This window comes from Vicugna pacos, chromosome 28, assembly GCF_048564905.1.
Source record: "Vicugna pacos chromosome 28, VicPac4, whole genome shotgun sequence".
NCBI classification, from domain to species: Eukaryota; Metazoa; Chordata; class Mammalia; order Artiodactyla; family Camelidae; genus Vicugna; species Vicugna pacos.
In genome coordinates, this window is record NC_133014.1 from 17,779,672 (window position 1) to 17,851,760 (window position 72,089).

The following is a 72,089-nucleotide window of genomic DNA, read 5'->3' on the forward strand; positions in this document are numbered from 1 at the left end:
TATGTTCATAGAGGGGGGGAAACCTCTAATTAATGAATTTGCTAATATTATTTCTCCTGTGGCCATCATTTTTTAATTATGGAGAAAGTAAAAAAAAAAAAATCACGTGTTTAAGAATTCAAGGTTTCATGTTGAAATCTGATATTCCTGACCCCGTACAGAGGCACCTGGGCTGCTCTGTGAGGATGGAAACGAGAAATGTAGTTAGCGGGTCTGTGCTCTGACACGGCTGGACAGGAGATTCCTCAGTCACTCGCTCCCAGCAGCAAACGGAACCACAGGCTCAGGGAGAGTCTGGTGGGGCGACGCAGCTGACAGCAGGTGGCACCAGCCCACTGCACGCCAGCCCTGCGTCTGCTTCCTTGAGTTACTCATTTAACTCGTGAGGGTGCTTTCCTCACTCTTAAGTTAGCGCAGTAACATCTACAGTTTTTCTTTAGTGCCTAATAAGTGCTTTGAAAATCAATGATTGTCTTTTCTCAGGGGAAGCGGGCCCCTATTTCTGTTCGATACCCCAAAGGCTCTTTAACTGTTCTGCTTTAGAAACATAGTCATCACTCTTGACGTAGTTCATTTGACTCGGCTCAGTTACCTGGAGTCCCTTCCTTTTCCCTGGTCAGAGGTGGGAGAGTCTGACTCTCTTTTGATGTCTCAGTCTTCAGGATAAATTTTCACCTCCTCGACCTACTTCTCTATAATTACCTACCAAGAATCTCAAGCATCCTAAGTTATAACATACAAAGGCAAAGGAAGGCCACAGACCAGGAGTCTTTTCCTATCATGCGGGACCTACTGTCGTTTTCAGTAATCTGCCAAGTCAGACTTACTGCTCCCCTGTGTTTGGCCGTCTTTTGGGTTTGAACCAGTGGTTGACTGGACCGGCCAGATCAGTGACTCTCAAACTCTTTGGCTTGAAACATGAGCATTTAGTTGTGTGAGACGGTCCTGCATTAACACAAAACTGTAAAACAAAGTGGTGGTGAGTCATCATTGTGTTACTGCTTTTTCCTGGTGTCACATTCTTATATCTTATTTGCAGTAAATTACATTGTACATATATTTAGTAGAGTCATACATGACAAGTGTTTCAAATTAAACCATGATTCACTGGGAAATTTTGAGATCTTTCGATTTGATTGGGCTGTAAGTCTTATCTTATCATTCTTCTTTTTTGGGAAGACAAAAATTAATTATAACTGCCAAGGTTTCCCTTATGAGGTCCAGGGTTTTGAACTCTGTAAGGACACTCCACACCCAATCACTACATCTTAAATACCTGGCACATAATTGTTACTCCAAGTACTACTTATTGATTGAACCAATAAATGAATGAAATGTTGAGGGTCTGTGACATTCCTGTCTTAAGTTTGCATCAGATATAGGAAGACGATTCTAAAATTATTAGAATAATTATGGGAGAACAACCAGAGTTTGACCTAGTGCAGGCTACTTTTGCAAGCTGTTGATGAAAAAAAAAAAGTAGAGAAATTAGCTTCGAAGCTCTTTTTCAGACTTTGGAGAAGGAACCCTAGTGAGGGACGAGCCAGTCTGGAATTACCACTACAATTCTTCCATCAATTCACCACTCTAGCCCCAAAGGTCACCCAGAAAATGTTCTTACAGGGTGTTCCTAACTTTTCCTTTACTTTGTGTTTTTTAGGAAAACCAGAATGAATCACAAAGAAACAAACATCACACAATTAATCTTCATTTGCCTGCAAGTTTTATACCTTTCATTTCACCTAGACATTTTTCCTCAAGTTATTTTGCTCATTGAAGTTCATCCACATGTATCTTAAGGGTCACTCACATGTGACTAGCCTTTGGTTTAGGGACAGTGTTTTCTTCTTTTTTTAAAGAATGATAATAAACACATTTAAAAGCTACATTGAAGTAATTATTATAATAAGACCCCAGAGGCACCATAAAACAGATGAGAAGCAAACTAGAGTAATTTTTTGTTTGCTTTAGTTGAATAATAATCATTTCTGAAAAGTACTTTTATTCTGAGCTGAAGAACGCTTGCTTTTCTTGTTAGTTTGTTTAATATTTTATATAAATCAAATAAAATACAATGATTCTGTGATCTTTAATTTGAGAACTCTCTCATCTGAATCCACATTTATTAAGTTAGCCCTAAGCCAGCTTATCCCAGTTAAGACGGAAACAGAAGATGTCAGGTGACAGTGTCAATTTCAGTATCAGGAGCAGCGTTAGAACAGTGTTGTAAATGCACACACCGGGACAGCGCTGTTTTAAGGAAAAAACAGCGATGTATCACCCTCACTGAAGGATCTGTTGCTGCTCCTGTCCTGTACCTTGAGCTTTAATCACCTTTGAAGGCCAGAGTTTCTGCCCTTCAGATATTTGCAGTCAGTGAAGCTGCTGAATTAGCCTGTGGTCAGAACAGAAAGATGAAAGAATTACATTGCATTCTGAGCCATGGCACATTGTTGTTCTTTCCAACCTTAGTGTTACTGTGAACACACACTGGCTCATTTACAATTTAAAGAGAAATTTTTAAACAACTGCAGTTCACTGTGTTAGACATGTGACAGGTGCTGAAAAATCCTCATAAGCGCACGCACAGAACACATAGTGGCTGCATGTTCTCTCGTGTAGAAAACATTCCCTTTTCACTCATGGAAACTCTCAGGAGTATGGCAGAGTGTGAGCATGAAGGCACTGAAAGCTCAGCTCAGTGTCTTGTCGCTGGAAGCTCACTGCGGCGTCGGCCTTGACATGACCTATAGAATTTTACGTTGGCAGGAAACCAACTTTGAAATTTGTTCTGTAGCAAATCATTGTGGCAATATACTTCCAGGAATTAAATCCTTTACATCGCATGGCAGTGTTGCCAAAGAGCGTGTAGGGTCTCTTCTGATAGAAACCGCGAAGCAGGCTTTGGCCAGAAATTTAGAGCCATATGTTAGCCCTGTCAAAAATGATATGGATCTGCTTACAAAAACCTTGCTCAGTGGCTCTGCCAGGAACCCTGTGGCTGTGTCCTGCCGGAAAGCCATTGCGTGCGTTATCAATGCCAGAAACTGACGCTGCCCTGGGATAATCTAACAACACTAAAAACTCAACCTCTGGATTTCCACTGCCAGACCTTAACTATTAACAGAGTCTGTGAGTGTTTTACAGGGAAGTAAGGCCTGTCTGCCCTCTCCAGGGTGAAGGTGGGCAGTCCTGTTGGCTTCAGGTCCTCAGAGTTAATTAGCTCTTTGGAAAGGATTTCTGGCTCGGATTAGAGCAGTTATTTGTTTCCTGACGTGCGTGAACTCTAGCTAACATTTTCTCGAGAATGCACTTGAGTGATAGTTTTATTTACAGAGGAAAATGGACACATTAAAACCAAGATACTTTGTTTGCAAGAGAAAAATTTAGTATATTATAAAGCATCCTAAATAGCAGCTCATGGTTGCTGCACAAAACCTAGAATGTTCTAACAGCAAAGTTCCCAGTGTCGATATTTGTGGCATAAAACCAGTTGATGACAAGTAACTCGCATAGTCCCCAGTGTAGTCAGTATTACACACAGACACTTCAGGGTGAATATATCTTAGTGGGAAACACGCCACAGAAGTCCATGCATTTATTTGGCATAGTTGAGATGCAATTGTTTTAAAGATATTTCTGTTTTGAATCAATGAGCATGTTTACAAAGTTTTGTAAAGCTGTGTTGCACAAAGTGTGGTCCACAGACTTAGGACTGTTTCTGAACTGTTTGTAATTGGTCCACAAACAGGTAAGTACAGGCTATCAGGGAAAGTGCTTAGAAAATTTACGGCAATTTAATGTTGCTGAAAATTATTATTGTGTTTCATAAAATGCCAGTCTGAAATAAATTAGAAATTGAAAAAAATCTCTGCATCACAGATAGTTTGAGGAGTACATGCTCTAGAGACGGCAGATTAGTTCCCACTTCCTCGCCTTATGAGTACGCATTGCTAGTCAATTACAGACTGATTCGGCCATTCGTCTATCACTGTTCGTTTAGGCTTTGTCCACCATTTTTCTTCTGTTATTAGTAACTCAGTTCTACAATCTTCATACACTAATGTTTGGGCGTCTTGAAATTTCTGTAGTGAAACGGTGATGGGTCAGCTGGTGACGCCAGCGTGACCCCCTTCTCCTTAGCCAGCCCCATCCCGAGGACTCAGAAGGAGATTATTTTGCCAAGTGCGGAGTTCTTGCGTATCAATTCCTTCACCCACATGGTTGACCCCAGTTGAAGAACCACATGTAACTTCTCTTATTAGTAACAGACATAAATTAATTCGCAAGCTTACTTTGGCCCTTACTTTCATCAAGAGTGTAATGAAATTGGGTTCGTGGTCACATGGTTTGATTCCCATGACTTCCCATAATTTCTGTCACCTGTTATTTTCACCACTTAGATTCTTAACAGATCTGGGTTTCACGTGCTGCTACCAGCCCCCACAGGTGATACACAGTCTCCATTTTGTTTTCAAAATTAGGTAGCCTTGTCTATCTAATCCACCTCTTTTTATCCAGTAACTACTTTAAGAGAATTCGGTGACAGCTGGGCTCCAAACCGCGTGCTGGGATTACAACAGGGAACGGTGGCAGAGACCATCTCTGCTGTCAGGTGCTCTCCATACAGCAAGGGAGGAAAATGTCAACGTGATTATTCACATGACGACGCAAATGCTAACAGAGGCAAAGGGACTAACCCACCGAACGTCGGTCCAAGTCGCGCGACGCGGTAACACATGCAGCCGTCCCGCAGTATCCGTGGGGGGTGGTTCCAGGCTCCTCGCAGACACCGCAATCTGGGAATGCTCAAGTCCCCTACATAAAGTGGCACAATATTTGCATTTAACCTTCACACACCCTCCCATGTACTTTAAATCATCTCTAGATTACTTACAACACCTAGTACAATGTGTAAAACCCCAGAAGATATGAGTGATGAGGAGATAGGCAACCTATCCAAGAAAAAGTTCATAGCGATGATGGCAAAGATGTTCAGAGAACTCAGGAGGCGTGTAGGCACAGAGAGAAGTTTTCAAGAAAGAGCTAGGAAATGTAAATAACACCCAAACGGAGTTGAAGAATACAGTCCCTGAAATGAACTGTACCTGAGAAGGACCCAAGAATAAACTAAATAAGGCAGAAGAACCAATCAGGGAGCTAGAAGACAGAGTAGTGGGAATCACCACCACAGAACAGAGGAAAAGAAACGAGAGTTTAAGAGACCTCCGGGACAATGTGAGTATTGAATTTAGAGGAATTTTAGAATACTGACGTAAAACTTTATAAGAAATGCAGAATTAAGATTTTAACTTGAATTAACCCAATTATTTGGGGAATCATTTTCGTATGATTTGCATATTTTGTACTATTCAATAGTAATATCAAAATCTTCTAATTTTTGAAATCAATAGGGAATTGCTATTCTTTTCTGTGTCTTACGTTTATTGTTATGATATTTCTATGTATTTCACATTTCTTGCCATTGTACTTCAGATACTTATCTTCCGTCAGTCACCTATTGTGTGAATATCGTTACTGTATGCACACTCTTCTAAAATGATGTTAGCACTTAGATGGCAATGATATGCTAGCTGATATTAAAATGGGTGAATTTTTTGTTTTTGTATAAGCTCTGGAAACTTTTATATAACAGAACCCTTTCCCCTCCTTTTATCTTTCTTCAACATGAACGTCTCCTTTTGCAAAAGTTGGCATCTGGCTTTCTCTTTTTGACGTTTTCCTCCAGCTTCAGATGTGTGTTTTCACGTTTGATCTATTGTTCTCTCACCCCTTGAGTCATCTTATCTCCCCACAAGGAGCCAGAGGGGGGAAAATGCTTGCTTCCCCTTTGAACATGGGATTTAAAAATTAGATAAACCATTATTAACACAACCTCCCAGCACAGGACTGTATAGAGGGGCACATATTTAATAGATGAGTGCAAATTAGTTCAAGGTCTCAGGAACAGGTCTCCAGAATGCTGGAACTTTTAAGAAATATAATTGAGACTTAAATTTAATTGTTTTAATATAAGCACCTTCTGCTACTGAGATGAAGTTTTATAGCCAAAGAACTCACATGGAGTAAGCTTGCATGCCGTTCCCAAGGATGCCTTCACGTTTGTTTTTTCAGGTACATGACGCACATCATGGCAGTTGACATTTTTCTAAAGTGATGTAAAGTTCTGTCGCTTTCAAAACCTAAAGAACTGAAAACCAAGTGATTTAGTTTTGCTTTGTGTCATTACTTTTATTGAAGAAGTATTTATGGGTCCTCTCTTTGTGCCAAGATCTGTTCACATTTCTAAGGCTATCACACCAAAATCTTGGCCTGGTGAAGTTTTTATCTGGAGGGCATATCATAAGTAGAAAAACAAATGAATACTTTGGATGGTGGTAAGGATCTCTAAAAGAAACCTACAAAGCCAGGCAGTGAGCCAGGCGGGTGTTGCTACTTCAGCTAAGACTGTCACACGAGGCCTTCCCAAGAAGGTGGGTTTTAAGGTAAATACTGAGAAGGGGACAGTCACGCCAAGAGCCTTCCAGAGGGAGGACAGAGTAAATGCGAATTACCTAAACCTCTAAGCTTGGCCCCACCAGGAAAACGGTCTCTCTGGAGCATGGTGAACAAGGAGAGACTGACAGGAGCTCAGAGAGTTAGCCGGGGCCTCCGCAGCTTGAATGCTTGCTTCCCTCACGAACACCGAGACCCGTCAATCAGAGCACCCCACTGTCTGCCTAACGGTGGTAGACGCCCAGGAAAAGACACTTGAAACGCAGTCTCCCAAAAGGAGGACACATCTTTAGTTACAGCTGTTGTTTTAAAATAGAAACATACGAAAGCTAAAGTTGAAAGTTGATTCTGAGTGTTATGTTCTGTGTAGCAGAACGCGTGGTCCAAAGGCTGACTTCTTTTCTCACAAATTTTAGAAAACGAAATGTAATTAACTCGGGTAGGGGTTTCTATTTGGCTGGAAGAAAACACTGACAAACAAAACTAAACTTCCCTTAAAAATCAGTTGTTTCGTAAAGGAAACCCAAGCATTATGGAGTGCTCCTACTGCCAAGAATAGTAAGTCACATTTTTACTCTGTTAAAAGCTACTGAACAACCAGCCATACTGCTTTGAAATTTGGGGAACACAATTTGCATTCAGTTTACGACTTCCCTCTTTTTCACTCTACCGCCCATTACATTTTTCCTTAACTTCTCATAGTGTGAGTCTTTCCATGTGAGACGATTTCTCTCTCTATGCTTCCCTCACTAAGAGAATGTCTTATCACAGCCACGACCCCCACCCCCCGCCATCCCCATTACTACGAGTCTCTGGACAGCCTGGTGAGCAGTCATCACAGCCTCGCTGCCCCAGGGCTTCTGCCACTGAAATGCAACGTCAGGCCCCCAAGACCTTGCTCAGGCGTCAAAACCTGAATCTGCTTTGACTGCTCGGTGACTGTGACGTGCTGGTTGCAGCACATTTTAAATATTACCTCTGCTTCTGTGAATCAGGGACTCAACAGTAGCAGGCAATATGCTTCGCACTTTAACTATATTACTTATTACAAAAAAAAAAATCTGTGTATATTGGTATTAGCTCCATTTTACAGGCAGGAAAACGAGAACTCAAAGCTGCTAAGTGACTTGCCCACGATCACGTTGCCAGTAACCGGCTTGGCTAAAAGTAACACGGGGTTGTCTGATTCAAACGCCTGCACCATCAACCAGGGTGGGCCCTGCGTTTGTGGCGGTAGACGTGTTGTGGGCACTTTCGGTGCAAATATATATGCTCTTCCACTTGAGATAAAACAAAAGGCAAAGTGTTTTCACCAGTCTGGAGCCCGCTGCATTTGGGAGGGACTTCCTGGGGAAGGCTGGTAGCCACAGGGTAGAACATTTCATGATCAGCCCTCAAGGTTTGTCGGCACAAGTCTTGCTTCCACGTTGAACTCGGTTTAGAGATTTTGATGCTTCATGGAAGAATGTTTCCACTAAGGACGCAGCAGTATTTCCCCTGAGTTGGAATTCTGTTACCAGGCCATTCTGTTGCTCTGATGTCAGTCTATAAATAAGCCAAAAAAAGGGTTATGATGTTGTCCAGGTAACAGATTTTAGATGCCACGGGGCAGCTGGTTTGCTGTCAAGCTGTGGGGTCGAGGAGGAGCACAGATGGCATCCCTGGGGTTCCCTAGGGTGCACTTTTTTACTGCTAGGTTCAAGTAACAAGCAATTCAAGGCCACTGCAAGCCTGCCCAGCGAGAACCACGGAGGGTCGGCTCTGTCAGGACGGAAGGCCTGAGCTGTCCCGCTGTGGACAGACGGCTGATCAGTTCAGGTGCTGGGTGAAGACAGGAGTCATCTTTCGTTGTTACTAGATAAGAGAAATAATAAATCCATCTTGTGACTAGTGCCAGAGTTAAGGACTCTACACTACACACGTTGTCCTCCTTCCCATACGTGTGTGACTATTTCTATCCTCTCTCACCTTACCCACTGTTGATACAATGGGTTCAGCTACCTTTGTGGCTTAGGCAGCAGCTTGCCTAAACATGGATGGCATTCAGGCAGAAGTAAGGGAGCCAGAACAGCCAGAGATCACGGTGACACAAAATGTAATGTGATTTCGATGTCTCCTTTTGGAGATGAGGTGAGATATTTTGCTTGAAATAAGAGGCAGTCACACTATGACAGGCAAGAGCACTGCTTTGAAGTGCAAGGAGCACACACTGCTGTTGAACGAAGGGCTAGATTGTAGGTGATAACCACTTTTACCAGTCCATAATTGGCATGCCCCTTCTCGTTCGGCAGCTGTGTTTAAGTCTTCACGTGAGCCAGACTCCCCTTCTCCCCCAGAGAAACTGAGAAGCCAGCCTTTCTTGCAGCAAAAGGGCCTGAAAGGACTTAAGCCCTAATGTTTAGAGACACACTCTGACCGTGAAATGGGAGTTCGTGAGGTGGGATGTCAGTTGAGCTGTGGGAAACGCCGTAGACTCGGCTTTGGTGGCGGCGGTGGTGGTAGCTGCATTACCTTTCCAAATGCAACAGTGAGGAAGGTGACAGCCTGCATCCTGTAGGTCAGCATCAGTGGAGCAAGCTGGACAGTCCAGCGTCTGACAAGAGTGGCAGTGGATGGATCCCCTAGCGCACAGCTGCTCTTAACTACGAGTGTTCCCCAAGTAAGATCTTGAGGATACCTGGTGATTCCGTGTGCGACTTAACATCCTTTCAGTAAACTCCAGGCTTTTCTGTTGCTTGCAACACAAACTCTAGATGGCATGTTGGATTTTCCTGTTATATTTGGCCACTGCAGTACAGATGTGGAAAGATAACGTCACATTAAACACGCTGACTTTAATTTGCATCACAGGTGGGACCTCCTGCTACCTTCTCACTTTGAATTTTTACTAGAACTCTGAGTACATTATTAATGAATTCTCCAGAGAAATATGACAACATTCAGCTAAAGTTGAAAAATAAATTCTGATAAAATGAAATTAGTCCAGACTAGTGCTTTACTTTGTTTTTGTTTTCTGTCTGTTCCCAGTGACCATAAATGTTTAAGGTTCTTTCCTCCTTAATTTAAATCCCTGAGTTTGATTTCAAATAACATCCTGGTGAAAACAATTTTTATCCCTGCACAGTTGAGGCCTCCCATTATAATGAACCTGATTTTCAACGTGTGCAGCAGAATTTCCAATTAATAAGATGAAAGAATCTGTGTTTTCACCTCTTCCTTTTAACCAGAGCTCACCGATGATTCTGAAGGGCTAACTCACCACTGCTTCAGGGATCCGTGTTTCAGGTCTGCTGGCGTCTCATTACTGAAGTGGGTTTCATCACGTCCAGACTCATTATGAGCTCCCAAATATGACGCCGTCTTCAACGCTTTCTCTAGTATCTAGGGTGCTGTAACTGTTCATTAAGCAGCCACCTCTGACAGACTTGTGCTTTATTAAGTCACCCATTAATCTGCCCGCTTGTGGTCTGAATAACTTTAAGTTAATTTCTACTGACCTTGCTTTTCCTGTTTTATATTTTCAGCAATTTGTGTGCACAGTGATGACACAGTCATCACATTCTGTTATTGTTTTTATATCATCACTAGATTTTTTTCCCCTCATTCTTCTAAAAAGAAACACCTGCTTGGTATTTGGAGAACTAAAATATTATTAGTAGCGTCTCAAGAAAATGTCTTTAGGGAAGGATTAATTGGTTGGTTTGTGCCATGCTCTGATAAAATATATAACTGGAATCTCTATTTTTTTAGAAGTGAAATAGGAAGGGGCTCAATTCTGTGGACCCCTAATTTAAAAACCATTCGATTCCTTCTGGAAGCTTCTATAGTTAAGCAGTCTTCCTTACAAAATTACACATTTATTTAAAAGAGCTAAATCTTAGAAAAATGCAAGCAAGTAATTAGAAGAAAATAAAGATCATCCACAGTTTTGTGAGAAACAGCAAGAGATTCAGTTGCTGGCAATACAGCAGCAAAAAAACAGGTTAAAAAAATTCTGTCCTGATAGGATATACAATCTAACTGAGACACAGATACACAAATACACACACACACACATGCACAGCGTCTTAATCCATATTCTGGTAATAACATGCATGGTCAGAATTTTTTGTGTCATAAAATATTTAAATCAGTGTTTTTTAAAATTAAAATGAAATGGAGTAATTTAAAATCAACAACTTAAAAGTATACAATTCAGTGGCACTTGATACATTCACATTGCAACCACCACTTCTATCCAGTTTCCACAACATTTCATGGCCTCAGAAGAGAAACCTCATACTCATCAAGCAGCCACATCTTATGCCCCCACCCCTTTGTTTCTGGAAAACTCCAATCTGGTTTTTGTCCCTGAATATTTCGGAATATATCCTTAATATTTCATATAAATGGAATTATGAAATTGTGATATTTTGTGTCTGACGTTTTATTCTTTCACTTGGCGTAATGCTTTTGATGCACATCATGTCTTAGCACATATCATTACTTCACTTTTTGGACTGAAAACATTCATATATATATACACATACACATACACATAACATTTTACCTGTTCAGCAGGTGATGGGCATTTGGACATTTGGGCTGTTTCCACCTTTCAGCTATTGCTAACAATCTGCTGTGAAGATTCATGTACAAGTAATTGTTTGAGTCCCTATTTTAAATTTTTAGGGGTTCACATCTAGGAAGAGAATTATTGGATCATTAAATAAGCCAGTATTTAACTTTTTGAGAAACTACAAGACTGCTGTGCTAGTGGCTGTAGCGTTTTACATGCCCATCAGCGATGCACAAAATGTTCAGTCTCTCCATGACCTTGTGAGCACTTGTTGTCTTCAATTTGTAAAAATTATAGTCATTCTAGTGGGTGTGAAGTGGTATCTAATTATGGCTTAGATCTGCATATAGTGAACTTTTTTCTTGTCTATTGTCTACGTGTGTACCTTCTTTGGAGAAATATCTATTTAAGCCCTTTGCCCGCATTTTTTCTATTGAGTTATGGTCAGTTTACAGTGCTGTGTCCATTTCCAGTGCTCGGCACATGCTTCAGTCACACGTGAACATACACATACTCATTGTCACACTCTTCTCCACCGCGCCCACTTTTCAGTTGTGTTTTGTCTCTTTTCTTTCTGAGTCAAGCTTTCTTTAGTTATTCCAGATGCTAGAGCCTCATCTGATATCCGATTTTGCAAGTAGCAGGCTGTTTTTTTTTTTCACTTTCTTGATAATGTCCTTTGATACATAAAAGTTTTTAATTTTGATGAAGTCCAATTAACCTATTTTTTTCTCTTGTTGCTCATGATTTTGATGTTATAAAAGAAGCAATTGCCAAATCCGAGGACATAAAATTTACTGCTACGTTCTGCTCTAAGAATTTTAAGCTTTACACACAGGTATTTGATCCATTCTGAGACTTTTTTTTTTGTATATCATTTAAGGTAGGAATGCAACTTCATTCTTACTTGTCTTGAAAAGTCTTACTATCCCCTTCATTTTTGGAGGAGATTTTCCTGGATATAGAAATCTTGGTTGACAGATTATTCTTTCAGAAATTTAAAGCTCCTGTCCCGTTTGCTTCTGGCCTTCTTGGTTTACGATGAGAAGTTGACTGTCAGTCTTACTGAGAAACTCTTGTATGTGACACTCATTTCTCCTTTGTTTCAAGATTCTCTTTTTGTCTTTGACTTTTTTTCATTTCTCAGTTTTATTAGGTAGAATTATTATAATCTGACAGCACATATATAATGTATCGCATGTAAATACATATACACAACATACTGCACATATTTTTAAAATTTACATATATGTACTGTTCATTGTTTCTAAGAACATTTAGAGCTTTAGCTTTTTAAACTTACATAGTTATCAAAGGAATAAAGCCAACCACAAAGTAAGCATTAATTGAAAAAGATACATACACCCTGCTATGATTCACAATTGCCAAGACATGGGAGCATCATGAGTGCACATCAGTAGCTGAATGGATAAGGAAGATGTGGCACACATACGTAATGGAGTATAACTCACCTGTAAGAAAGAAGGATATTCTGCCATTTGCAGCCCTTCATTCACTTTTTTTTTTTCCACTTCAGAAACCAGAATTTTATAACTGGCATAAATATTCCCACTGCATCAAAAAGAAAAAAAAATGTAGAAATAAACTTCACCAAGGAGGTTACCTATGCTCTGAAATCTGTAAAACATTGATTAAGGGAATTAAAGATGAAACAAAGAAATGGAAAGACATCTTGTGCTCTTGGATTGGGACAATCAACATCATCCAAAGAGCTGCACCACCCAAATCAACCTGTAGATCCAGTGCAACCCCTGTCAAAACACTCCCGACATTCCTCACAGAACTAGAGCAGACGAATTCCAAAACGCGTACGGAACCATAACAGACCCTGAAGTGCCAAAGCACTCTTTTATGAGCCTCTTTCTTCTTCTCTTTCTTCTTTCTGTTCTCTTCTCTCATGGTTTGATGACTGGAGAAGTTCCTTTAACGTCTGTTGTAAAGCTGGCTGGCGGTGCTGGGTTCTCGTAGCTCTTGGATCTTGGTGACGCTTCTGATCTCTCCATCAAGTCTGAAGGAGAGCCGTGCTGGGTAGTGTGTTCTTGGTTGTAGGTTTTTTCCTTTAATAACTTTGAACATCTCGAGCCGCTCCCGTCTGGCCTGTGGAGCTCCTGCTGAAAAATCGGCTGATGGCCTTACGGGAGCTCCCTTGTTACTTGTTGCTTTTTTCTTGCTACTTTTGATACTTTCTCCCCATCCTAGGTTCCTGTCAGTTTGATGGCTGCGAGCCTCGGTGTGCTCCTCTTTGGGCTGATCCCGTGTGGGACTCCCTGTGCTTTCAGGACCCAGGTGACTGCTTTGTTCCCCACGCCGGGGACGTTTTCAGTGATTATTTCTTCAAAAATTTGCTCAGGTTCTCTCTCTTCTCTCTCTGGGACCCCTATAATGTGACTGTTAGGGCCCTTCATGTTGTCCCCGAGTTCTCTTAAACTATCCTCATCTCTTTGCATTCTTCTGTTCTGCAGAAGTGATTTCCACTCATCTGTCTTCTAGCTCACTGAGCCCTTCTTCTGCCTCATTTAGTCTATTCTTGGTTCTTTCTAGTGTGTTACTCATTTCAGTGATTTTATTCTTCAACTCTGTCTGGGTGTTCTTTGTATTTTCCAGCTCTTTGCTAACAACTTCACTCTGTGCATCTGTACTCCTCGTGAGTTCTCTGAACTTTACCATCATTACTTTAAATTATTTCTCAGATACATTGCCCATCTCCTCATCACATTTCTTCTGGGATTTTATCTTGTGCCCTGGCCTGGGAGATGTTCCTCTGCCACCTCAAATTGTTTATCTCTCTATTTGTATTTTTAGGCAGGTTGGTTATGTTTCTCTCCCTTGAAGAGGTGGCCTCTGTGGGGGACGTCCTGTGCGTCCCAGCAGTGCACTCCTCTCTTGTCCCCCAAGGCCGGGTGTCCAGCGGGTCCTAATGCAGTCTGGCCTGTGTTTGTGGGCTCCTTCCAGAGGCTTTGGGATTGTCATTTTCTTATTTCTGGTACCTGCCCCTGGTGGGTGAGGCTGGACTAGAAGCTTATGCAAGTTTCCTGGCAGGAGGAGCTGGTGCCTACCCACTGCTGGGTGAAGCTTGGCCCTGGACCTCTGGTGGGCAGGGCTGTGTCTAGAGGCCTTTGTGGCTCAGGAGGTCTGCTGCTGGGTGGGGCTGTGCTCCCACCCTGTGTGGTGTTTGGCCTGAGGCTTCCCTACAGGCTGTTGGGTGGGGCTGGGTCTTGGTGCTGATGATCCAATCAAGATGTCAGCCTCCAGGAAAGCTCATGTAGATTAACACTCCCGGAATGTCCGCCACCGCTTTTATGTCCCCTGGGTGAGCCGCAGCCATCCCCCACATCCCCAGGAGACCTTCCAAAACCAGCAGGCAGACCTGCCTCAGGTTCCTGTGAAGTCACTGCCTCTGCCCTTGGGCCTCTCACACGCAAGACTCTATGTATGCCTCCCAGGAGAGTGAAGTCTTTTTCCCCCACTCCCATGGGGCTCCTGGAGTTAAGCCCCCTGGCCTTCAAAACCAGATGTCCTGGGGACTCCTCCTCCCACTGACAGAACCCCGGGCTGGGGAGCCTGACGTGGGGCTCAGAGCGCTCACTCCTGTGGGAGGGCCTCTGCGACTTAATTATTCTTCAGCCTGTGGGTCGCCCACCCAGGAGGTACGGGGCCCAGTTATACCATGAGCACGCCCCTACTCCCATCCTGCTGTGGTTCCCTCTTTACGTTTCCACTTGAAGATGATCTTCTTTGCGAGGTTCCATTCTTTTTTTCGATGGTTGTCTAGCAGTCAGTTGTGGTTTCACTGTGGTCTTGAGTAGAGGCAAGCTCGTGGTCCTACCACTCTGCCATCTTGACCAGAAATCTTTTCCTTGACTTTTGACAATCTGATTTTAATGTGGCCATGTGAATCGTTTTTAGTTTATCCTTGCTGAAAGTTGTTGAGCTTCTTTGATATGTAGATTCATGTCTTTTATCAAATATGGGGAGTTTCCAGCCATTATTTCTTTGAGTGTTCTTTCTGCCCTTTTCACTCTCTCCATTGTCTTTCTGAGACTCCCACCATGTACGTGTCAATGTGATTGGTTGTATCCCACAGGTCTCCTAGACTGGATAAATTCAACTGACCTGTCTTCAAGCTTGCTGATTCATTTTCTCCCTGCTTAAATCTGCTATTAATATCATCTGCTGAGTTTTTCACTTCAGTTATTGTAGTTTTCAGTTCCAGAATTTCTGTTTGCCTTTTTTTTTTAAATTTTGATTATGGTAATAATACATGATATAAAATTTGCCATCTTAACCATTTTCAAGTGTACAGTTCAGTGGTATTAAGCTCACTCATAATGCTATACATTGATCAGCACCATCCATCTCTATTTTATCTTATAAAACTGACCTTCTACACCCATTTAAAAATAATTTCCTATGACCTCATTCCTCCAGTCCCCAGAAACCACCCTTTTACTTTGTCTCTGTGCTTTTGATTACTCTATGTACATCATGTAAGTGGAATCAAAGTTTGTCTTTTTGTAACTGGTTTATTTCACTTAACATTATGCCATCAAAATTCATTCACATTGCAGCAAGTGTCAGAATTTCCTTCCTTTTCAAGGCTGAATAATATTCTACTATACGTACCAGTGAACTTTGGGCTGCTTCCACATTTTAGCTACTGTGAATAATGCTACTATAAACATGTAGATACAAAAATATTTTCAAGACCCTGATTTTCATTCTTTTGAGTGTAAGCCCAAAAGTGGAATTGCTAAATCATATAGTAGGGGAAGCTGCCATACTGTTTGCTGCAGTGGGTGTACCATTTTACATTCCAGACAACAGTGCCAAGGGTTCAGATTTCTCCATATCCTCTCCAGCACTTGTTATTTTGTTTGTTGGTTGGTTGGTTGGTTTGGTAATAGTCATGCCAATGAGTATAAAGTAGCATCTCGGCATACTTTGATTTGCATTTCTTTAATGATTAATGATAGTGAGGATCATTTTATGTGCTTATTGGCCATTTCTACAAGTTCTTTAGAGAAATGTCTATTCAATAGTTTGCTCATTTTTTAATTGAGTGGCTCATTTCACTGTTGTTGAGTTTTAGGTGTTCTCTATATATTCTGAATATTAATCCTTTTTCAGATATACGATTTTCAAATATTTCCCCATTATGTGGGTCTCCATTTTACTCTGTTGATATTGTATTTTGATGCACAAAATTTTTAAATTTTCATAATATCCAATTTGTCTGTTTTGTCTTTTTTTGCCTCCTCCTTTGGTGTCATATCCAAAAAAATAATTGCCAACTTTGAAGTCATGAAGATTTCACCCTGTTTTCTTCTAAGGGTTTTATAGTTTTTGTTCTTACATTTAGGCCTTGCTACATTAAAAATTAATTTTTGTATATGGTGCTAGGTAATGGTCCAACTTCATTTTTTTTTTTGCATGTGAGTGTCCAGTTTTCCTCGTACCATTTGTTGAAAAGACTATCTTCCCCCAATGAGTGGTCCTGATGCCCTTGTCATTTTGTCAATAATGTCATTTGACTATATATGCTCTGTATGCCTCTATTTATTCCATACTGTTTTAATTACTTTAGCACTGTAATAAGCTTTGAAATCTGGAAGTATGAGTCCTCTTCAAAGCTGTTTTGGCTATTTGAGGTCCTGAATAGTTGTAATCTTTAGCCACAGGCCACAGCAAGTTGTCCACCTGCCTTACAATGTTTTCTTGAAATGCTTACCACTTTCTACACTGTGTGAGTTTTACATTAAGCAAAACCAAATCAAGTCAGTCTCCAGGCAGCCCCAGGCAGGTCAGAACAGAGAAACAATTATTTGAGAACAAGGTCTATTCTGCTCCCTATGAAACTGGGGACCAGGGCTCCATGCTGTGAAGTAAGCTGCCATCTTCAAGATTGTCCTTAAACCCAGGAATGGGTGGGACAAGAGCAACAAAAGCACCACAAAGCTTTTCTACTTTTTAAAATTGCCATTTTCTTTATTCAGTGTTGACTTGCTTGCTGAAATCCTTTAACTGTTTGCCAGCATTCTGACACAACTGATTCTAACAGTTTCTGCTTAAGTTTTCAGTGTTTCTGCAGATGGATTCTTGGAGCTACCTACTTTGCCACATGACTGGTGGCCTATTCTAAAACATTTTTTAAACAAATGTAATTATCTATTCGTAGAATATTTGCAATACAATGTAGGTAACATATGGTTATTTTTCTCCTTTAGTTCGTATCTAATTTGCTGAGAAGAGCGTGCGGAAGCTGTTCAGATATACCTGGGTTGACATATCTGCAACGAAATGTTTACTCTCCCACTCCTGTTCATGGGATAAGTTACATTAAAAACCTCTAGAGCACAGTCTTCTGTCCTGGAAAAAGGGAACGACCATTTGGATCTCTTAACATTGTTATCAATATTAGATTTAAAAAGATGTGTGCAAAGTGTTCAGTACTGTCTTAGCTCATTTTGTTTTAAAAATGGTACAGAAAGTAATTACCTCAGCACTTCTCTTGTAGCTCTGACTGTTTCCTTAGCATGAATTTCTAGAAGAAAAATTGCTGAAATAAGTGGCATGTTCATTGTTTAGAATTTGAATTAGTATTAATGAACTGGCCTTGGAAAAGTGTTGTGCACTTTACTCATCTTTTATGAAAAGGTCTCATCTTCTGCCTTTAAATTGCCTCTGTTTATTGTACCCACACTTGAAGAAGGAAACAGAGGTAACCATTCCCACTCTTCCTGTATTCATTAGGACTTACAGGGTCATTTTGAACTGCTTCTCCCCTACTGTTGCTTGGCTTAATAGTGACAGTTCAGTTTTGTTTAGCTATCTCCACCAAACTGCAGAAATCCACAAGCACGTGGATATGTGGGGAAGAGCCCTTCCAGGACCCTCACGGACACCACCCCAGCGTGAGCTGACCACTCTCCAGCTCCGTGAGTTTAGGGCCTGTATTTCTGAAACGCAAACATGTTGAGACAGTCATTAGATATCCCTGTGGGTGACCATATAGTTGACAATCAGTCTGAGACATTTCTTTCTCTGATATTTCACTATAAAATTTTAAACATCCAATTCCAAGACACTTTTGAAAGTGAAAGGAGATTATTCCTAGCAAACTGGGCCACATGGCCATGCTGCACGCGAACTGTTAATTGGTTATCTGTTCACTTGGTCTGGCGCCATCAGTCAAGAGCCTGGCACTCGGTTGGCAGTAAGTCTTTTTTGGGGGGAGGGAGGGATGTGCAATTCCATAGTCATTTTTGTTGGGATGTGATGTGAGGCTGCATGACATTTTCCACTGAAAGTCACCCCTCTCCTGACATACAGGTCAATGCAGTCAGTTGCCTTATGTCTCAGCATACTCACAACCCCTTCTTGGCCATTCCTTTTTGTGGTAGCCACCCCTTTTCTGAATTTCTTGGCCTCAAACGCAAACACATAACTTACTTTGGCCAATCGATTGTCGGTGAGATCTAAGGGAAAATGCCAACACTCGTCTCCCACAAATTATCCCTGCATTAGATCCCACTTACATTTTCTACATGAGACTGACCGTGTCTTACATAAGGTTCTTCTGTAAGTCTGGAAACTGGAATAAAAAAAAAAAAACATGAAACAGAGTCAGATCCAGCTCATGACAGACACACAATTTCAGAGAGAAATACCTTTGCTGGGAGTCACTGAGATTTCTGGGTTGTTTGTTACAGCATCATAATTCAGCCTAAACTAATAGAGTGAATCTCCTGAGGAAATGAGTTATCCTAGGCGAGGAGAATAAAGTCTGGAAATTGGCCTTTATTTGGCAGTTTATTCACTTAGACTTGTATCCTTCTCACCTAATGCCCATTACTCCTGACCAGATCTATTTCAATTATGTATTTTATTTCGTCCTTCATACATGCACAGTTACGGATGAAATGCCCTGCCTATTAAAGGTATACAGCTCTGAACTGGCAACAATTCATAGAGACTGTCTTCCTGTCTGGATTTCATGTTCTGCAGGAGAAAACTTGGACAAGGACGTCCTGACTTTCCTGGGAGACCACAAGATCACCTCCAGTGATCTCATTCATTCCAGGGAGTTCGGCTCAGCCCAGACGCCCAGGGTGGGCATTTAGAAGGAAATTTTCATTATAGATTGTCTAAGTTTGAGGTACGGCAGAAAAAAATTTCTCAGAGTTGAAATTGCAAAAGTGAATCTATTGTGAGATAAAAACACACAGAATATGCAGAATATAAGAAATTACCTTGAATATGTTCTTGAAATTTGGAGGCAAAAGGACAGGAAATCTGTTTTAAAATAGAGCCCTCAGCTGCTTACCTTTATTTAAAATACTATCTAAGGGTAAAATTTACACAGACTTGGCATAGGAGACATGTGACCTATGGGACTGGACATCTCTGCTCGGTCACTTGTGCTGTGGACACTCCTGTGCAAAGGGAAACACGCCAGCTGGCTCGAGCGTTGTAAGAGCTGAATGCAGGATGAGTTCCACAAAATGAATTCAATGCCGTCTAAAAGGCCTTTTGTTTTTACCCTTAAATCACCCCTTCCACACATTACCAGCTAATGCCTTGAAATAGCCCTTTAGAAATGTTGATGAAGTTTTTATGGAGAGAACCCTGCATCGAAAATCAGGTAATCTAAGTTATAACCCCGAGTCTATCCCACTTACCCTTTTTGGATTCTAGTTTTAGTCTTTGTAGAATGAAGTTATTTGACTAAAAATTATTTTTTATGCTGGTCTCCATAGCAAATCCAATATTGGACTCTGGGTACCTTGAACTCCATTCCTCACTGAAAACCCCAAGATTTGGCTGCATTTCTAAATTAGTGTAGTTTTTAAATGAGAAAATACTGAAGGGGGTCACCTGGCTTAACACACTAACTTCACAGACGATGTCGCTCCTTGGCCCAGGGATGTAAATCCGACGGCACAGGAGGCCGCCCGGAACGCGCCCCGCTGCAGGGCCGCACCTCTGCTCCTACTGGTTTACTTCTGATGGAGCTGGGGCAGTGATATGTTCTCCTACCTCCTTGCCCCCGGTGCCAGGTCAGGCTCCTTTCATGAAACGTAACGTCTTCCTGGAAGGAGAGTGAGTGTGGGGAAGGAAGGCCTGTGAAACAGCCGCGCGGGCGGCGGCAGCTCTGCCGGCAGCCGAGCGGGAGGCGCCTGGGGAGCAGCTCAGCGCCCCGGCTCTGGGAGAGGTGCCCAGCGTGTGCCAGCCACTGCTGTCCCTCTGCCTGAGAGAAGAGCTGGTGGACTCAAGCAGACTCAGGCCGCCTCTCCCAGGTGGCAGGGGGGGACACTCACATACAAAGAGCAGCGCCGGGTGCACTTCTCAGGGTTTGGAGTGGGAGACAGGGAGGGACCACTCCAGCTGCGCCCCTTTTGGCTAAACTTCGGGAATACTGGAGTGGGTACCGTGAGACCAAGCTCGCTTGCATGATTACTTCCAGGTTTTATTTTGTATCCCGCTAATATGGTAACACAGGAAGACACAATTTATGACGGGGAAAGAGAGAGAATGAATACAATTAAACGTGGCTTTTTCTTGAGCTTAAACTTGGTGGCTTAAAATCTACAAGATCTGCTCTGAAAGACAGTCCTGTTACTGACGACAGATCACGTCTCAGCCAGGCATTTCTGTTTCTAGTGACTTGTCAGGCAAGTAACCCAAAATTCTTTCAGATGAGGACAGCCCGGGCCAAGGCTCTCCTTCTCAGCAGAGCTCTTTTGTTGGAAAGCTAAAGACTCATGTGTCTTAGAGGCCAGGAGCTGTGGTGTTTTCCTGAAAATATGTAGTAGTCAGTTTTAGCTTTGACTTTAGCAAGAGAAACATTGCTAGCAGTATCCAGTAAGGATAGGATTATAGATGAATTCTATCTAACCTAATGAATTTCTTATAATATAGACCACTTAGTAGTTTATGAACAGTTAAATAAATCACAGGGGGAAGTTAAATGTACCATTTACTGCCATGGCACTTCTCAGCACCATCTCCGTGCCAAGCTTTGTGCTGGCTTCACCTTTCCAAGCAGTGTGTTCTGGACTAGAGTAGACAAAAGCAGGTAACAAAACCAACAGCTGGTCATTCCTGAGCACTTGCTAAGGAGCAGACACCTCTCTGTTTATTTACCTGCTGTGTGTGTATTAACTCATTTACTCTTCGCAATAACTTCATGAAGCAGGCATTATTATGAGCCCGTTTTGCTCATGAGAAAACGGAAGTAGGGGTTATTTAAATATCTTTCTTAAGATCATTCAGTAAGTAATGACAGAACCAGGACTCAAGTCAACAGCCATATTTAGAACATAGCCTGAGATTTATTTAGATGATCACATCATTTCTTTCCCAGTGCACTGGACCACATTTAGCCACCCTGCCCACCGGCAGTGAGGGAACGGCTAGGAGTCGGCAGCTTTAACTCTAAGAGGACAGGGCGCCCTCTGGCTTAGCAGTTCTCGAGTCTGCCCCATTGTGACAGGCAGATCTGACCCGTTATTCCCTCATTTCTCTCTCTCTGGTCCTTTCCTCATCTTGGGTTGTGAGCTCCTTTTGTCTTGCCAGATGAGTAAACTCCTCGCAGCTTTGTCTTTTCTATGTGGTTATTCTGGGGACAGGAATGAGGCTCAGAGGGGAAAACTGCCCTCTGGTGTCTTTAATCCTAGAAGTGGATGTAGACATATTATTGAGAAACATTTTAATGTTAAAAATATAAATGTTATAAAATTTAAGGTGTTTCACCCATTTATTTATTCTTAAAGGCAGAATGAATTATTTCTGGGAACCAGTTGCATGTTTTTGGGGGGAGGCAGGTTTATTTATTTATTTAAATGGCGGTCCTGGGGCTCGAACCCAGGACCTTGTGCATGCTAAGCACACACTCTACTGCTGAGCTGTACCCTCCCCACTGAGAACCAGTTTTAGAGTTTAGAATCCAGCATGTAAGGAATCAAATTTCAATTGTTAAAAATATTTCAGTAGAAGAAAAGGTGAAGTGCATGAAGGTTATGGAAATGTTAACAAAAACCATAATTAACACACCTCTTAATATGTCACTCAGAGTAACTAAGAACCCTAAGAGGGATCACAATGAGGTATTTCATAGTGTGCTTTCTGGAGTAAAGATGGTTTTGTTTTAAATTCAGGTTTTGTCCTTTTCTTTCTGTGTAACTGTGGAAAAGCTGCCTCTTGCTACTGGAGTTCACTTTTTTTCATAAATGAAAATGGGGCCAGTTTAGTGCGTCTTTCGTATTGGTGCTGTAAAGATTAAATACGCTATTGCAGGTACATCACTCAGTGCAGTACCTCGTAGTGAATAATAGACAAATATAGAGAAACCAAGGGAATGCACCAAGAATGAGGCATGGTGCATAGGATCCCTGTGGTGAATGATCACGGACACACTGCAGCCAAGTGTGGTGAGACTCCACAAGCTGTTTCTAGCCTTACCCTTGCCTGCTGTTTGTGGGGTGTTCTCTGCCCTAATTGGATCTTAGCCCTAGGCCTCTCCTCGGAAAATTCCTACACGTTGAGCCAAAAGTCCTGCCAATTTCTGACTTCCCACAGGTTTCACGGTGCAGGAGGCATGTTATCAAATCCTAATGCAAGTGACGAGCTTTACACTTCAGTCTTGTCATGTGTCTCCCTGGAATGAGCTGTTGAGTCTCTGGAGTAATGTTGGTGTAGCCTTCACGGCGTGAGGACACCCTCATCGCCTGATGCAACGTCGCATTTGTTCCCCATTGTCCAGCAGTTCTGTAAGAAAACTGTAATTACACATAGTTTAATGATGACATATTAGAGAAATTAAGTCAAACTTAAAAAAAAAAGACCCAGATCATTGGTGTCAGCTGAGGGGGGCTGAAGTGGAATTCGAGGAGGTGAGCGGCCCGACCGGAAAAATGCACAAGGAGCTGCCACACCATGAAGCAGATAGCACCAGGAGCCGACACAGCGGGAAGCAGCACTTCATTCTCTTGCCACAAGGTGGTGCGCGCGCTCCACGCGCACTTGTCCAGCTTTTATCTGTCTTCTGCTTGCACATGCGCAGTGTCATTTTCTTTGTCCATGAGGCTTACCCACCACCACAGGGGCATGCGTACTTCTGCTTTCTTTGCTCTAAAACTTATATAACTGGCACATGTGCACAATCATTATTTACCTCATACTACAAGCATGTTGTTGTGACCTTGGCCTTGGGCCCCAAGGCCTTACTCATTCAAGGACATCAACAAGGTTTTGCAGGGGCACCATGACCTGGCCCACGTGAGCAGTTGCAGGAACCAAGAATTCCTACACCAAGAAGTTTGCAACAACCAACCACACCCCCTCCCCTGTTTTTGTTTTGTTTTTTTGGTTTTGGTTTTGTTTTGTATAAAAGGAGCCCATACTCTGACTGGAACAGGATGGTTCTCCAAGAGAGCAGTCTGCCATCCTCTTTGTCTGCTGGCTTTCTGAATAAAGTCACTGTTCCTTGCCCCAACACCTCGTCTCCCAGGTTATTGGCCTGTTGTGCGTCGAGCAGAATGAGTTTGGACTTGGTAACAACTTCACAAATAGAAACAGTCAGATGCCAAATCAAAATGACAACCTTTTGAAAATATTCAACTTTCTCTCTGAGGCAATAAATCTGAAGTAAATTTCCTCCTGACAGGCAGTGAAGTATATTAGAATGGAGAGAGTCCATGTTTCTCATATATTTAAAGATAGGCTGTATAAACAAATACTGAAGGTCAGCATATGTCTACTTTGAGTTCATGGCACCAAGTGAAACATCATTCTCCCTCATGTTTCCTCAGAAGTTTGTTTTGCCTTTGGGGAGACAAGATTTCCAGGATGAGCAAAAGTAAGATCCTGACTTTCATTCTTACAGTGTGTTCCATCCTCTGGTTGGAGGTGATTGTCAGGAGAATTTTATCCCTCACCAGAATTAAGCCTATTTAATTCTTGTCAAGCTGAACTCAAACACTTGGACCGATGGGAAGAACACACTGTAAGAAATATACCTGCTTCTTGGTCTCACATGCTTTCACTATTTTAAATTATTCACCCTGGGGAAAATAAAGTGCCAGGAATAAGATGTATTTTTATTATTCAAGAGAAAAAGATATTCAGAAGATACTCATAAGAGGCAAAACAAAAAAAAATAAGGCATGGGTTTGGCAGAAGCCAGTGAGATAAAATATAAAATGGATGCATTAATTATGAGCAGGCATGTTTATTGCTCTGCAACTCTAACAAACGCTCAGATGCGCGCTGCATCTTTATGCCAGTTCTTCTATTTTGGAGATTTATAGTTGATGGAATCATAGAAAAGTGACACAGAAAATGATTTTCACAACTATTGCCAAGGAGAAATCACTGGAGATAAACAAATGAAGCTTATGCCCCACATCTCAGTAACTAATTAAGTAAGTTTCTTTGCTTATCGGTGGTGGCTTGAATAGGCCTTATTTAAGCTTATGTTAGACATTTCAGGATCTTGTTAGACTAATTAATTTATTCTCAGTTATGTTTCAGAGCCATATTAACCATCTATTAAGTCAACTTCTAGGATTCATCTGACAACGAAAAAAAAAAAAACAAACATCCAGTCCTTGTGGAACTTGGCAGTGATGTAAAATCAGGCATTAGAGCAAATATCTAGAATATAAGAAATGGAAGCCAAAGTGTTTTACAAAGAGCTGGAAACACAGGGTAAAGACACTGAGGCCCCACGAACCAAACTAAGCCTTTGTACCTTTCAGAGTAGCCTGCTGTGGGTCAAAATGTGGCGAAATTCAAGGAGTGTTTGAGTAAGTAAAGCAAAATTGTGTGAAATAAAAAATAAACTGTCTTCAATATATTTTCTCAACATGTAAAAACTTACGCGGTGTTCATCATAAGCCTATATTTGATGGACAAAGATAAAATATTGTTTTATATTTGCAGCAAGTAATATCAAATGGCTTGTGATTGTAATATCAAGGCCAGTTGTGTTGTGTTGTCACTTACAAATACGTTAGTCGGTAACAGTGCGTCTGAACACTGAGTGCATTTGTGCTCACACGTTTTAGTATTTCACAACACGTCTGATGCTCAGACAAGGTTATATACGTTGATACTTATCAGTGGTAAATACTGAAACTGATCTTAGTTACAGGACAGTTTCTAAGTGAGCTTAATTTACAAACACTCACCCCATAGTTAAACCTAGCTATTTTTTTAATAACAAGCATTTTAAGGAAGTGTCAGGGAAAAATATAATGATAGAATGGCTCTAATTACTTCTTCCTTAATGCCCACACAAAATCCCAGAGTAAAAGAGTCTCATAAGCTGAATGTTTTATTTCAGTCAGAAATAGTGGTGACACTGCTATGGGCCTGAGCTATGTTGGGCTTCCATCTCTTGTTACTTGGCATATTTTTACGGGGAAAATGCCAGGAATTCCTGGTGGTTATTGAGCCATCCTTGACAGCAGATGCTCTCCACGGCATCACCAGCGCTCGACTGACGGTCGCCACTCTCAGTAGCCCCAACGCTCTGTCCTTCAGAGCTATTGTCCTGTCTCCATGTGGCTTTGACTCAGGGCCATGACATTAAAAGTGAAGTTCTTTTTTTAATAACTTATTTTTTCCTAATAACCAGTTGAAGCATGAGGGGCTTGGCTCAATGACCTAAATTTAGGGAAGCAAGTTTTGTCCATACAAGAAATTCAAAGATTTTAACTTTAAAATTAAGCTAACTAGCACAAAATTATCTTAGACAAGAGTATATTTTATATTAGTCATCATATTATTTTATTCTATTTTAAGAGTTAGAAAATTAGGTTTTCAGCACAAACAAGGCCAGATAATAAAAATCAGAACTGCAAAAATAGTTTTCACGGACTTTTCTGATGTTGATTAATATTTAATTACAAATTATTTCCATAATGTTTATGATTTTTTTTATTTCATGAATGCTCATAAATGTTAAGCATTTAGTAAAACAAATGGTGCCTATCATTGTATGGCAAGCTAGAATAGCATGATTTTTCCCATAGGGAAATTTCAGAAAAGGGCATTCATAGAACTAGTAGCAAAAATGCAGAACTCCAAACATTTTGAAGACAACAAAAATACTAAAATTTTTCAATAACGAGCAGTTAAGAAAATGCATGACAGTCATACAGTTATTGTCGGTGCCTTTGTATGTCTAAGATTCTTTGGCAGTTCAAACACGTGAAATACATTGTAATTTACTTGCCTTGTTACTGATATTATTCTGTTTGTCATGTTTAATTTAGAAATGTTATAAAAAGGTATGTGATTTTTCTTAGTTTTATTTGAAAACCTAAAGCGGTTCTTGGGTGTGTGCACCAGTGCGTGCATGTGTACGTGTTTTATCTTCCCCCTTTCTGTGGATTTTTGTTTCTACTTTGCCTCCTCTCTAGGCTTTTACATCTGTAACTGGAAATAAAAACCTTCCATGACATCAGGATCCAGGACTTCTTCTTTGGCTTTAAAAGTCACTTTAAAACTGTGATCACTATGATTCTGACTTCTGCCGCTTCCTTTGCGTGGCTATTGCAAAGACAGACAACATCACACTTGCTAAAATCACAATTACTAAAAGTCTGCGTGTTCCTAGGAGATAAAAGCAATAGAAATACATGCCACTAGTCTTTCTTATTCTTGATGCTACTGAAGCTGAAACTGAGGGGAGCAATAACTATCAAAATATGTGCCACTTCTCTGTGGGTGAAACTCTTCCTGCAAAAGACCGCTGCACTAAAATAAAAGTATTCTAAACTATGCAAAAATATGTCCTATAGAATATCTCCTTATATTTCATTATTTTATTTTGTTTATTCATTCCTAAAATGCAGATTGGCTATGTGTTTTATTTTTATGATGCTTTAGTTTATTAAGCATCACATAAATTCCAAATATTTACTAATCATATTCATATGGACTTTGCAAAGACAAAAATATTTTAGATCACGTATTTCTGTAAGGCCATCAGTCCTTTTTATGCTACAGTGAAATAATCTTCCTGGTATGTTTCCTGGGAAGTGAACTCTCTTTTAAACCGTTGTAATTTAGATTTTCCCCCTCCTCCCTTTGGAATGCATTTTACATCAGTAACAAATAAGTAGTAATGATTTGTGCTTTTGTTTTGCATGCAAATCTTACAGGTGACACAGATCAAAAAGAGTTCTCACGATATACTCAGAGAGACACAAATGTCCACGACCATGGCTCACTGGAAGAGTAAAGGTCAGCTTAAAAAACAAGCAGGGGAAGCTGGTCTGCAACGGAGCAAATCACCTGGTACTGCCGGTGCGAAGGAAAAGGGGAAATCGTTACTCACTTGTGTGACAGATTCACAAATATCAAAATAGTGAAGGATGCAGTAGAGGAAAGAAGGAATGAAAATGAATCACTTACATGACAGAAGTCCTATAACTGCGGAAGTTATACTTGAATGTATAAAAATAATAAACACGTAAGATCACGGGGTTGGAGAGAGGGAACTAAAGCTACCAGAGCACCTGTTTTCTGTTCTTTCATGGCAGAAAGTTAGTGCTGGAAATACTAAAACGTGTCGGAAATGTTGGATATTTTGGGAATGTTTGATTAAAAACAAACTACAGTCACTCCAATCTTGGATATGTTTCAAGCCTCCTCTGCCCCATTAGCTTCAGAGGGATCATTTTTAATAAACTATTACCTTGTGAAAAACTTTTGACCTTAAGCTCTGCAATATTTTCCTTTTTATTTCAGTTTTATTAGCCCCTCTTATAATCATGCAAAAACTAATACAATTAACTAAAAATGTCATAAAATACTAATTAACACATGTTTTATCTGTATGTCTGTATGCCTGTATGTCTCCTATCTTACTATCTGTCCAGAAAATCTGGAACAATGTTGAACAAATGTTAATAGTTTCTATTTATGATCCATATTTCTCCTCTTCCCATTTTTGACTATTCTTGTACCTATCAATTGTAAAAACCATTGTCTGATTTATTTATATTATTATTTGCCACAGTTAAATTTTATCAAATACCATACTAAAAAGCAGTGAATGGTCAGAATAAGATGTGATTACATTTAACATTAGGTTAGTTAGATCTCACTGGGCTCAAGCTCCTAACATTTCAAGCAAATTCAATTCCTCGTTTATCATGAAGGAATACAGGAAAATAAAACAAAATTGTCTAAAATTGTAATCATTCCAATAAAGATAAAATATGAATTAATGAACTGATGAAAATTACTAAGGGTACAGAAAACAAGTTTAAATAACAAATGTTATAGTTGTCAGATCTAGAAAAATTAGTAAGATAAAAATTACCATTTCTCTCTCCTTTCTCAAAAAGTGTGCATACATTGGCATTTTTTGAAGTTTCCTATTTTTCTTTTTTTGGCATAAGAAAAATAAAATCTAGTGTTTCTAAGCTGCTTTCACAGTTACAGTGAAAAGAGCATGTTCAGGAAACATGCATTTTTTTTTTTAATCTTACCTTTTTAACCACCAGGATTTCACTGACCTCAGTTTGATACATGTTTTCTTCCATGGTTATTAATAATATTGGGGACAAAATGTAACATATAATAATAGAACCACTTTTTTTGGTATGTGTTTTCAATGTGCTTAGCTCCTTTTGCTGGCGATAATGAGACAACCTCCACACATTCTTCAGAAACTGCTTCCAACACTCTGGCAGAAGAAAGGGTATCTATGAATAGTCAGCTGAATGCATAAAAGGGCTTTGAACTTTTGGAGCAAGTTCTTTGTGTTTGAGCTCCTCTCTGTTGCTTCGACTTGATGTCATTCTGTGCACTTTTCAGACCATTAGAAATTTTCAATACAGTGAGGTAGAAAGTGAATTTCAGAGGCCTTAATGGAGATCACAGGAGACGATCCATGGAAATGTAGTCTAAACATCAAAAGATTCTAGGAAAACCGTTAAAAACTGCTGAAAGCTAGACAAGAAAACGTTCCCAACCCTTACACCAAGCTGGGAAGGAAGGGTAGGAAGAACTATAAAACTAAACACTCATCTTTCTCCTAAGAAGATGACAGAATGAAAAAAAAATCACTACTTTAGGGTGCCTTCAGAAAAGATTAACAAGGAATGAGAAGTTTTAGAAATATAGTGAAGAATATTGTATTTATATTCAACAAGTGTGCCAGACACTTTCAAGTTACATTACTTCATTTAATCTAATACTTTTTTTATGTTGCGAAATTGGGGGAAGTTTAACTGGAAGTACTGACTGCAAAGATGAAGCCTCCGGAGCAGATTAACGAGGGGTTATCCAGAAGCAACTTGGAAACAGGCTTCTGTGCGTGAGTTTCTGGAGGGGAGGAGAAGGCCTGGCGGAACGCGGAGGCGCCTGTCTGCACACCCTCGTGGCGCCGTCCCCGAACCCTCCTCGCTGCTCTTTCTGGGACACGGTTGTTCTCTTCCGCTCTGCTTTCTTATATGTTGAATGTGTAAGTGCTATTTACTATATTCTCAGACAACTTTTCTTCTTCTCAATAGTGTTTAACTTTTAAACTTTTGGTTTCCAGAAGGACTGGTTAGGAGACGTCCATGAAATGTAAGTGATATCCAGAACGTGGGTGCGTGGAAAGGGCAGTGTATCCTGCTGGGCAAGTGGCCAAAGATGTAGTCAGTCAACGGACAACAGGCCAGGAAATGACTAGGAGGGCCATAAATATCTGGGCCCTGCCCTAAGCAGCAACATTTTTTGTTCTGTTTTTGAATCAGCAAGATTTTAAGTGATCGCAAGAATTCAACACCTGTTCTGCCGCTCCCTAGAATATGTGAGCTCTTTTCTCTGTCTGTAAAGTAAGTGCAGGGTATCACAGGGACAACATTTTCCATCAGCGTTTTCATACCTAAGTACATCAGTGACCTGATGTGTCTCATTATGTAATTAATCTAGCCTTTAATTTCTTGATTTATCCTGGCTAACCCTGTAAGCTCCTTGAAGACAAATAGAATGCATTATACTCCTTGCTTCCCTCATAATGCTTACAGGATGAAGAGCAGTGTGGTGGGTCGTAAAAGTCACTCTAACATGGTTCTTCGGCTAAATTATCAAAACTGAATAATCCACGCATAGAAAGAACACTCAAAAAGCAAAACCTTTAATGCTACTGTTGTCTTCAGTTTTGTTTTAACAGTCCCACTATAGTAATATGAAAAAAGAAAAAAGAAAAGAAAAAAGGAAAGCAATGCTACACTTGAGCTAGGGTAGAAAGAAGTAAATTTTAAAAAAATTAAAATTAGGACTGAATTGTATGTATTCAAATCTCTTGTTCTCAGTGACTAACAGCCTCTGATAACAAAAATGTCAATTGATTCAAAATATGTATTATTTTTAAATTTTTAAACTTAGAGAATCAAGAAATTCAATTTTAAGAATTGTTAATAGAACAGATGAACACAATTAAATATATTTATATCATTTTCCCAACTCACAGAAGGGATCACAAAGTAATGATACATTTTAAATTCCAATGCAGAAAAAAATAAGAAGATAGAATTTATCATCAAAAATCAATTGGCAACAGCTAGATGAACACAAGCAGCTACCTTGTACGGGGGAGTAATAAATAAGGCCATATAAAGAATGAATCATGTCAGATTACTCTAATTTCCTTGTATGTCAGAGTGACTTAGGAGATCAAGGAGAAGCAATAGATTAAATATATTTTGATGTTAACAAGATTTTCAATGCTGTTCCATTTAACACCATCAATCATTAACAAACAAGGAAAAAAGTGTCCAAGTCTCTACATATTAGGAGGGTTGGCAAATATTTGGAAAATCTTTGACATAATATCAATGATAGCAGAGGTGGGAGATGGGGCCCAAACCAGTCCTTGCCCTGTCCCATGATGATCTAACACGGAGCAGCAGTTAGGTACATAAACTGGTTGTTTTCAATAGATCACATTTTCCTTATGTTGGTAACAGACACTAGGACATTTTTGCTTCAGTATGGACTTACAAGAAAAATGGAGAGTTGCCTCAATTTCCTCAACTAACAAAATGAGACAGCTGATAGAGCCGACTTAAAGTACTGTAATAATTAAATGAAATAATACACGCAGAATGCTCCTCACAGCACTTGGCATATAGTAGCACTTCAAAATGATGCTTTTTTACCATTAATATTATTTCCATCAGTGTATAGTTTGAAGGTTTTGAAATACGTAATTTTGTTTCTAGCTATAGTATGGGATGCTCTTCATACTTTATTCACTGACCAGCTGATGCAAGATGATTTGATTTTATACGGTCTGGCAAGCAGAGGAGGAAAAATCTCGGTGCAAATATATTACAAATAATAGCTCAGATTAAGTGTATAAATTTAAAATAAAATGTCCTTGCACACCTGAGCCAAATTAAGACTGAGTAAAGAACCAATCAGAACTATAGCTTTTAATACAATTACTAAGAAAATTATGTGTAACTATTAGGCCTCATTTTTGAGAGAGAATAACCAATTTATCTCATCTATCAGGATTTTTCCACAGGTTTATATTTTCAGTTATACCCAGAACCTGTCAATATTTTGTTCAATTATCCTTAAGAAACCTGATAATTTACTCCAATTAAAAACTCTGTAAAAGGTTCTGTTTATAACTTGTTTGAAATTAGTCCACATTCAAGGAATTTTTCTTCATGCTCAATCCTGACTTCAATCCTGATATCTCTCTGTAGATCTGCAATACAAATGCAGATTCATGAAAGCAGAATCATTTATTTTTGCAGACATAACATTCATTTTATTTGCTTTTCATGTATATTCAAGTCAGAGTAGCTATAAGCTTGACTATGTCCATATATTTGGTAAAATAGAATACACAAAATTCGTTTCTAAATTTTTTTGCAATGAATATATATTGCTTTGATATATAAGAAGTAAGCAAGATGAAACTCCCTTTAGTAGTGAGAAGGCACTACTAAAGCAGGGGTTACTGTTGTTGTTCAATATAATAATGCTGTGTAACAAAAGACCCCAAAACTCAGTGTTTTCTAACAGTAAGCATTTTCCTACCCTCAGTTTGTAGGCAACTGTAGACCTGCTAATAGCATAGTCTGGGTTCAGTTGTGCAGTTTCATCACACTGCTTCAGGCTACGGGATAGATGGGCTTGGCTGAAATCTGAAGCTTGTACCGATATGCCTCTCATTCTCCTTTGGTCAGTTGCTGTCCAGTGTATATTTTTCTCATGACAAATTATTGAGTATAAAAGGTCAAAATGAGAAATCGTAGTTCAAGCCTCAGTTAGCATCACATCCACTAGCGTCCCATTGACCAATGCAAGTTACACAGCCAAGCCCCAAGTGAAAGTACGTGGAACTTCACCATAATAACATGACAAGAATGTGGATGCCCACTTCCAAACAAGAGAGTGAAGAATTGGTGCCAGTAATTTAATTTTCTACATGAGGTTTTGCGAAGTCAAGATCCACCAGAGGCAATAATGAAAAGTACACAAGGATACTGAAAGTTACTCCGTCTTTCTATGCTCCTTTCTTCTTTTGGCATCAGTCTGAGGATTCTGGAATCACTTCCTCAACAGCAACACTCATTCTTGTTTGTTACCCATCTCTCCCTAAATGAGACTCTAGTTGTAAACACAGTACTGTATTGTTACCTTATGTCCTATTCCTTTACAGTCTGATTAGTAACCAATAAAGATTAATTCTCACTCAAGTGTTAATGACCAATGAAAACTTCTAATACCTTGTTCAAAAATTTTGGCATTTTACCCTCCTTAGCTTGAAAGCTTAGCAACATTCCACAGCAGCAAATTCAGTGTGAATTATTTTGGTGTCATTGGACATTTGAGGAAATGTGATGTTTAAGCATGAACACATGCTGATTGTTTATGCTAAATAAAGTGAGTGGATAACAATTTTGGGCTATTTACATATGATTTTAAAATGTAATTTGTGAAGGAGTATTTCTTCAGTTATCTTCCACTGAAGAGAAATCTGATAGGTTTTACTAACATGCGCACTATGTCATTCTTTTACTCACAGTTCCCTGTCGTCCACCTGTATCTCCATCTCATTCTCTCCCATTGATATGGATTTGTGACGTTAACCCAGCACCAGTTAACACCAGGGACTTTGCCAGCACGCACATAATCATTTCCCAAAAAGGCAGTCACAGAAATATTGGCTTAAGTGTTAGGCATCCTCAGATATTTTTCCAGAAGATAATCAGGAAAAAAGGATGTAGTTACTGAATTTGCCATTACATGAACATGAAGGATATAAAATTACTGGCTTTTAATGCCAGAAGGGACCTTAGAAATCAGTTGTTAAAAATCTTTTATCTTTCAGATGCGTAAAAGGGGGTGAAGTTTGTTGCTGGAATTGCTGTGCTAACGGCAGAGCCTGGCTTTACTCCGAATGTTCTCTTCCTTCCTTCCACCAAGCCCGCTAGCCATTGTCGTGGCTCTGAAAGAAGTCGGTCTTTGGGTTGAATACTTGCTCCGCGGTCTGGATAATGAATACTCACATTGTATTCTGGAAACGGCAGGATGAGCTCCTACGAAGACGGGCATTTATTTGACGGCCCGGGAGCGGGTCGCACGAGGGGGACGCGCGAGGCCGGCCCTGCTGCTCTGGCTGGGACCCCGCCAGCAGCTTACGAAAACGGGGTACTCTGCCAAAGGCAGAATCTCGCAGGAGGCGCGAGCCGTGGACGGCTGGTGTCGTCCCCCAGCCGCGACCACCGCGGCCCTGTGTTGTCACTGAGTAAGGCCCAGAGGGACAGCTGGGACTTACGTGTGTCTCGTCCACCTCGAGCCCTTTCGGCGGCAGCTGCGCCGCGTCTGCCCAGGCGAGCCCGCGGGCGGCCTGGCCGCTGCTCTTCCGGTCGCTGGGGCGGGGACCCGGCCGGGGGGCGCGCTTCCCTCCCTCCCCCCTCCCCGGCGGTGCGCGCTCGTGAGGCCGCCGTCAGGCCGCTCCTTCCACGCAGCCCCGGCTCCGCTCCGGGCAGCCGCTGCCCCCCCCCGCCACCGTGTGCAGCTTCTCTTCGTTCCACGGCAGTGTGAGGCCACGCGGAGGCCTTTGCCGCAAGTGGCTACGGGCATGACCGTCATCTTGTCCGTTATTAGGTCGGCGGTACGAGTTCTGAGCACAAAGGCAGTCGGCATAACAGTAGCTGGTATTAGATATTAAAGTCACTAAATTATCCCAGAGGATCCGCAGAGAGAAGGCATCACTGCTCTTGTTTCCACAGGTATGTGAACAGATACCGACTGAGTTTTGCAAGGTCAAGGAAACCAGTGGTTTGGAGAGAGAAGGTTAAAACAACTTAAGTCTTTCCAGCAGCGTATTTTGTGAGGATAGAATTTGCAGTCTTTGTTTTTCCCTTTTCCTCCACGGATCCCCCAGGTACACTGAGATGGTTTTTCCTTTCTTTTAGCAACGTGTCATGTTCCTAGTATTGACTGCTTTATTTCTTCTTTATATGCTGATGCATATATTTTTTTTAAACCAGAAAACGTGTTTTATTTTGAGAAAATCTCCTTGCAAAGACAGGGTTATAGAAAAAGCTTCCCACCCTAGATTTTAAAATAGGCTAGGGAAAAAATGATCGAGGCCTAGGCAATATTGCTTTTTCTGCTTCCTTTATTCTGGATTTAATGCATTCATTTTGGGGAAACAAGTGTGTTTTCCATGTGCCCCATGAGAGAAAAGATGGGTAAGACTTTAAGACTCTGCACAACATCCTTGTTGCAGTCTTTCGTGATATTTCTGAGTTGAACCCACAGTGCAATCCCAATTTATTCCCATTTTAGGAACATACGCAATTTATATAAAACATTACATTGCAAACTAATGGACACTTCTGAAAGGAAACGTTTGTTTCTGCTCACACAACTCGTGTCAGTGTGGGAAATGGCGGAACTCTCAGACAGGAAGTCTCAGCGGAGCACAGTAGAGACAGTGATGGAACTTCGAATCAGAACTGACTTTGCCAGCCTGGGCGCTGCGCCTGCTTCCTCAAGGCCTGCTTTGGCTACTTCGCGTGTTCTTCCTCCAGACACAGGCGTGGCTCACCCACTCACCTCCCCAAGCCTTTCTTCAGTCCTCGCTCGCTTGATGAGGCCTGCCCTGGCTGCTCTATTTAACACTGCAAGCTCACACTGCCCTCCCCCTCCCAGGCTTCCATTCTGCTGTTATATCCTCAGCATTTATCACCTTCTAATACGATATTTGACCTAATAATATTTATTTATCTATTGTGTTTATTTGCTATTCCCATCTCCTCCAGCTAGAATCTGGTTAAATGAGGCCAGAGTTCTGCATTTTGTTCTCTGACACATCAAAGAGGCCTGAGCAACCCCTGGCACAGAGCTTATGCTCAGCAAGTGACTACGAACCACGGGAAGGAGTGAGACTGGGCCTGACTTTGCCACTCCTGGGAGCTCTGGCAGGTTTTAAACCTCTCTGGTGCTAGATCTGTTACCCACTTGCTGCCCAGTTTCAAGAGACAAAGGAGTACGCTTTTGCCTATTACTTCTAGAGCGAATTTATTTTACTGTATGAGGAAATATCCCATACAGCAGTTTTTCACGTCATCAAAACGGCAGCAGACCTGCGTAAGTCCTCCTTGTTTTCGACTTCTTATTGTTGCTCTCAATAGTATGTCTCAGAGGTCATTCCTTGTAAATGCTTAAAGTGCTTGTTTATTATGAAATACTTAATACATAACAATATGATGACATGGGCTAGAAAGATCAGTCAAATGAACACCTAAGACATTCCACTCCACTTGTGAAACTAAGTATTATTAATAAAATGATACCCTCGGAGGGTCCCTCTCTGCGTGTTTCATGATGCAGCCCCCCCCCCCCCAAACAGGAACCAAAGACGGTCCCGAGTTTTGTGTCTATGTCTCCCTGCGCCTGCATGGCTCCACCGTGTATGCGTCATCCTTCAAACCACACAGACATTTTTTAAACTATGTAAGTGAGGTTGAAACACACTTACTCCTGTGCCTTCCTCCTCTTACACGTCGTTGCACTTCTGAAGTTCACTAACGCTTAGGAGTCTGGGGGTGTTTCTTTGCTTGGCACACTCCGTAGCGTCCCACGGGAACCCGCAACTCGCCGCCCCCTCTGCTGGCGGGTGGGTGTGTGCTGCTCGAGCACGGGCGCCGTTCCCGCTCACGCACGTGCTTCCTAGTGGGCGTGGGACACACCTTCCGGGGCTGCGCTCCTGGGAGGAAGCGCTGGCGTCTTAGCGCTTGTGCCGCTTCCGCACCACTAGATGGCGTGTGTCTCTCAGCTGCCATAGACCTTCTAGCCCTCCAGCGGCGGACAGAAGTCCGCCTTCCTGGTCTACGCTGTAGAAAAAAACCAAGGCTGGTTTCCATTAAATGGGACCCAGTGTGGTTTAGTGCGGATTTCCTCAACACCAGCATTTTATATATTTTTCATCTTTATCAGCCATTTCCATGTCCTTTTCTGTGAAAAGCCTATTTATGCCTACTGTTCAATTTCTACTGAGCTTTCTTCCATTTTTAAAAAATTAATGTTTAAAGAATATATAAATGAATATATTTGTAATATATATGTAAATAAATAAATATATGTATAAATAAATATATATGTATAAATGAATATATATGTATATATGGTATTAACTAATTTTTAGTGATACAGGTCTCATTTCTTTCCCTAGCTTGTGGTTTATGTTTTTAATTTTTTAAGCATCTTTTAACATCTAGGAAAACTTTGTTTTGGAGATTAGCCCATTTTCTCTTAGGGTTTGTGCTTTTTTATGTTTTGTTTAAAATTTATAAGTTTTTCCTATTTTTTAAATTTTCTTGGTTCCACCTAGAATTATTGTATTTTACGTGAGGAAGCAGTCTAATTATTTTCCAGTATTGTGCATCTTCTATGCTTCCACACATGCACAGATAAACTTCTGGGCCCTTTGTTCTGCTCCCCTGGTTTATAGGGTCTATATTTCCTCCATGACAATCTACGCATTTGTTAGCGAATATTAATTGAGAAGTAGCTTGTCGAGGGTTATGAAAAGCACTTTGTTGTAATTTTGACAGGAATGCATTTATTCAATGTATCAGGTGGAGGGAAAACAAGACCATCACAACATAAAGGACGTCTTGTTCTTTATCTTGACGTGTTTTCTTTTTAAAATTTTTATCGCAGCACTTGGTGGGGTAACTGCTAGGTCTCCAGTAAAATGTTTAACGGAAACAATGGTAATAGTGCTTGCTGTGTTCTGTTTTATCAAGAAGCATGTTTCCTGTAGCATTAAGATGATCACTTTGATTTTCCTTCTTTGCTGTGAGGGTTTCTGAAATCACCCCCCTCCTCCCTTGCACTCACTCAACAGAGTCATGACATATTGTATTTTTAATCAAATGGTAGACTTTCTTTATTGTGTCTTGGTTAAAAATATCAGAGAAAATGTGATACATGCAATGGAAATACTTCTCAGCTATAAAAAAGAAGGAAATTTTGCCATTTTCAACAACATGGATGGACTTGGAGAGGACCATGCTAAGTTAAGTCAGGTAAAGACAAATACTGTTGAGATCATACATACATGGACTCTAAAAATTAAAACAAGTTAGTCAACATAACAAAAAAGAAACAGCCTCACAGATACAGAGAACAAATTAGTGGTCACCAGTGGAGGGAGGGAGGGAGGAGGGAGGGGCAACATAGGAGGTAGAGATTAAGATGTACAAGCTACTGTGTATAAAATAAATAAGCTACAAGGATTTATACCACAGCACAGGGGAGGTAATCCGTATTTTATAATAACTATAAATGGAATATAACCTTAAAAATTTTGAACCTCTGTGTTGTACACCAGAAATTTATATAATATTGTGCATCACGTATGTCTCAGCGAAAAAGCCAGAGATGCTTGTGAGCAGCTTTACTTCATTTAAAGAAACAATAATGTTTATTCCAGGTCAGTGGTGTAGTTTTATTGATTACGGTTTTGACAAAACCAAGTATGTTTTCTCAAATTTTTATTAATGAGTTACAGATACATGTATATATATATAGAGAGAGAGAGGGAGATTGGAACCCTGTCCCACACCACTGACTAAACACCCCGTGGGAGAGCTCTATCAATGATGAGTTGTATTAATTTAGACAATAATTATTGATTATTATAGGGAGCAGCATCGATTTAAAAAATGTCAAATTTTGGGTTCAGAATTACATATACCTGGGTTTAAGTAAATTATTGACAAATATTTGGCCAGAAGTGATTCAGTCCCTTGATATAAAATTTCTTCTTTTATTAAATGGGATTAGTGATACTTTTTGATAAGTATTTTGAGGCTGAAATGATGTTTATGTTTCATAAATAGTAGTAACTTTTTGCTTTCCTGAGCTTCATTTCCAGAAGCAGTAACTGCGATGAGTAATTTTAAAAAGTTGGCAGCAACTATGAATTGCATATGCAAATAATTAATTAATACAGACCAGCCCTGCTGAGACATGTCTCAATTTAAAGTAGTTTGACTTAGATTAGTGTAAAATCAAAGAGCTTCTAAATTAGAAATTTAAAAAGCAAACACTTCACTCAGCTCTTGTATCAGAATTAGTCCTCCTGAAAGTTCACTCGGGTCAAGTTTAATCAGCTGCCATCTGGGATGCTTATGATGGAGCGCAGCCTCACGATTTTAATGTTAATGGAACTGCACCGCAGAGTTCAGCTGTGACTTTCTCCGCGGTGTTTCCATGGCGCACGGTCAGCCAAGGGGGCGGAAGTGGGATCCGAGGGGGTGAGCGGCCCAACCGGAAAAATGTGCGAGGAGCTGCCACGCCACGGAACACCTGCACCAGGAGCCGGCCAGAGAGAGGCCGCACTTTCTTGTACGGCCACAAGGTGGTGCGCGCGGCGGGCGGCGGCGGCGCGCAGCACTTCCTCCTAGTCTGGCAGGATGGCGCCCCCGCGTGGCGGTGGCCCCGCTTTTAATCTGTTCTGCCCGCGCCTGCGCAGCGTTCGTTCCTCCGTTCGTCCGTGGGGCTTACGCACCAGCACCAGCGGGGGTCCCGCCGTTGTTTACGTCACGCGGCAAGCACGCGGTGGCCTTGGCCTGGAGTCCCGCGGCCGCCTCCTCCAAGGCCACTGGCCGCAGCCTTCCAAGGGCGTCCAAATTTATTCTTGTCTCTGACTCTTTAATAAATATTGTTTGCCAATTGTCTTATTTTCTGGTTAATTTAAATTTTTAATTTAATTTCTTGACTTCAAAGTAAATTTAGCTTAATATGAATTTAGCAGTACTCGCACAAAGGACAAGAACCTCCGGTCTTGCAGAGGAAACTTTCAAAACAAACATACGGAGCAGTAAAGTTCATCAAGACAAAATTAAACGGTGCAACTTTCATCTTTGGAATATTTTTTTAATTCAAAAAAGAACAAAAATAATCTAAGAAATCTCCCTTATTTTACCATCCAAAAGTGACAAGTTATGTTTGTGATGAATTTAGTAAACTCTTTTTGTGTACTGCTAATTTAAAAAAAAACTATATTTTATATGTGTGTGTGTGTGTGTATAAATGTACTGACCTTTCTATTTATTTGTTTATTTATTTATAAAATGTGAACACAACAAAGGTAAAATTTACCTGAACCCACTATAAAAAATTTATGGCTGTTCTTTTTACTTATACGGATCAATCACAGGTCTTGGTCATGGTCATTAAACATAAAAAGATATTAGAAAGAAATACTCCATATTAGATTACTTTAGGGCTATGAATTAATCATAACTCCCGTTAGTGCCCGCTGTGTGTCAGATATTTATATACATTCATGCACACACACACCCAGACACACGTATATGGTGTCGCCCTCATTCCCACAGTGACCCAGGCCAAAGGCCATGCAGTCCTCAGTTTTCAGATGAGGAAGTGGAGGCACACATGTGTAGTGACCCCACCGAGGGCCCAGCTGGTAGAGATGGTCTGAACTTCAATATGCCTGGTGTATAAGCCTGGGCTCCTGACTAAGCCGTGTTATCAATTCTGTCACCAAATGTGAATTTAAATTTGACACTCTTCCGACCATGCCAGCAGCCAGGTATTTTTCAAAAATTCTTTTCCAGGTAGCAAACATTATTAAAAACAACATTTTTGAGGTGTTTCTCACTTTTACTTCTTTCTCTTGTTCGATGCTATAGCTAGGACTTCTCACACGGCGATGCACAGAGGAGTGAGAGTGCGCATCCTTGGTCTGCTTCTGATTGTGGTGAAAAGGCTTCAGCTTTTCACCACTGAGTATTAGTTTGGCTGTGAGTAGTCATAAATGGCATTTATTATGTTGAGATATGCCCCCTCTATATCTACTTAGATATAGTTTTTATCACGAATGGATGTGGAATTTTGTCAAATGCTTCTTCTTTCTGTATCTAGTGAGATGGTTGTGTAATATTTGTCTTTGATTTTGTTAATGTGGTAGATCACATTGATTGATTTGTGAATGTTGAACCCTCTGTGTGACCCTGAAATAAATCTAGCTTGATCGTGTTGTGTGATCCTTTTATATACTGTCAGTTTGGATTTACTAGTGTTTTGTTGAGGGTTTTTGCATCTATATGCATGAAATGTATTGACCTGTGCTTTCCCCTTTCTGTAGTGTCTTGGTCTGGTTTTGCTGTCGGGGTGATAGTGCCGTCATGGAATTAATTTGGAAGTGTCCCCTCCTCTTCAAATTTTGGAAGAGTTGAAAATGGCAGGTGTTACCTCTTTACAAGTTTGGCTGCATCCCCTGAGCAGCCGTCTGGCCCTGGGCTTGTTTGCTGGGAGGTTTTTTTGGTTACAGATTCAGTTCTACTTCTCGTGATGAGTCTCTTATCGTTGTCTGCTCGTTCCTGACGTGGCCTTGACAGGCTGTGTGTTTCAGGAAATCGGCCCATTCCTTCCAGGCCATCCAGTTTGTCAGTGTCTAGTTGCTCAGCGTACTCTCTTGGCATCTCTGTGATGTTGGTTTTGCTATTTCTCGTCTTCCTTTCCCTATTTTCTTTATTTGGTTCTTCTCTTTTCTTCTGAGGAAGCCTGGCTAAGTGCTTATCAACTTTGGTTACCTTTCCAAAAAACCACACTTGATTTTACTGACATTTTTCTACTTTTGCCTCTGTTTTTTTTTTTCTCAATTTCAATTTTTTTTTTTTTTGTTATTTCCTTGCTTCTGATGATGTTAGGCCTTGTTTACTCTTCTTTTTCTAATTCTTTTAGGTGGCATGTTAAGTTGTTTATTTGGATTTTTGTTTGTTTCTTGTGAAAAGCCTGTAGTCAATGAACTTTCTTCTTAGAACTGCTTTTGCTGTATCCTATAGATTTTTGAATATTGTGTTTTCATTTTTGTCTTTTTTGAGTTTCTCTTTGATTTCATGGGGGACTCATTATTTTTTTAGTAGCATGCTGTTTAGTCTCTAGATTTTTTCTTTTTCTTTCTGTAGTTGATTTCTGGCTTCATACTGTTGTAGCCAGAAAAAATGCAGGATATAATTTCTACCCTCATATTTGTCAGGGTTTGTTTCATGACCTATTATGTGATCTATTTGGGAATGTTCCATGTGCACTTGAAAAGAATGTGTATTCTGCCTCTTTTGGATTTAATGTCTTGCAGATATCAATTAAGTTAAACTGGTCTATTGTGTCATTTAAAACCTCTGTTGCTTTATTGATTTTCCATCTTGATGATGCGTTCACTGATGTCAGCAGGCTGCTAAAGTCTCATTATAATTGTACTATTGTCAACTTCTCCCTTTATGTCTTCAGTTTTCACTTTGTATATTTAGGTGCTCTTATACTGGGTGTGTGTATGTTAACAACTGTAATATCCTCGTCTTGTACTCACCTCTGTGTCATCATATAACTTTCTTCTTTGTCTTTCATTATAGCCTTTGTTTTGAAATCTATTTTGTCATGTATGAGTATTGCTACCCCCAATTTCTTGTCATTTCTATTTGCATAAAATATCTTTTTCCATTTCCTCACTTTCAGTCTGTGTGTGTCTTTGGCCCTGAGGTGGGTCTTGTGTAGACAGCATGTTGTATGCTTTACATCCAGTCAGCCACCTTATGTCTTTTAATTGGAGCATTTGTTCATGGACATTTAAAGTAATTATTGACAGGTTTGTATTTTTTGACATTTTATTCCTTGTTTTCCAGTTGATTGTAGCTCTCTTCTGTTCATTTCTTCTTTTTGGTTCTCTAGTTGCATTTGATGATTTTGTTTTGTATTATACTTGAGTTCCTTTGTCATTTTTGTGTATCTAGTGTAGGTTTTTGACTTGCAGTTACCATAGGGTTCATATGTGTTTACCCATAATTATACCTACTTGCTTTAAACTGATAAAAACTCGGTTCAAACACATTCAAAAAGGTCTACACTTTAACTCCCCTCCCCGACATTTTGTGTTTTGGATATTTTCATCTTATCCCTTTACTGTTTATTGTAGTTATATTTGCTTTTGCAATTATTTGTTTGTTTTTGTTTTTGTTTTTGAATCTACTTACTGGTTCATTTATGTGACCTTCAGTCCTTACTATATATTTGCCTTTCATATTGAGATTTTTTTTTCCTTTCCTATAGATTCTTGATTCTTTTGTATTTAGAGAAGACCCTTTTACACGTCTTGTGTGATACGTTTAGTATTGCCGAATTCTTTTAGCTTTTGCTTGTCTGAGAAGCTCTCTCTGTCTCCCTCTGTTCTGCATGGCAGTCTTGCTTGGTGGGGCACCCTAGGTTGCAGGGTTTCCCTTCACGGCTTGTGTATATTATTCCTCTCCACTCTGGCCTGCAAAGTTCCTGCAGAAAAATCAGCTGACAGCTTTATGGGGATTTCTTTGTATCTGACTCTTTGTTTTTCTTTTTTACTGTCTTCAGCATTCTTTCTTTAATTTTGCCATTTTAATTATGGCTTTTCTTGATGTGGGTCTATTTGGGTTCGTCTTGTTTGGGATCCTCTGTGTTTCCTGTACTTAGACATTCATTTTCTTCTTTAGGTTTGGGAAGTTTTTAGCCATAATTTCTTCAAATACATTTTGATCACCCCTTCTTCTGGAATCCCTGTTATGTGACTGTTGACATGTTCTCTATAACCCCATATACCTACTGTGCTGGTTTTTATTTGTCTTTCTCTCTGCTTTTCTGACTTAGTCATTCTCATTATTCTATCTTCCAGATCACTTATCATTCTTGTTTGTCTTTAATCTGCCATCCACTGCTTCTAGAGTGCTTTTTATCTTATAGATTAAATTATCTATTTTTGATTGGACTCTTTGTAGTTTCTAGTTTCTTGTTATAATGATCTGTGCTTAAACCAATTATCTTTGTTCAGCTAGTATTTTTATTACCAATTTTTAACATTTATTGTTTGGTAGATTGATTTTCTCTGTTTCATTTTTTTTTTCAGGGGTTTTCTCTTGCTCTTTCAGTTGACAGTAGTTCCTCTGCTTTTTCATTTTGCCCAACTTTCTCTGTATTTATGAATTCAGGTGAAACAGTTATCTACTATGGTCTTTACAGTGGGTTTTTATGCGGGAGCCTCCTTATATAAACTATACCTGCCCAATGTCTTTGGTGTGAGGACTGGATTTGATGTGGATACCAGCCAAATCTTTCCTCGTGGTTTTCTGGCCACTGTCACCTTGACGGTTATGCAGCTAGTGTTGGAGGAGCTAAAGCCAGCACAGAGTGTGCTAGCGGACTTCCTCTCTGCTCAGTGGCAGTCATTGTCTTGTGAGGGGCAGGGTTTGCTCTCACACTGTTGGAGCAGAAGCCCTGAGGTTCAGGCTAAAGTTGGTTTTGTTCCCTTAAATGTGTGTTTTTCCTTCTCCGGAAGGATGGGGGTGCCACAGTAAGCGGGACTCACGCCCTTACAGATGTCTGATGTAACTGCAGATGTCTGTGGCTCTGCTAAGACATAACCTGGGTTCACATTTTCACCCTGCTGTGGTCCTCCCAGATCTAGTGCAAGGTTGTGGCATATTGTGGGCAGGACCAGAGCATTCACTTAACTCTGACTGAGGGCGGCAGTTTTGTGATTGTCGGTATTGAACAGACTGCACTGCCCTCAGAAGTCTTGGCTGCTTCTGTAGTACTGTGTGAGTAAGCACCAACAGTGGCTGCCATTGACCCATCTGGACCACACTCCAGATGCCAGAGCCACCGCTATGTCCCTGGATTGAGTCTTTTCCCAGGACCTGGCTGCCCTAGATCTATCTAGTGCCAAGCTGTGGCACATAGTAAAGGGAGGCTGGGGCATCTCACCCAGCTCAGATTGAGACTATGAGGCAGCAGGTGCTACAGCAGACCTCTCTCTACCCTGTCTGATGGCAAGCCTACACCTGCACACTCCTCACGGAGTGGAATGTAGGCTTCTTGAGCCTTTCTGTCTTTCCCAGTAGTTCTCATTCAGCCAAGGGGGCTTGTCTCCTATGCATAAGACCTCAGGACTAGGACTCCCAGTCTGTGACCTAACCTGCTGACACGTCAGGGCAACTGTCTGTCTGTGCAGTCTCCTTTTTCCTTTTAGTCTCCTCTCCGGTGCACAAGTTTTAATCTGATGCTTTTCTTCCTGCCCTACCTTATTACATAGGAATCTTTCTTGTAGCCTTGATTTTATAGGAATTATTCTGCCAGTTTATAGTTAGTTTCCTGTAGAATTGTTTCACATGTAGATGTATTTTTTATGTGCTTGTGGGGGAGGTGAGTTCCATGTCCTCTTATTCTGTCATCTTGATCACAACTCTTTGAAATCCTTTTTGAATAGTGTTATATAAAGTACACTATATAAATTATAAATAAAAAGATACACACACAGACACATATAATGTTTTGTCTTATTTTCCTATTGCTTGGTATGTCACACATCAAAGATCTGACAAACACCTGTAACTCAGAATTAGCTTCAAGAGCAGTAAATCATGCTTTTCTGTGAAATAGCCTAAAGATTAAAAATTAACCTTTCCGTATTATAAAAATTACAATCGTTATGAAGCTATATAAGTGCAACGTCCTTTCCCTAGTGAATTTTCCTTGGAAATGTTAACAAAGTTTACTTACGACTCTATTTTTTTTAATCATACCAATAGTACACCCACTGCTAATGCTAGCACTGTGTACAGCACAGTTGTTGCCCTAGATCTTTCGCTGTATAAATAGCTGAAAGAAAAATGCACTGCAATTACACTGCATTTGTTTCTAATTGTTCTAATTACCTCACTTCTCTACAAATATTCATTCCTCAGCGTTGATTGTGTTGCCCTTTTATTTAGAGAGAAAAGGAACACTTTTTTTTCCTTCACCATAAATGTATGATTGTTTGGGGAGAAGGGGTGAATTTCCTCAGTACTGTATGTTAAGCACTGCACTTCCCATAAAGATTACTTTTAAAGTCATCAAAGATGTGACATTTATGGAATCAAAATATGAAAGAAGGATTGTGCATGTGGGATAATAGCAATACTGCTGCTTTCCGTAAAGCACTTTTCATGATGAATTGATTAAACAGGCCAGGAGCAGAGTTAAAAAGATTTCCATGGATGTCGTCCAGATAGCATTTTACCAGCCTGTCTAATGCAGTGCCAGGAAAACTGTAAATAAATTACTGACCCTTCCTTAGAGCAGATACTCCCAGAAAGTTCACTGTTTTTTCTGCTTATAAGATAAAAATAACTGTTTCATCACCATTATTATTATCAGCTTCATCTAATGATCTACAAGTGTTTTAAAAATTAAAATCTAGAATATTCAAACCAATCTCGAGAGGCAAACAATAGTATCTTTATTGATTAGATAAGAGAATTGGCATCCAACATATTAAATCAAATTTGCAGCTCCTCAGAATCATGTCTATTTGTTTCCAAAACCAGTGTTAATTTTTCGTATTCTAAGTTGTTTCTATAATATAGCATTACTACTGTAAACCCCATATGATGAAATTCTGTTTTAAAATTATTAGACAACACTGAGATGATCCAGTACAACTCTTATCAGTTTCACCATGCCTGTAAGTACATGTTTTATATCATAATTAATTAAATATCACTTTTTCCCACATGCTGACTTTTTTTTAGTGGGTGAGGCACATTTTACTCTTCTGTACTCCCTTCTCTTTCACACTCTCTCATACTGATGGTCACATTTTTGAAAGGCATTGGACAGCATGTAGCAAAGTACTGTGATCCTTGGCAGAAGGGAAGCACACAAAATGAGCCCCAAGATTGCTCCCGCTGTCCACCTGGGGGCATGTCACTGCCACAGACTCAGGCAGATCCAAGAGTCTTCTCAAAACTTGGGAGGTAGAGATAGGAGATTCAAGACACTTCAGCGGCTGGCATTTGCGGGCAGAACACTGGAGAAGAAGACCTGTGCAAGCACAAGCGAGGACAGGGGTGCATGTGGATACTCCCTGCAGCTACTTAGCTGGGGCCGAGCTGAATATTGAGAAGAGCGGACTGCACGAGCCACAGCCGACAGCTTTATGGGGGTTCCCTTGTATGTGATTCTTTGTTTTTATGTGCTGCCTTTAGGATTCATTCTTTATCTTTAACTTTTGCCATTTTAATTATGATATGTCTTGGTGTGAGTCTGCTAGGGTTAATTTTATTGGGACCCTCTGTACTTTCTGCACCTGGGTAGATATTTCCTTCTTAAGATTGGCATGTTTGCAGCCATAATTTCATCGAATACATTTCTGAGCCCGCGCTCCCCCTCTTCTCCTTCTGGGACCCCCTAAATACTAGCACACTTGATGCTGTGCCAGAGATCCTCTCAGTTGTCCTGGTTTTCGTTTACATTTTACTGCTTTGATTGGGTAATTCTCATTATTCTGTCTTCCAGATCAACTATGCATTCTTTTATATTACCTCATCTGCTATTAATTCCTCTAATGTATTTTTTTTTCATTTCAATCACTGCATTCCCTAGCTCTGAGTGGCTTTTTTCTATATTTTTAGTTCCAAGTTAAAATTAAAATTCTCGTTGTGTTAATCTATTTTTCCCAAGTTTAGTTAGCATTCTTATTACTATGTGTTGAAGTCTATTTGACACATTATTTATCTCATTTTCATTAGTTGTATTTTTAGAGGGTTTTTATTGCTCTTTAATTTGAAACAAATTTCTCTGTCTTCTCATTTTGTTTAACTTTCTTTGTCTCTATAAAATTAGGTGAGACGGTTACCTATCCTGGTTTTTAAGGAGTGTCCTTGTGTGGGAGCATCCCTGCGTAGTCTGTGTTTGCTCAGTAACTCTGGTCGGAGAGCTGGATCTGAAAAGAGCATCAGTCTTGTTCTTCTCCCAGGGTTTGCTGGTGCCTGTAACTTGTTGGGAGATGAGGCTGAAGATGGAGGGAGCAGAGCCAGAGCCAGTGTGAGCCAGGGCTTCTTGCATGCTCAGTGGCCCGCACTGACCTCTCGAGGACCAGCTCAGGCCTGGAGGCGCTGGAGAGGAAGCACCTGAGATGGTTTCATTCTCTCCAACTGTGCACCCTCCCTCTCCTGGCAATGGCACCTGCGTCCTAGAGGGGAGCAGCACTGAAGCAGGAGGGCTGAAGTGGACACTGGGTGCAGTCTGGGGCACGTGCTGACACAGGCAAAAGGAAACATTGTTTTTAAAGACCCAGAAATATTATTTTAGAAAAACATATAGTCTACTATCTACTGAGCAACTGAAAACAATCAAAGTGTCCAAATGTACTGTCTAGTTATATATGTGTCTTGATGTATCAATACTATAGAATGATAATCAACAATTAAACAATAAACATATAATAAAGCTACAAACATTCCTGATTTGGGGCAAGGCATTTTGTCTTTTCCTATGTCTCAGTTTTTCCATCCAAAAATAGCACAAAGATGTGTTCTTCGCCTATCTTGCATGATTACTGGAAGGAATAAAAACTGGAGTATACAATTAGGCACTTAAAATATTAGCAATTTTAAAACCCATTATTTGAATAGAAAAGGGAAATTAGTAGACAAAATTATTTACCATATATCACAAAGTTCTACATTCCTAGACTTTTGAATAAACTTCTTAATTTGATGACTAGAAAACTGGTAGAAGCAACGTAGTAAAAAAAAGTCTGTTCTCTTCCTGTGAGTTTTCCCGACGCTGAGTTTTCAAACTGAGGAGGTTTTCATGAGCGTTTTTGGTTTACCATCATACAGATACCTCAGTAGGGACCTATCCATTATGATGTATGATCGCATAATGATCATACATTTTCCTCATGAAAACTCTTCAGACTGTGTTTTTATTATCACACCCATGTCATAATTCTTGTTTTAGCTCACATTTTCGAAAAAGCAGAATATGCAAAGCTATTTCCATCTTATTTACTTTACAGAACCAAAGCACCCAAAGAAACATAAATACACAACATACAGTCTGGGTGCAGTTTCTTTCCCATAATCCTGATTACTCTTAATAAAATGGCAGGAGGAGGACTTATTTGGACTTCAGATAACAGAAAAATACAAAGAATGTTCTTAGGTCATAGAGCGATCTCTGCTGTATTCAGAACGGTGACTTATTTAGTCAGCTCTTCCTTTCATCTTCATCCCACTGTTCCTAGTGCTAGTTCTTGCTGCTGCGTAGAACACAGGTCTGCCTTTCCAGATGAGTTGGCAGATTGTTTCTGCTAGTAAATGAGTAAGGAGTTTACAGTAGCAAAAGACAGATCAGACTGGAAAATGTCTGGAAAGGTCTATTCATTATTTCTTAAAATAATATTGTATAATATTCAAATGTTACCACGATGTGTTGTCGAGGTCCAAGCAGTCATCTGAGAACACTGCACCCTCTGCTCCCAGCTCAGATTACACTCAGAGAAGGATGCTGTTGCCATCAAGCTCGGTGAACCTGGCTAGGCTCCCTGCTGCTCTCTCTCTTTTATAATCAGATGCTTGACAGGGATGGCATACAATCACCACTTGTCCTTCCCTGTTTGGGACTCTGAGAATGTGTTTTATCGTTTTCTAAAAAAAAAAAAAATTATAAGTTAGCAAGCAAAAAGCAAATAAAAATACAAAATTTAGACTAAAGACTATTTCCTGATCCCTTGTCTTGTGGTAGCTCAAGAAATATTCTCTTGGGAAGAGAGTAGACTGATCTTTGATTTTTCAGTTAAACAAGTCTGCACAACCCCCAAATAAAGCAAGCAGTGCAGCAGAGTAAGCCAGAGAACAGTGTCTCAGGCCTGCTTCTGGAAGCTTCCCTGAGAGCCTCCTGGCCCTTCAGGGGCACAAGACGCACCTTCACCACAGGAAGGTCTGTCATTGAAAGAAAGGTGACAGGCCTTTCGGGCATAGAGCTCTGATATGGAAGACTGAACATGAACACCTTCAAAACTGCCACCTTACATTAAATAGCGTTTCCTATGATCGTTTTCTAGTCTTGAAAATACTCCATTTAGCCCTCTCCCTCAGCTTACAAATCAAATGACTTAACCAGATACTTTAACTTCTGCATTATAAGCATATTTTTAATAAATCCACACTTCTCAGGCACCTCCATCATTATCCCTGTTGAGGCCCAGATAAGTATACTGGCCGTTGAGGTGACAGATCGCATGTCCAGCGTCAACACCTTCTGAATCACTGGCCATGCGGTCACGAAGTGTGCATCGGTCTTAACTGCGCCACACTTCTGCAGCCTACCGAAGCCTCCTTTCAGGACAAGGCCCCTGAGCCTTGTCGCAGTGGGACCACAGGTTCAGGGGCCAAAGCCGCCTCTGGGCCTGAGGCAGGAGTCTGGACCACGGAGACTCATCCCAGGTCCCGCCTGGCTGCTCTCTTGAGGGAGATGCTCCCGCCGCCTCGTAACCCAGACACCCTCTGCCCTATTAGGGGTGATAGGAAAGTTCACTCACTGGTTACAACGTCTTCTAGCGGCCAGCAGTAAAGTGAGCTTTCCAGAAACGTACTCTCATTGTCACTGACATCGGTTTTATGAACAGTCCATGTAGGGTCTTTTTCTCGCTATGATTATTTCTCTCCTTTGCTTTCTCTCTCTACCCAAGGGACTCGCAAATCATTTCTTCTTGCCAGCCTGTGGCGTATCTCCCTGTGGTCACAGCTTTGTGTCTGTTTATCCAAAGCAGGTGAGCACGTGGTAGGCAGGGAAGCAGAATTATCTGGCCAGTCTCTTGACGTAACCACAGGCTTTAGGAAAAACTGTGTGGTGTTGCAGAGAGTTTTAAGAAGCATACAAGCAGTGCTTCCTTTGGTCTAAATAGAAAGTTCACCTGGGCTAGGAGAGAAGAGGCCAGAAGATGGCTCTGCGGGGCCCTGGGGCCGGCAAGCACCTGGCTCTGCTTTCTGTCTGCCTCCTGGAAAGGCGGGAAGACCTGAGCGGGGAACGACGGCCCTCAGCACTGAGGGACGCCTGCCGCAGAGCCACACACGGCTCCGCTCGCCCTGTGAGCAACAGTTACTAACGGAAACACACTGAAGTGAGTTATGTGCAGCTGGTGACTAACAAATATAACACAGAAGTGGGCCAGGGCCCTGGGGCAGTCCGTTTCCTAGGGGTCATTTCTGGTAACTCTCGAGTTCGACATTTCGCTTTTAGGATCCATGTCTCTCTCCCTCGCTCGCAGCCTTCATGCGTATTAGAGTGGTGGGGGAGCTGCCGCCTAGAACAGGTGTTCCCGTATTCTTAAACCACACTTATCTGGGAGAAGACGAGCGACCAAAAAAAGATTCTGTTTTAATGACACTCATCGCAGCCATGACTGGCTCAGGGCTTTCAAACCTCCTCCCTCGACTGCACCAAATTTAGACAGCCTACATTTGTTAAGGCATTCTGAAAGATTCAACAGTTTATCCGTGTAATCAGAGACGCTGATTATCAAGCTTATTTCAGATAAAGTGGTCGTTCATGCCAATTTATCAAGCCGGGAGGTGAGCCTGCGTTAATTTCTATCGCGAATGCCCGAAGGCAGGCGGCTCAAGGCGAGCGCGCTCCGGTCGGCGGCGCCCCGGGGAATGAGCAGGCGCCGCCCGCGCACCGCCCGCCGCGGGGCCGCCCCGACGCTCGCGTCTCGAGCTGCGTTCAGAGGTAACTTCCGGCCGAGGTGCCTCTTCCTGCACCCTTTTTAAGCCGTTTCACGAAGCTATCATCTTCTAATTTTCAGGTATGTACGGGACTCTAAAATGACTCCATTTCCAAGTACTCTACGCTGTACTCATTAGCATGCTGTCATGCATTGTGAGGGATACACCACCGTGCAGATTCATGCTTGCTCAACGCAGGCCCCAGGCTTCCTAGGGAACACAGCTGAACACAAAGAAAGCACTAACCCATAGTGCTAGTGCCCAGAAGTAGTTCACTGGTAATATTTTAGTGGAGCGGTCGTGTGTACTTCGTTGGACGTACAGCAGTAACCTGAAGTCAGCCAAGAAGAGAAGACAAGAGTAAATAAACACACTCGAAATGCTCGGAGCACACGTTCTGAGGGTTGTGTACATAAGAGAAGATACTGTTACCAGACTGCGTGAGTTGAACTTGGTCGTCCAGGCCTTGCTTGCCTGGCACCTCCCTTTCCCACACCCCATCCCAGTATCTCAGGCGTCATTCTAGTTTGACAGAACGCAGACGTGAAAATACTGCAGTGAAACAGTAAATCAAATTATTACACAAAAATAAATGGTATACGTATAAGGCAGGGGTGGAGAGAGAGAGAGAGAGGATAAATTTGAGAATTCTAGTTCTATTCTCCAACACATGAATTTATTTCACTTCTTCGTCCCCTTGAAATACAGCCATGTAGTTCCCTTTGACCAGTGGAATGATGGGTGGTTATTTTCCTTTGTGTCTGCCTGAGAACAAGTTTGAGAGCCAGTGCAAATATGCCATTATCTTTTCTCCCGCTTTTGAAGTGACTGAGATTGCTCCAGATGAGGGTCACCCCAGCAGCAGGGGTGGAGGAGAGCTCCCGGCTGACCTGTGGTGAACACATGACACAAGCAAGAAGTAAACCTTTTCCAGCTTAGACCACTGATGCTCTTTATTACAAGAGCATAACCCACCCTATCTTCATGTAAATGAGTACCACTACTAGGGTACAGCGCACCAAAAAGCTCTTACATTTGTGGTGTTGCATTAGGGGCCAGAGGGGTGGAAAGTGAAGAAGCCAACACTAGAGACAGAGAACATGGTGGTGCACGTTATGCAGAGGTCAGACGTTTGATAAACCGTCACCTGTAGCTCTTGGAAGGAAGAGCGTGTTCATAACAAACTTGCAGCTCCAGGAAGAAAGGACAGAAAACAAAGTGGTAGCATATCCGCAGGCTCTGTTTGGAAGGCAGCATATGCAAAAGATAATTTCAGAAAATATTCAGTCTGTAAACAGAGAATTAATGGGAGCGCAGAGTTCACAAATTCAGAGATTTACGGAGTTCAAAGGGACAAGTGTCTTTCAACTCAAAACTGGCGGTCAAGGGGGTGGTAAATGGAGAATATTGAGAGGGAGAAATCCCATTAAAACCCAGGATCAAGTCGAGGGTATGACCACTACATACCTCATCCAAATATCTCAATTCATTGAGTTTTCTCGGTGTAAAGGTCCAGCAAAGAGTGTGGCTCCAGTGAGTCCTTTATTTTGACAAAATTGTTAAGAGAAAAGTGACTAAAAGCAGCTTTCTCTCTGAAGCTCAATAAACTCCAGGTACCCACAAAGAAGTCACAAAAGGAACAGAGGGTTGAAAATGAGAATGTAAAGACACATCACAAATTTATGACTGTATGTCTGAAAAAACTGTCATCATTTGTGGGGTCTTAGGATCGAAAGGGACTATCTCTAGCCCTGAGGAGTGTCTGAGTGTTTACCCTGCCCCCAAATTCATATGTAGAAGCCCTAGTCCCTGCTGTGATGGGAGTTGGACATGGAGCCTTCGGGACGTAACTGGGTTTAGATGAGATCTTGAGGATGGAGCTCTGATGATGGTCTTCAGTTCTTAGAGGAAAAGACAAGACAGCGTGCTCTGTCTCTCCACCATGAGATGATGTGCAGCAAGAAGGTGGCTGTGTGCCAACCAGAAAAAGGGTCCTCGCCAGACATCACATGAGCTGGCACCCTGAACTTGCACTTCCTAGCTCCAAAACTGTGAGAAGTCAATGCTTCCTTTTTAAGTCACTCAGCCCGTGCTTTGCTTGTTGTAGCAGCATGAACTGAGGCAGGAATAGGCCAACCCACATCACCCAAGCTGAATTTCTAGCTGAGTCACGTGAGGAGTACAGTTTCTGAGTTCTGCCTCGAGCTGGGGCTTAAGATACAGCAGAGCAGACGCCTCAGCTGATTTGAGGTGGGTGTACACTGACAGGTTGAAATAAGCCATTCTGGTTTCAAACCTCAACTTGTTGGGGTTTTTTAACCACAGAATAACCTAAGTCGTGCTAACTGATACAGGAATGCACGTAAATGTGTCTTGAGTTGGAATATGAAATATATGCTTTCTACCTCATTTGAATTTTGTGCTTCTTCTAAAATGAGCTTATATTATTTATGTAATAAAAGAACATGAGGCTTAAAAGTGATTACTTTTATAACAGCATTAAATGTAAGAAACTTAGAAGTAACATAAATATAAAAAATGAACAGAAATAAATTTTTGGTAAATAATACTAGGACAATAGTTAACTATTTGCAAGCAAAATTTTAAAAGGTTAAAACCTTACCTCTAACTCACACAGTATAAATTCCTGAAGTCCTGACATCAACCGAAGTAACTTCACGTTTATTTCTGTTGATCTCTGGAATGTGGGTGATGCTAATAATAAACAGCAACGTCTTCTCACTACGAGCAGAGCACTGATGTCGGTGTCCAACATGTATCTACTCCTGGATCCCAACAACTGCTCCGTGTGGTGGGTTCACACAGAGGAAACCGGAAAGCAGAAAGGCTGCATAAATTGCCCACAGTCACACAGGCGGAAAAGTGAGCGATGCAAGCTGGCGCCAAGACCTCCAGTCCTAACCAGGATGATGTCTACACTGCCTCTCAGTCTCATTTAGTTAATGATTCATTAGGACAACGTTCACTTGAAAAGTGCACTGTGTTTAAATTAGGTTGGAAATTCTCTGTTATAATATTTTGGTCTTATTTACTATTCTCGTAAACAAAAGAGAAAATAAATGTGATGTGAGTGAAAAAAGAAAATGAGAAAAATATGAAGATCATTTAAATGTACTAAATTGTTAAATCTGAATCCTCAACTGGAGGCAAATTAGACCTTTGGGTTTCAGCCAGTTGTGTGTGTGTTTAATAGTGAACAAAAACAACAGAATGAAAGGACATCTTGCAAATGCAAGAAACATTTTATTGTTGGTTGAATCGCAAAAAGAGAGATGTTAAGACTTCTGGAAAGCTGACAAAGAGCATGCAAATTTGCATAACTCCTTCTTTGAGACATGCTGAAGCTGACAAAAGGATTCAAAAGAAGGGAGGGTGGAACTAAGGAACAGCTATAACCTATAGGATAGCTTGGAAGACTCTATAATACAGATTCATAGTATATATATATATATATCATATATTATGTGTATTTGGGAAGAGAGGGTTTTATCTCTGTCAGGTGAAACGTGTCAGATTGAGTGAAACTGTCATGTTGCCACATCTCCGTCCTACGGCCAGCTGCGTAACTGCCCCCTTTTTGTTGTCATCTTTGGTGTCTGTGAACACCAGCCACCCTACCCTCTCACACACAGAGCTTTTCCAGTTTTACTGGTCTCCTAGGTGTGACTGCCTGGTGGAGATTACCTGCTACTGTTTGGGAACCCCTTTCCAGTTCAGCCACAGTTGCCCCCTGATGTGTGTAGCCATCTTTGCCATGAGTTTTCCAGCAAGGCTCCATTCAGTTAACCCTTCATCCCTTCCAGGTGCAGCTTTGGCTATGCTAGGAGAGATGCTGTGGCAGTGCAGAGATCTCTCCGGAAACATCTGCCACCATCAGAAGCATCACTCTCCATGTCTCCATTGTATCTACTCGTCCACAATCAAACTCCCCAAACTATGCATTTTTCATATAAATCAGAATCTCTGCGAAACTCCTCTCCTGGGAGGCGAATTACTAATAACAATGATAGTAGCAACCGTTTGTCCTGGACCCCTTTCACTAGTGGCAGGCGGACACTGAGGCTCGACCCTCTGGGTCCTGCATCCACTGTGCCATTGTCCCTGTTAGTTAACGGACCCCAGTTACACCATATTAGGCAGAAATTCCAGAGTGCTTTTTATTTGGGTAGCAGCATCCTCAGATTCCAGAAGCAGTGCAAACTCTTTCCTGTCTCCAGTGCTTCCTACATCGCAATGTGGGCAGGGAGGTGGGCAGGGAGGTGGGCAGGGAGGTTCAGCCGCTGCCTTGTTTACTGGACGATTTCACTGTGCACTGAGGACTTCGATATCAAATGTACACTTTTCTGAGCTCTGTCTAGATACAGATAAATCAAGAGCTGCCTCAGCTCTAACTCTACACTCGTTCAAATGGTGTCTGCTCTTCTCGGCCACCAGTCTTCCACTTGCTATGTTTCTAAGATTTGTTACTTCTGTTAAGAGTGAATTGTTCTCCGGGGGCCAAATAAAGCAGAGAAAGGACTCCTTGGAGCTGTTTGCCTTTCAAGATTAAATACATCAAGTTTGGGCTCAGAGGTGGAGGCTTTTTTTGTTTTTTGTTTTAACAATCTTAGTGAATTACAAGTACCGTCTGAGCGGGTCCCTGTTTAGTACAGAAGTCGCAAGGTGAAATAAGGCCAAGGATATGCAGGTATTCGAGGCAACACTATAATATACGGGTGTGAATTTTGCACTATCTGAGATTTTCAGGCTCTCTCTTTAGCTAGGACCACGTAACAAAGCAAAGACAGCTCTCACCTGGCTTTTTTTTTACTATAGCCACATTATTTTCTTTTTATGTTTTCTATGTCCTATGAAATGATTAAAAAGTTTTGATTTTTCATGTTGAAATAATCACATTAAGAAGATGATACTAGGCATTTTACTTTAAAACGCACATTTGGAGTGAATACTGCACTTCCTGTTGCTTCTTCACTAAGCTTCTCTCCCTGCAGGCATTCACACCCAGCTGACTTTACCCCCTTACCTCTTCACTAACAACCAGCTATCACTTGGCATTTAGCTGTTAAAACAAATATCTCTGAAAAGCATATCTAAATGCAGTTCCTTAGTAAAGACACTGCCAAGCATTTCTTCTGGGTGCCTGGCCCTAATAAGCTGACAGCCTGACAACTGGAAACAAGCAGACGAGGTCGCTGTGGGTAGCAGGGCTCAATGGTGAGCAGTGAACAATCTGACCCAAGCTGTGACGTTTGCTGTCAGCAGTATCTATTCCAAATGTACCCTCGGCACAGTGAAAGTAGAGAAAATTTGTAAGATGTAGGAGTTTCCATTTTGCTCACAGATGTTTCATTGATATTCTGTGGGAACATGGGCATAAACTTTCATGTTTTTAAGCCTTTTCCAAATAATAGTGTATTGGGATTTTTTTAATCCTCAGGAGATGAAACAACATATAAATTGAAACCATTATTATCAAAGGGATTCTCATTTCAAACCAGTTTGTCAAGAGATCGTTGTTCTAATTTGCATGTGGCCCAAAGCTGCATATCTGTGCAGTGCTGTGTGCTGCATTTAGTCTTTCAGTGAGAGCATTTCCATCACTGGATTTGCCACTGAGGTTGAAAGGTCAACAGTTCTGGGTAAATGAAAGGAGAAGAATTCCACCTGACTGCGTGGTAGTTAAAGTAAGTTATTATTTCACCTAGCTTTGATTATTGGAAATAAGGAACATTCCTATAAAAAGTGTCCTCTGTAGAAAGTATTTTAAAAGAAGAAAGAGAGAGAGGAAGAGATGGAGGGAGGGGAAAAGGAAGGAAGGAAGGAAGAAGGGAAAGAAGGAAGAGAGGGAGAAATTTGACTGCAAGTTCCAGGTATTTCACTCTTTGAAGGATTACGATTTGCAGGTTTAACTTTTAAAGTGAAAATGTTGCTGCAAATGGTGTTATGTTGTCATTTTTATGGCAGAGTAGTATTCCATTGTATAAATATACCACCTCTTCTTTATCCAGTCTCCTGTTAATGCCATTTGCAGCAACATGGATGTCCCTGGAGAATGTCATTCTAAGTGAAGTAAGCCAGAAAGAGAAAGAAAAATACCATATGAGATTGCTCATATGTGGAATCTAAAAAACAAACAAACAAACAACACATAAATACAGAACAGAAATAGACTCATAGACATAGAATACAGACTTGTGGTTGCCAAGGGGTGGGGGGGTGGGAAGAGATAGACTGGGATTTCAAAATTGTAGAACAGATAAACAAGATTATACTGTATAGCACAGGGAAATATACACAAGATCTTATGGTAGCTCACAGAGAAAGGAATGTGACAATGAATATATATATGTTCATGTATAACTGAAAAATTGTGCTCTATACTGGAATTTGACACAACATTGTAAAATGATTATAAATCAATTTAAAAATGTTTAAAATAAATAAAGTGAAAATGTTAGCATATCAAAGTTTATTATAAATTATTTGTAATATAACGTTAAAACCACACTAAATAGTTCCACTAAAATTTATAGTAATTATTTGCAATTGCTTCCAAAGAGATTATCTTACAAATTTATTGAGGATAGTGGTATGACCTTAACAAAATAAAAGTAAGTCAGAAATTTAAACCTGCACAAAGAAAGAACACATTAAAAAAGGAATAAATGAGATAATTAAAAAAAAAAGTCTTGAGGGGAGGGTGTAGCTCAAGTGGTAGAGTGTTCGCTTAGCACCCACAAGGTCCTGGGTTCAATTCCCAGCACCTCCTCTAAAAAGTAAATAAATAAATAAGTAAACCTCATTACCTCCCCTCACAAAAAAATAAATAAAGAAGAGAAAAAAAAGAGTAAATGAAAAACAAAATTCTTATCCTTAGTTGATCTAACAGATAGCAGTTTGTTCAAAATAATAATAGTGGCAATGTATTCAGTGATTATAGCCTGTGGGTGTGTGAAGTCGTGGCGGCCCCGTCACAGACGCGAGAGGGAGGCTGGGAGCGCTCAGCTGTAAGGCCCCCTCCACCCACGAGGCAATATGACGGCATTTGAGAGTAGACTTAGGTTACTTGTAAGTGTCATATTGCAAACTCTCCGGGGACTACAAAAATTTTTAAAGATAATATGGTAAATACGGTAAGAGGAGAGAACATGGAATTGTACAATAGCCTCCGTTAAAACCAAAGAAGGAAAAAAAAGTGGAAGACCAAATAAGAAACAAAGAATAATTAGAATAAATAGAAGAAAAAATATATATATACACATATACACTGAGTCCTGTGTGTTGGAAACATCTCAGGGAGGCTGACCGAGAGGCTGCCATGTAACAGGAAATTTACCATCTCACACAGACACCTCCCCACCACCACCAAGTCTTCTCTATGAGCGTCTGGAATTCGCCAGAACAGTTTCCTCACGTGTTTTCTGCTGAATGACAGCTGAGGGTTTTACATGAGGGTCCTCTCAGCACACGACACGGAGGCAGCTTTGGAAGTTGTTTGATCAATCAGCTCAACTCGCCTCACCGTATGCTCACAAAGAGAAGAAATGTTATATCTCCTTTGTCAATTTAAAAATTAAAAATAAATCCTTCAGCCTATCAAATATACAATTTTCAAATTTCCCCGTTTCTTCCTAAATACGTTGCTTGCATTTGAACAGCTTGATGTAAACTCTGCATATCTGCTTCCCCTCTCTTCTATGCCCTTGCAATTTACCTGCTGAGAAAACCAGAATCATACGTCCTATCAAGATTCTCAGATGTTGGATTTCTTTGCTCACGTCTCCATGTTATTTTTAACATGTTCTGCTCTGGCTTTTGTTTTCTACAAACTTGTAATTATATCTAGAAGCTGGATCAGCCTCAGGTTCCATTTTTTAGCAAGAGCCCTTCATAGGTTTTCATCAGAGTATACCTTACACTGTGTCCCTTGCACGGAGCCAGTAACCCACCTTCTTTGGGCCCATTCTCAAGTTGGGCACTGAAGCATCTCTGCCCAGCTGCCTTGGATCTGTATTGTCCTTTATCCTGAGGTGAGACTTCCATCCTGGGCTTGAGAGAGAATCTGTCCACAGGTAGGGGTCTCTGTTTACAGAAATGCTCACTCTCGCTGCTCACTCAGGACAGATAATGACACTCACCATCGCTCAAGTCTGATGCACTCAGGAGGAAGGAAGCCGTGTCCTCTCTAACATCAAGGACCTGGAGTCCAAGGGAGCTAGAGATTCTGTAACACTGAGAACTAGGACTCAGTGCGGGGGTGATATCAAACCTGGGTTTATTTCGTTTCTCCTTCAGTGTCACCTTTCAGATGCATCATATAGACAAGGGCGAGGCAGTGGCCCTCCTAAAGGTTAAATAGGGCTGTAACCAAACAGCCAGGCCATGTTTAATCTGTGATCTTCTACTTTCTTACTGTCTGTGTGACCTTGGAAAAGACACTCAACCTTGCTGATTCTTATCTTCTTCATCCTTATAATGAGAGTGTCATTACATTTTCAGAATATTTTTCATTGTGAACTGTGCTAGTTAAAGCATAAATCACGCTTGAAACTGCAGAGAAAAATGCAAGTGTAAGGTCATTATTTAGGATTCCTAGGACTAAGTATCAGATGCAAATAGTACATCAGTGTAAATGGAATTCACCTACATGAGGTGCGAGGAAAGAAGAGAAACAGGCATTCCTCCCTCTGTGCCGAGCACTGAATGTACAAGAAGGAAAAGTACGGTTTCATGCAATTGTGCATATTTGAGGCTTTTCACTAACTCCCTTAACTAAAACCAGCACCAGCTAAGTGTGAGCACTTCTATAAGACCCTTCAATACACTTTCTCTTATTTAAGGCTCAGGAAAATCATGTAAGATTATCATTATTCCCATTATGAGGAAAAGGAAACTGAAATTCAGAGACATTACAGAACTCGCCTGATTTCAGTTCATAATTCTGTCTCAGGAAAGTCAGATTTCCTTGTCGTAACTACAAGAGCAAAATTAAGTGGTAGGCTAAGATTATAGGAATAAAAGTTGAAAGATGCTGCCTGGTTATTAAAGAAAAAAAGCCACTTAAATAAACTGGTCTCCAAAAATCACAATGACTACATGTTGAAAGAAGAAGTAGCAGGACGCGTCAGAGGTGACAGGCTTTGTGGGAGCAGTGTTAGGTGCTAGGCTACCCAGAGACAAGGCTGACAGAGAAGCAGTTGCCAGGTGTAAGCACTGTGGGCAGCTGTCCACAAGCAATTCAGGTCAGCAGGGCCGCCTCTGAACTTCAGTACCTGTTGTCCGTGCTGCCTGCTTAGTACTTACTTGGTGCTACATTGCATTGTTAATTAATTTCAAACGCGCACCTGCCGTCTCTCCAGTAAGGGAAGTCCCCCGGCACAGTCGGCCTCTACTCTCCCCAGAGCACTGTGTCCTCAGGAGAGACTCAGCTTGAGTCCCCTCTTTCCTCATGGACACTGCCCATCGGAAGCTCCCAAATTACTGGCCAACAAAGCACCTGAGTCCAGTCTTCCCTGGTCCTTCAGGTCTCCCCTAGCTGGGTGGCAAAGAGAGAAGGTGAGTTTCCTTAGTGAGGGCGCCCAGTGTCAGACGCAGCCTACTTCCCGCAACTGTGATGTCAGTGCTGAAGGGCCCACGAAGACAGGCCCTAAAGGCAGTGCTGCCTCTTCTGTTGTTTCGACTGGAAAATGAGCAGCACAGCGTCCCTTCAGAATTCTCCTCTCTCTCCCTAGCCCCCCCGTCTCACTCTCAGTCTCTCCTGCGGGGAGCACACTGTTCTCCCCGGCAATGTTCCGGGGAGCGAGTCCTGAATTCTGCAGAAACCAACAGCAGCCCTGCGAGGCCCACCTGTGTCTGGCGGGGTCACCCGCGGCATCTGAACCTCCTCTGCCACACCCAACACAGATTCCTCGTCATGCCACCTGAGGATGAGGAACTCGTGCTCCAGAGCAAAAAGGAAATCAGCCCTGAGTGCATCCTGACAAAAGGAATCTCTGTGAGTAGGTACATGTGGTAGGAATGTTCTGGATTTGCCAGAAGGCGCTGCCTCAGGCTGGTGTATTAGATTCCACAGCTGCTGAGCCCTAAGAGATGCCTGGGAATTAAATCTGGCTCGGTGTGTGTCGCCCACAGTGAGCACAACGTGTACAGGGACGTCTCAAGATACGACTGCAGTCAAAGTTCAGTGATACTTATAAAAACAGTGGAACATGTAAGCCAACGTATTAAAGTGAAATCAACACAAAGTATTTTAAAATGGAGAAGTCATGCCTTGAAAGTGGTAACAGTAAGTAATAAACCTAGTAAACGTTATAGGAAGTCTAACTATATAACTATTTCAATAAGGCTATGAAAATAAAAGGAAAAACATGCAAATGTAAGGACATAATTAACAGCAGGGAAGAAATTTTCTTAAAAAATTGTAATTGCTTCCTGTTGAAGGTTGGGCTTCTGATTCCGAGAGAGAGAAGAGCATAGAGAAGGATTGTGAATGGATACGCTTTGGATCACTGCCCACAAGAGGGAAAAGGAAAAAGCGAGATTAAACAGAGAAAGGAGTGGCGTTCCACGTCACCTTGATGGCGGCGCCAGCTCGCCCCACACGCTCAGTGAAGGGGAGACGACCACTCAGATCTGCTGCTAGCTGGGGCGCGGGGGCTGGCCCTTCACAGCGCTGCACTGATCCGGCCAACGGAGGAAGACGGCATGGCCTCAGTGAGGAGACAACATGATGAGACGTGTGATCGTCTTGATAGATGGCCCTATGTGGCATTAAAAAGCGTTTTTTATGATTCATTCCTGGTTAAAACAACGCTTGTGTTTAGTAAACTACGATCTAAAGGAATTTTTGTTAAGATGCCATGGCTTATGAATAGCAAAAGAGGATTTGGTCTCACACTCTAAAAATGTGAAATGCCGTAAGACGCTACTAATTAAAGTCAGAAATAACACAGATGCCTGTTTCACTGCTGTCGATCAACTCTGCTCCCTAAGTCCCCTAATGTTTTTGTCAGCTGGCTCCCAGCTCAGGCTTCTAAACCAGTTTTTAGCCTGGCAGATCGATAGGAAAAGGAATTCTATCCCCGATGCTCTGCGACGCCGCACAAATAGCACTCAGACTGATGTCTCTAAATTGAGTCCTGGTCCGTTGTTTGGTATCTTGTCTGTGTTTTCAGACCCAGATGTAATTTGGAATCCCAGTCACAAAAACCCAATTTCTGTCTTTTTTACTGGCTAAACTGCTCCATCCTTTTAGGACAGGACTTCACCATTGTTGCAGCTGGAATTTCCGCCCACTGTGGCCGAGCTGATGGGCGGGTCCCCGAAGCCAAGCAGCCTCCCTCCTGCTCCATGCCCGTGTCTTAACCGATGCCAGTTGCTTGCTCACTTGCTCATTCACACTTCTACACATCATCCTTTGGGTAGATCAACGCAGGCCCAGCAACATCACCCCCATAGCCCTCGTCACAGGGAGGGCACAACGTATGTGACTACCTGGCACTTCTATTAGAGTGCCCAGCAGTAATCTTGCCCACGTGGCATTGTTAGCCTGACCTGAAGAGGGCCAACCAGACGTAAAGCATTATTTTATCAACCACACAAACGTGCGTATCTGAAGATGAGTTACCACAGCGTTGGTCTGTATACCAGTCACCCTCTTACATTACTATAATGTAATGTAAGAAAATGAAAGAACATCTCTGGTGCGTGTGGCTTGGCTAAGGACAAAGTCTTTGTTACTAACATTCTTATATATTCTACCAGAACATTGGATAAAACGCCAAGAAGCATCTATCTTAAGGTACCATAGAAGTAGTCTAATTAAAAAGACACATAAACTGTTTGGAAGAAGGGAATGTGTGAATTAATTAAACATTTTTATGCATGAAAGTTACACTTAAAACTCTTTTTGAGAATGTATAACCAAGTTTAAACTAATTTGCCACCTTAGAAGTGAACTAGTGAAAAAGAACAATTTAATTTTATGTTAAAATGATAACATTTCTATAAAGTAAGAAATTGCACATATATGCATATTTTAAATGTATACTGCTATCTCTAGTTAAAAGAAATGTGCCAATAAAATCTGGAAACTGTTACTTTTTTCTGCAAAAGTATTGGAATGTAACAATCCTTACCTATACAGGCTTGGTTAATTAATGTTTGCAAATGCTTTGAGCTCTTGCAATGATAATCTCTGTAGAAAGATGAGACAGACTGCTATGAGCCTGAATAAGCCACTTGGAAAGGTCGTCATAAAAACCAGCTCAACCACTAGGAAGAAAACGGTGCATCTGTGAGGGTTACCGTCACAGGAGACTTTCAACCCATCACTCCCAGAGGGAAAAAAAAATACTGAAAAAGAAATGAAGAAAACGTTCATTTCATCACCACCTCATGCTCACCTAGAGCACCAAGCCCCTACACCAGCCATTTATTTTTTGATCCAGTTCAGCAAAATACTGAATTAAGAGAGTTGTCTCAGAATTAGTTACTGTTATCTGGCTAATATTCAATGGTAGCCTTTTCCCCAGGGTGTCTGAGTTGAATAAGAGAGTTATTTAAGATGCATATAAAATATTCTTAAACATAATGCTCTTTTTTTAATAAAAGTGTTGCTCTCTAGTGCTCTAATTTCAGACGTATAGAAAGTCTTGTATTATTATTAGTAGTATTAGTATTAGTATTAGTATTACTGCCTGGTTATTATGAGCATTGGATAAAATACTTAGTGATATAAATGACAGATGATGAAGAGAGAGGATTTGCTGCTTTTGACAGTCATCTAAACATTGGGAACATCTTCTCCAAGCCAAGTTCTCCTACTCCATGTCACTGCACTGATTCAAACTTCTTTCCTAAATCGGATCCTTTTATAAGGGGAGGATATTTTAATGGAGAGAGACTGCAGTGTGCAGAATTTAATAGCAGGCAGCTGCCTCTACGGAGCAGAGCCCTCCGGGGCGGTGTTCCAGATCCAGCCAGAGTCGCCAATCACCAGACTCCGGAGATCAGACCTCACAGTGAGTTTTCTGACCCCAGGAGGATTTAGATAAGCTCTGAGTAAGTTCTGTTCTGTGACATGAGCACCGAGTTGCTTAGCAGCAAAGATGCTTCTCCTCTTGAACAGCTCGGCCAGCAACATCTCCGCGGATAAGTTTGTAAGGACACAGCAGGCTGGCGGTGCTGAGAGCCCCGGCACGAGGATGGTTTTTGCTCATCTTAGTTGGGTTTGAGACTCTGACGCCACTGCTGGTCTCTTCTGAGGCCTCCTTCCCGAGGCTCAGGGATGGAAGGGCCCCGCAGGTGGCTCGGCTCCTCCCTTCCTCTGTTGGTGAGCGGGGCCGTGAGGGGCAGGAAGCCACATGTCCACGTCGTCAGTCAGCGGGTCATCAGAGTACTGCGGGCACCTTGATGCTGGGCGCCGGGAGTGGATTCAGAGCAACACGCAGGTGACAGTGGGTTTTATCATTAATGCATTTCAGATTAACGCCTTACACTCTGTTCAGAAGTAAAATAAGTTCCTTTTCGTTTCAGAAGAGCCACACCTCGGGGACTCTATAAATATAGCTCTTAAATTAACTCCTGTGAAGGGATGGCCATGTCTCTCTGAGTGAAACTGGTGCCTTGCAGAGGCACTCTCTCTCCCTGTTTGTTGTTGCCTCCCTGAGTGCTCGTTAGCCTTCCCCCGGAAAGGGAGTTGTTCTACACAAAGCCCTAGGACGCCGGGAGCCCTCAGGCTGAGGGGCACTTGCCCGCTGAGCCTGTCGCACTCAGCACGGTGTATGTGCAGAGAAAATCTCTCTTCCCCTGTCTTAGATTTGCTCTCATTCCTCTTTAAACAGAAAGTGTATGATTTTTTTTTTTCTTTTCTACTCAACTTCTATTCAGAAAGCAAAAGAAGTGCATGATTCTCTGGTTACTCCTTGCATCCGTCTGCTGCCCATTTCACAGAACATCTCATTATTAAAGTAAAAATGTCATTTGCAGTCTATGAAAACAGGTTTGGGTTGGTCGAAGGCCAAGGTTGAAGGAGGCAGGAATAAAAACTGTGCCCTGAGGCAAAAAGGCCCATTTTGTTGTGCTACACAGCACAGAACATGCTGCCAACTGAATGAGACCAGAGCAGTACATCCTGGGGATTCCTGGGGAAAGTATTTCTTACCGCTCTTGGTTTGATGGCCCATGGTATTTTAGGGTGCTCTCCAGTTGCCTTGAATGATTTTGAAAATGCCAAAGAGCATTGGGAAGGAGATGCCAAACCCTCCACTGAGGCCTCCCCAGGATGCGCTTGATGGCCCCTGTCAAGGGGGCTGTCGTGGGCAAGGTGCTCGCTGCCACACAGAGAAGGTGCCTGGGGCTGTTCAACTGCTTTCCCCAGCCCTTGAAGAAGGAGGAGAAGCTGAGGGCTCTAGCAGCATCCCATCACACACAGCATGACCTGGAAAGACTGAGCTGAACACAGGCCCAGAAAGGCCCTGGCCTTCTTTTCAGCTCTTGCACCAAAATAATTAAACCCATCATCAGTTTCCATCTGTTTAGACTCTGACCAAAACTGAGAGTCGTACAGCAATCAATGCCAGTACCTCAGTTACCCAGAGCCACAAAATGCTTGTGATGACAATGATTTAGATTTTTCCAAGCGAGGAAGAAAACACTCCAAGAACCCTAACAGCTACGGCGTGGAAGGCAAATACATTCCCCACAAACAAGGCACAGTTCCGTCTCCAGATCCCGCTGGGAGAGACCTGCCTGACTGAAGACCGAATAGAACCAAGCAGACGAAACACCTCCGCAGCGTAAGCGACAGCTCGCCGTTACTGCCCGTGTGACTGTGGGTGCAGCGCTCAGCTCTGCGTGCCTGGGTTTTCTCACTGTAAAGTGTGGATAAGGATGCATCTACAGTATAGATCAGTTTTGAGAATTAAATGGGCACTTAGAACATTACCCAGCATCTAGCTATTTAAGTGTTATCTGTTCCCACCAATCTCCCGTATTGAGGCATGTCAGAGGGCTACTGGAGAGGCACATGCGACTGATAGCCTGACTCCATAGTCGTCCTGTGACAGCAACCTGAATCCCGTCGAGAGACCAAGCAACACTCAGAGGGTTGGAGAACTCAGGTTTATTGCACCTGCGGGCACAGAGGAGCTAACACTCCAAGCTCTGTACCCCGTCTGTAGGTTTACAAAAGCTTTTATAGGATTTTAGGTCTCGATTAAGCTTGCATCATATGCAAATGAGGTGTTAGAAATGGACCAATCCAGAGTGAGCATTTGGGGACCAATGGAACTTCAGCGGTAAGTTTCATTTTCCTAGAAGCAAGCCCTTTTACAGAAGCACAAAAGCGGGAAGGCAATGGCCCTGCCTGGGAGGTCCTGCTGGTCCCTTCGTGGGTTTTTGCCCCTTCAATCCCTGACTCACCCAGGCCCTCACCAGCATTGCTATATGAACTATCTGAACTCATCATCTGAGCTTGATTTCCCCCACCTTCTAGATAAACTGACCACACATGCCTCTACCACACAGGGTTGTGGTACAAACGAATTTGTTGACTGATCCCACAAGACTCTGATGCCCCCTGAGTGACTAATGGGAAAATGAGTGTTAAATTTAAAACCCAGTGTGACATACATGCTGACCTTGGCTATTCCTGAAAAGGTTAAAGTGAAGCATGAAGGAAATAATGTTTTCAATATCATATTCTAAATTGAGCTGTGGCTTCATGGATTAAAAAATTAACTAAAGGCACCAGACTACAATAGCTCAGGTTTTTGCTGTTGTTTGACATTTTTTATTCTTTAAAAGTTTCTGAGGATTTTTCTGGACTGTAGGCTAAATAATAAGTGTTTGCTTAGCCCCCATCGCTACCTCCTCAAGGGAGTCTCTGAATGTCTAAGTGCCTGAGGCACAAGGAGAATGAATTTATGAATTTTCTGGGAATCTTCAGTAAATAAATAAGGCTGTGCATCAAAGGGTCCTGTTTAAGACCAAGTTAATCAGTCAAGTAATAAGTGCTAGAAGGAATGACAATGACAAAGGAGAGGAGTGGGCAAGGTCAGCTTGGAAGACAAGCAGCAGGAGATAAAGACAAGAAAGCTAGGCAGGTGGGAAAATGCTCACCCTAAATATCTTGTTCTTTGTACTAAATCACACCACTGGGGATGGAACGAAAGGTGAACCATGGAAACCTAATCAAGCCAAGCGCCCACAGCCCCCAAGGCTGCAGATACCTATTAGCAGCACTGCTGCTATGGACGGGCACTGGTACTGAGGACAAGCACTGGTACTGAGGACGGGCACTGGTACTGAGGACAAGCACTGGTACTGAGGACCGGCATTGGTGCTGGGGCAACTTCACTTCAGAGAGGGTTCCTTTCAGAAATTCTCTGTGTTTGGGTCCTAAAGTCAAATTGGACATTTCCCGGCATGACATGTTGATCAATTCCAAAATATCTAATGTCTTTTTCTGTGAAATACCTGGGAAGTTTTCTTCTAGTTTAACAATAGCTAGTAGCATGTAACACATTACTGAATATGTATATTATTTGTAAGTTACCTGCGCAGCCTTACGACCTGGTGTGCCCTGTATCTTTAACAGTCATGGATCTTCGTGCAGGAGGCTTAAGGAACAACATCTAACCTCGCAAATGTACTCAGCCTATAGCATCACAGACACTAAAACCGATGCCTTCACAGCCGAGCCCTGCAGTGGATGCAGCGTTTGATGAAGGGGTTGTTACACAGGTGTGTCCTTTTGTCCTTTTTCTCCTGTGTTTTTACTTAATGAAAAGTGCTCTCACCTGGGCACGAATGGCACCTGTGTGTGCAGTGCAGCGGGGAAGGCTGAGTGAGCGCGGCCAGGCCTGGAGGAAGTCGGAGTGTCCATTGATTATACTTATGTTCTCACCCTTTTTCTCCTTGTTCTCTGTGGTCCTCTGCTCCTCACCTCACTGCTACACAGGATTCTTGTCCTCTCATATCTTTCCTCTTCAAAACCGACTCTCAAAAATTTATCTGATACTCACCCACATTATGAATGACCAAGATAGCATTGCCCTTGTTGGCCTTTCTTTGGGATGGGAATCAGCACTTCGGCAGACATCAGCTTTAATATACAGAGGAAAGGACCAAGGCAAGGCTGCATTTTGTGGAGCTCATTATTTCAACAGCCAAGTGCCTTCGGTGTGTTTGAATCTATTCTGCGTGTTATTAGAAATGAATGACATGGAGTTTGCCCTCATAATACTCACAGCCTAACAGCAGAGACGTAAATTTTAATATAGGACAGCACTCCGATGTGGAAAAAAGACAGAGGAGAGGTAAACAAAATGCTCTGAAGAACAAGTAACTCAGTTTCCCCAGGGAACCAGAGCATGTCAGAGTCTTGGCCTCAAAGGAGGTGTAAGCGTTTTGCCAGGTGAGGAAAGGAAAAGGGTCAACCCTGCAAAGGGAAGAGACTGAAAAGCAGACGTGAAGGGGGGTAATTGAAAACACGCTGTGTTTGCAGGTGACTCTGCACGAGACAAAGCCTGTGAGTATAAACGTCACCAGAAGGCTAACAAGCATATTCACGGGACACTGCAGTGGGCTGTCTTGCTCACCACCCTGTTGTCTGGGGCACAGTGGGCCACGCTCATGAGTGGTAAAAGACTTTACCAGAGACAAAGAACAGCTTAAGAGGTAAGGAAGAAGTTTAGTAAGTACCCTGCAACAGTGGGCCGCCACGGGTGAGAGGCGACCGTGTGCCCACCGAGGGCCCGTCGCTGGGGTCCTTGATGGGAAGGGGCTGGGGAACAGAGGGGCTGCATGATCAGCTCCAGGTTTTGACTGGTTGCAGGTGAAGTAAGAGCATTAGGGTCCATGCAGGGACAGTGGATTTATGGCTCTGATAAGGAGGAAACACGGGCTGAAGTCGTCAGCCTGAGCCGCTGGGAGGCTGGCCACTTCCCAAGGCTATTCATTCTGCTGGGGCAAACATACATCAGAAAAGGGTGTACTTTATTTTCATTTTTTTTCAAGGATTGCAGGCAGACATCCGAGATCTCAGGAATGGGGGTCACAGGGCCTCAGCAGACACCAGTTCGCCCTGTGCTGATGACTTCGCAGAAGAGTGTGACCAAACGCAAGTTTGTGTACTGGAAGCACCATGAGGCCAAAGAAGCCAAAACATCCGAGTTTGGAGCAGGGAAAGTTTCATTGCAGGGCAGAGCAAGGAAGACCGAGTGTGTGGCTTATGCTCGTGAAAACCCTATGCTCCCCAAAGGATTTAAGTAACGCATATTTAAAGGCTAGATGAAGGTGGGTCGCAGGGTATGTGATCAGCTTGTGCTCAGCTCTCTGGTTGCTTCATGTTGTGGTAACAAGGTAGCAGACACTGTTACCCTGAGGCACCAGAAGGCCTGGGGCCATGCGCTGAAGATCAAGTAGTCAATTTCTTCCCTTTGGTAGTGCTTTTTAGCAACTGAAAAACTCAGGAAATACGCATGAGATACTATCATCTGGGTGCTTCAGGGAGGAGCTGCAGCAAGGATGTGGGAGAGGGGTCTGTCCCAGGAAGGCCCCGGAGGATCCTGCTAGTGTTACCAAGTCCAAACTTGTTCTGCTCCCCACACAACAGGCCAGTGAATCGGGGGACGAGGTGTGGGGCAAGCAATAGCGACTTTATTCAGAAAGCCGGCAGACGGAGAGGATGGCAGACTAACATCTTGGAGAACCATCCTGCTCCAGTCAGAATACAGGCTCCTTTTATACAAAAAACAGGGGAGCGGGTGTGGTTGGCTGTTGCAAACTTCTTGGTGCAGGAATCCTTTGTTCTTGCATCCGTCCGTGTGGGTCAGGTCATGGTGCCCCTGTAAACCTCCGACAAAACAAAGGTTATTCTCTATTTTGCAACGTGCCATCTCTACAGAAGTGCAGAAGTGCTGACATCCACAAAGGCCACAACAGGCTCTCCTGTCTATTTCAGGCCAAAGGCAACACTTTTACAAAAGCTGCAGAGTGAGCAAGACTAAGCCTAGAAAACAGGGCACAGTGGTTAAAACTCAAGGAACAGATCCAACGTGGAGTCAGATCTGTTCTCCTCTGTTACGCTGGGTCGCAGTAGCACTCAGTCAGAACTGACAAGCTTGTCTTGAAGGTTTTCAGTGGAAAGGGTCCCTCTGCTTTCCTGGCCAGCAGCGTCAGCATCTAACAGCCCTTATTTTCAAGTACTGAGGAGGCTCAAAAAGAGGGAGACAGATGTTAGAATTAGCCAGGCAATAAGCAAATATCCGTGGCTGAAACATGTCTGCCTCTCCAGTCCAGCTTGTACCCTGGGTGCCACCTGCCACTACCTGTGTCTTATCCATTTCCCACTGTCCATTACGTAGGTCCTATTAATATTAATAGTTTCCACAAACACTGTGTTTTTACTTGGATATTGTTAGAAAGCTCCTGGAATTGTTCATAAAAGCTCCAACTACGAGCGCATTCCCTCAGCAGCTTTGGCGGATAGGAAGCAACCCATGGTGCAGGAAGCTGTATTTCCCTCTGAACTGGTGAAGCTTCTGCTACAGAGCACACTGTTTCCTGCCCTCCGCTCCCTCCTCCTCTCCTCCTCCTCCCTTTTCTTCTTGCTCCTCCTCCTCCTCTCCTCCGTGTCCTTCTCCGTCTCCTTCTGCTTTAAATTTTAGTTTGGCCTCCTCTAGAAGAAGAAAGACGTTTCCTTTATGAAGAGATGCACTGCCCACTTACCTGAGATGGTTTAATGTTTGCTCTTTGGTCTACCAGTGCAGCCTTTTCTGAATGTTGCTGATTTGCAGTTGCAAAAGGAGTACCAAGTGTGATGCTCTGTGCTTTCTTTCCAAACAGCCAGCACCACCCATACCCTTCTGGCCACTTTAGTTACCACTGTAATTCCTGCTTAGAATCCTCCACCCTCTCTTTTCAAAGCCACTCAAGATGGCTTAGTAATTAGAAGAAACTGTTTAGTTTTCGGAACTTGATATGATGTAAAGTATTATTTAAAACACGATGCTCAACTGGCTCTTGCATTTAGAAAAAAATGTATCAGTTTCTTTTTTCCAGCATACATTTACTCCTTCCAAGTGAACGGAAGTGTAATTCGGTTAAACAACTAATTCGAAAGCATTTCCTCTCCCTCTTTTTTTTACTGTGAAGCATATACAAAATCTCGAAATATGGCCACTGTGGTCCCAATCTTGGTGGCACAGAAGGCTGTCAACATTTACAATCCTGACCAAAGACAGAGCACATGCATGAAATTAGAGCTCAGGCACAGCGCTGAGTCCCAGCTGTTAACACGTTTGAGATGGTTAGCCTTCCCCATAAAGTGAAGGCACAGAATAGTGTTCGCTTCAGAAACACTTTCCGCTCTCATTCACAGGAAGGTGCTGTGAGAAGAATCGTGACGTCTGGGAATGGGGTAGCATTTGGGCCAGAGAGCAGATGAGCGCTGGGCAGACCACTTGAGAAATGTTGGCGTCAGCAGATCCGCGTCTGCCCTTGGAGCCCAGCAAAGGCGCCAGATGTCGCTGGTGAGATAATCGCTCTTGTGCCTGGCACTTGTCTCTTGTACAGCACAACTGCACCCAACAACACCCCCATCAGCCAGACAGAGCTCACTGCTGAGAAATGCGTAAGAGGAAAGGAGGGGTGTCCAGACATGTTGTTATTGGAATTTGAGCTTGTTTTTGCTTAAATTCTCTTTCTTTTAATTGATAAAATAAACACTAAAGTTTCATTAGAGCAGTATTTATGTCTTTAACTAGATGTCTTGTGCGACGGCAGGTAGGTACAATTACAAAGATCCGTTCTAGTAATAATTCTCAGTGTCTGTGTGACATTTTGAATTCCAGAGCTATTTTGCATGTATTAATTTA

At 41.8% G+C, this 72,089-nt stretch overlaps 3 long non-coding RNA genes across 3 annotated transcripts; 2 read left to right on the plus strand and 1 right to left on the minus strand.

Annotated features, from left to right (window-relative positions):
• Positions 1–21,466: 21,466 nt before the first annotated feature.
• On the minus strand, positions 21,467–33,844 carry LOC140690133 (uncharacterized). Its single transcript, XR_012065317.1, has 3 exons — positions 33,631–33,844; positions 22,556–22,872; positions 21,467–21,767 (listed from the first exon to the last, which is right to left on the minus strand). It is a non-coding gene; the product is annotated as an uncharacterized lncRNA (long non-coding RNA).
• A 345-nt stretch (positions 33,845–34,189) lies between these two features.
• LOC140690121 (uncharacterized) lies at positions 34,190–35,937 on the plus strand. The gene is made up of 2 exons (XR_012065306.1): positions 34,190–34,356; positions 34,919–35,937. It is a non-coding gene; the product is annotated as an uncharacterized lncRNA (long non-coding RNA).
• Positions 35,938–68,729: 32,792 nt separating this feature from the next.
• Positions 68,730–71,953, plus strand: LOC140690071 (uncharacterized). Its single transcript, XR_012065260.1, has 2 exons — positions 68,730–68,889; positions 71,594–71,953. It is a non-coding gene; the product is annotated as an uncharacterized lncRNA (long non-coding RNA).
• The last annotated feature ends 136 nt before the right edge of the window (positions 71,954–72,089 follow it).